Source organism: Folsomia candida, unplaced genomic scaffold, assembly GCF_002217175.1.
Source record: "Folsomia candida strain VU population unplaced genomic scaffold, ASM221717v1 Fcan01_Sc001, whole genome shotgun sequence".
Classification (NCBI taxonomy): Eukaryota; Metazoa; Arthropoda; class Collembola; order Entomobryomorpha; family Isotomidae; genus Folsomia; species Folsomia candida.
In genome coordinates, this window is record NW_019091193.1 from 13,090,103 (window position 1) to 13,156,750 (window position 66,648).

Sequence of the window (66,648 nt, forward strand, 5' to 3'; positions counted from 1 at the left end):
TAATCCGAGGAAAAAGAGGAAAATGAAAGGCTGAAGTCTTTCTCAAGATGTGCTCAAGCTCATCCATAATCGGGATCAGAACGGGTGCAGAATCGAGAGAAAGGAAGGAATTGAATTTCCTTCATCTTGATGAGTTCTCCTTCTTCCGTGCAGCACCAGCCACGCCAGACCAAGAAGAAGAAGAAGAGGAGCCAGGCAGGCAGGCATGGGAGAGGAGAACTTTGCTGAAATAATTTGAATTTCAAAGCTAACTGCGATCTATAGGCGCATACATTCCCTCCCGACTCTTCAATACGTATAGACGTCCAGGGTCCCACTTTCTTTCGTCCTTCCTTTCCTTCAACACTTTTCTATTCCAGGAGTGCACACAAAGGAGACCAAAGTGATTCAGGCCACTGCTTTCACACAACCACACCATCCCAAACAGCGCGGACAAGGACTTGTTGGTTTGACGGAGACAGGATTCTTGAGGAATGCGAACCGAATGGATTACACTTCCATCAATCCTCTATTGTGCCTCCCACTGAATGAATTCCCATTATGAAGCCACCCTGGATTTGAATTTGAGTAACAATTCTTAACGAAGGCAGTAAAATTGCATCCATTTGGACCGTTCGTTGGTTCTCCCAGGTGACCAGACCGACTGAAAATTTTCACTTCAGACTTTCTAATTGAAAATGTATTTTATTGTTCACCGTCGCCTTTATTCTTTCAGACATACTGATTGTAGCTACTGTGCGCATTATATAATCTGTGTCTGGAAGTGTAACAATGGTTGGCATTTTGACAATTGGATGAGAAAGCGGGCTTGAATAGAATCTTATTTTCGTCGTTTTCCGAAAGGGAAGATTATTTCTGTATTTAATTTCTCATATCGATATTGTAATTTCGCATTTGCTATTTCTTTCTCGTACAGAACTATGTACGCATTGTCAGGAATTCAATTTTGAGATGGATTTGAACCATTTAACTCGATTAAGTAGATTGAAAGAAATTCAATGCCTGCTGCTGCTCCGTCTACCACTCGTGCATTTGGAAGAGTTTGATTTGGAAATTTCGGTGGGATGATTATTACGATGGTGGTTGATGGTGTCTAACATTCTGATGGCAGTTGAGCGGTGATGACCATGCAAAGTGTTCCAATTCTCCAAAGTAATTTCGCAAATCCCCTCCATCCAACTCAACTCTGCGTCTTTGATGCATCTTCGCCTTCTTCTTCGTCATGGAGGAGAGGGAGGAACGAGCATTATTATTATACTCTAACTAAGCTTCGTTCCTTTCCGTTGATACAGTTCTCCCATTTTATTGAATGATGGCCATTGTCTCTTTTTGATCGGCAAGACCCCGGAGACAGTCTCTCGTCCTTTCTTTCCCTCTTATGCATGGAGCTCCATCACAACTTGAGATGGGTCGATCAGCTAACGCAATGGCATGACGGGGTGATGCTGGTTTGGTTCGTACATTATTGGGATAGCATTTCCATGAGTAGGAAAAAGCTTCCAATTTCATCAATATTTTTCAGGAAAAAATGTTATCTATTTTATATGGCGGTTGTGAAAGTCGAATCTAACATTAAAAGTTCCTGTTTCTCATATTCCAAAATTTGTACGATGACCCATTTCGAATAAAAATTTACATTGATTTTGGAACTGATACATTTCTCATCAGAATTTTATTGGCCTGTAAAAACGGGACAGCTCATCCCGGACATCATTATTTCCAGGAGGCAGAGTGAGAGAAAGTGGCAACGTATACATCTCTGCATGCGAGAAGGAAGGTTGGTTTGGGAGGTGAAGAAGTGGACAGGAGAAGACGTGTAGGTAAACAAAGTACGTTCGTAGTCGTGAGGATTGACTGAGGAGATGAGATGGCTACAATGCAAGCACACACAGATGCACATGTTACCACCACATTACAACACAAGCCCAAATGGTGCCCCATCGCATGAACGCCTTCTGTACAAAGAAAAGTAAGTGGAAAGCATTGGATTTGATTTCTCCCTTCGATTGAATTGAATACAGGAGTTGATCAATTGAGGAAGAAGAAAAATTGTGAATCTATTCAGTCTCACAACTGGCAGATGCAATTAGAGGCATTGAATGGACGTAATAATGGATTTCCTCTAATCCTAAACAATCTTGGAAAAGTTTCTTCTTTCGACGACCACATTCACATTTCAATCCACATCCACGAATGTCTCACGAAGGAAAGAAAAAGTTCTATCCTACACCCAAACGCCAGGCAAAGAAAGAAAGAGAGAAAGACTGGCATGGCGACGTAGTTGGTTCGTTGTTCCTGAAAGTTGCATGTACAAGCAAGTTGTCTGACTCGAAAAAGTCGGCAAAGTTCTGTATTCTATAGTCTTCGTCCATTGATTATCGTTGAATTGAACAAATACACGAACCCATTCTGGTCATGCAAGTACACACATATCCCGAATCGCCCATAATATGTGTGATAGTAAAGATATCATACCTCACCACTTTCGCCACATAGTTTTCATAATATTTTACCCAATTCTACTTGTCCAAAGTCCTGCGAGTCCATCCAAATAACGATTGGCGGACCTTTCTCCGTGTCCAAGTCCCCATATTTCATTTTTACTCAGTGCTTTAGCCCATATCCACCACTAACTGCTACTGCTGTGATGCTTCCCTCTCCAACGACCACCACCAACCAATATCCATGTCTTATTTCTATCTTCATGTTCATCCCAAATTCGTGCGTTTGAGCAATATACGTAGCTCGCCATCGGATACTTTGGAGGATAAACTTTGTGATTTGTGAATTCATTCACGTCAACTCATTCGGAAAGTGGTGGATAAATATGGTTGGAGGTGGAAATCGTGGAGGTGATAGCCATTGGAGGAGGTTCAAAAATGGTGGAAATTTTTTATATTTTTTACATCTAAAAAAACAGTCTAGTCCGGCTGGCTGAGTTTGGAGATAAAGTTTGCTACCTTCTTTTCCTGAACAACAGTCGCGTATGTAGTTAGTGGCTCTGGGTGGAGAAAGTAATTTCGATCTCAAACCTGCCAAAATGATTTCCTTCTATCTGCAGCAGCCAGAGCTGTGAGATTATGTTTGCCATGGTTGGTTGCTTCCCACAATTCGAAAATCCAAATCTTGTCCCTTCTATCCTATCACCAGGATTTATAAATCTTATTGTTGCGAGGTAGGCAAAGCTGGCTGTGATGCAGTGTGGATGAAAAGACCACGCCAACCAGCCACCCAACGAAGCCAACATTATTCCATTATGAAGGTTCTGACAGCTCCGCACCTGGTGGATGCAACAGTGCGTGGAATGCGAGGATTTCACAAACACATTTCACTCCGAGTTAGTATGGAAAAGTCGAAAAAGCAGAATGATCATCCTCTTAGACACTTTCTTAGAAAGAGGAAAGATTTAAGGAAACCTGTTGTTGTAGGCTTTCCGAATCCTTCCTTCCTCCAGCACCCACCACTCGAGGGCCTACGCAGCAACGAGTGCGCAATAAAATAAATTACAATTTAAACTGTTCCGGTCGGTCAGTTTCTAAACTTGGAAACTCCGCCGAAATTAGTCTTCATTTATGCAATATGATTTAGTGCATGCATTATATATACATAATTGACGCTGCTTAATCCGATTCCGAATTTGTATTGATTTTGACATATTTTCCAATGTTGGGCCAGGAAGGCGCAAGGAAAAAGTAAATATGTGTGCTCACGGATTTAGGGACCAAGCTAGTGAGTGAGTTACGTGGAGGAGGATCAAGTGATGGGTTGTTCAAATAAAGTGCTTCGTATGGAATTACGATCATATTTTATTTTACAAGGCCCACGCGATGAAGAAAGCAAACGTCCCCAGAGTATAGATTGCCAACCGTAGCTGGAAAAAGAGTTTTTGTGATTGAGTTTTCTAGAATTTCACTTTTTATTTGTTCGGTTCATGATTTTGCTTTCATGCATTCTTGGTCTCATCCCCCACGTCTAGGACAATGCGAATTTCAAATTTACAGCAAAACTCCAGCGGTTGCTTTACTTTTCATGTAATTTGAGAAGATATTTCATCCATCCCACAACCAGTTGATGTCTACACAGAGAAGAGGAGGAAAATTTATTGCATTTCAAAAACCCTCTTCTGAAACTTCCGTCGTTTTCCTTGTTTACTCAAAAAAGGTCTTGAGGAGGTATGCACACAAGCATAAGCATGTTCTTCCAGCCTTTATTCGTTCAGGATATTCATGTCAAATTGCCAAAAGGAGACCCGAGGATGTAATATTACACAGGAAATTGAAAAATCTGTTCCAGAAATACAAAAACAAACCCGTCTCGTTCCACTTCGTCAAGCTGTGTTTCACTCTTATTACTTATAAACCGAGACATATGTATGAACTCATTCTTACATACTTTCATTACTGGATTTTCCAATGAAATTCTTTCTCCACACAAAATGAGAGAGTGGGAGTAATATAAGTAGAAACTTTCTTAGCGTATTTTCAGGTACCAGGAGTCTACTTTGGAAGCAGTCTTACGATTAGTAAATAGAAATTTGTACATAGATTCCGAACAGTAATGCGGACATCCAACGACATCCAACGGTTTTGATTGTAGTCTTTTTGATTTCTTTTAATGTTGAAAACTTTATTTTATTTAGCAAGAAAAATTGTACTACATTAACCCCTGCAAAATGTATTTTCTATTATAATTTTTAGAAGCTATTTACTATACGCTGTTGACGTATTTCGTAAGAAAATTTGCAATGCAATATGTATTTGTGATTTCAATTATGTGATTGCTAAAAAACCTCTTGTAGATATAAATTTCTGTGATTTATAAGAAGAGTTAGCTAACATCATTATCAAGCTTTAACTTAGCACTCAATCAATCATGAATAAGCGAAAGAGAAATTATTAATTAATTTTATCCTAAACCCCTTTCACTCAAGTAGCTGCTTTCACTTTCACTTTCGCTGTGATTGTGAGCATCCTCTATGAGAGAAGTTGTAATGTTGGGAAAATCGGAAAGAAAGTTGTTGTGATTTTGGGACGTCGGAAGGCATTGGGCAACTGGAGAGAGAACGAGGGGAAAGAGCTAGTGAAAGTCGGTCGGCCCATTTCTGCAACGCCCTTCCGCTGCACCGGCCTACGATTGGAGGAGGTGGCTGGGACTGGGCCTCCTTCCAAAACCAATCCTAATCTCATTTGCACGTCAATCCTGGCTTTGTTGATGTCTCTGCATTTTCTTGAAATCCACCAAAGAAACACAGGAAACCTATCTGACTAGCATGCGATTTTACTCAAGTTACTTTCCCTTACATCCTTATTTTTTATTTATTTTTGTGGTCTGACAAGTTAGGACAGGTTGGACGAAGGTGGTTTGTTGGGATCTTATTGAACACATGTACGTATGTTGGATATATATTTATTTTGATTACGAATTACCACATAGAAAGGAGATGTCAACTCCATATGTCACTCTACCAGACGTACGAATATGAATACTTATCATCCTTAATTTCAAATCCTACTTTAAATAATCAGCATTTAGCACATCAGATCTGATTGAGGCGAGCAGTTGTGCAAGTTTCTAAGAGAGAAGCACAGGCTGTTGATGAGTATTATCGCTTTTATGTATTGTGCAGTCGTAATCAGAGCACAATGAATTTCCTCAATGAATGGGGACTCGTACGTATGTACGGCCTTTGAATTAAACGAGAGAAGGGAGGATGATTGAAATGAAGAATAATTCCGAGCCATATGGCACGACCCGACTCCTTCAGTCCGCACTGGCTCAACTTTCGGGGTACCCTTGGCCGAGTCTCGCCTTCCTCTTTCCCATTTTAGTAGTGGAGTCCCTAAAGACCTGCTAAATGAAAAGGACACACACACTTGTTTTAAGTTCAGCTGCAGGACGTTTTGGTTTTGGCCAACAATTCCAACCACGCAAACATTTATGTATACGCGTATATGGCAAGTGCCATACGGCATGTTCTGATTTATTAAGTATTATTCAACATTTTTATCCTCATTCACAAATCGAGTTGGGTTTAACTACTGCTACGACATGAGCAAGTGAGTTTTATTTAAGAATCCTCTTTACATATGACACTTTGACCAGAAATATCTACTTGTGTCCATTAAACGCTGAGTCCTCAACCAGATGTCCAAAGTGATGCTGATGGGGGTTGGCCCAAACCATCTTCTCGAAAGTAAAATCAAAAATTGATGCAACTTCGTCCAGTGTGCTTCTGTCCTTCAAGTGCGTGCATTATTGAGTTTCTCTCGGAGAAAGTTGAGATTTTTAAAGAATTGATCTTGTGTCGTTGTAAATTTAGCAAATTTGGGTGTATGTAACACCATCATCGTAAGAGATACTGTTGGGTTTGAGAATAGAGTGAAAGTTCAAGAAGAGAAACGGCGTCGATCGGTGTGTAAAAAGTTCAAGTCTTGTCTTGAATTTTATACGGAGGCAGGAGAGGGAAGTCAAGAAGTTGAACTGGATCTACCTCTAATTGGTTGTCTATCGGCGGAAAAGCCGCCCCTAAGCACCCGGGCATTTGTTGAGTGCGAGAGGAGAGGAACTGCGCTCTTCACCCGAACTGACAACCCCTTCGAGGCTGCAACGACGACCCACAAAGAAATCGCTCATCCCTCTTTCTCTCCCTCTCTCCGCTCTCCTAAATTGTGGAAACACATCCGACGTCTCCTCGCACCACACTCCTCGCCCTCGTTCCAGACTGCAAAGACGACTTTGTTCCATTTCTCATCATCCGCTGTCAAACACTTTCACCACAACTTTCTCCAGCCTCATCTCGTAAGTTGTACCGTCACATTTTATGTAAATTGTGGTATTCTTGCTTACTTGTCTTGTGAGTGAATAATCTGTTTTTGAACTTTCTCTGCATAAATACGGACTTCTCGTATTCTTTTGTGATATTCCTCACTTGGATTCATAAGTTAATAATGAGAACAGACATTAAATACATATGTAATTTTTAATTTATTTCACAGAAAGTAGCTACCAGAAAGTTTGCAAGTGTGAAAATGGAGACTTTCCCTTTGCCCCCATACGCTCATGGAAATTCTCTCATGGCGATTGGTGACTTGATATCTCATCAGCACATGACAGTGTCGTCAGCTAGTGAAACGATAAAGCAGGTCATACAAAATGACCCCCCATTTCGTGAATTTCCCGTTGTTCCCAGTGCATCGGCATTCCGCCAACACCCTGCAATTAAACATCCCGTTCCCACTCCAAACCCAGCAGCCTCGCTCTACGCCAATCTCTCCTCAATCGTCCCCCAGCTCCCACCCAATTATGACGGCGGTCCACCAGCCAGATATCATCCTTACGGGACCGGTGGTGGTGGTGGAGTTTTATCTGCGGGTACTAAAATGCCACCCAGCCACCATGGTCAACCGCAGCAGCTACTGGACGGAGATAGACGAGGAGATAAGTTTAATATTACGGAAGGAATGAGAATGTCTTCCTTGCTGTCCAAAAGTGAACTTCACTCTGATACGGGAACACTATCTGATTGTGAAGACTCGAAATGTGAGTTGGATGTTGGGAGGGAGCGATGTTCTTCGACAAACAGTGGGGACAGTGATAGTGAAAGTTACATTATTCGAAGTGGTGGTGGAGGCGAACACTATTTTGGCATGTCCACCACTGGAAAGAATGAGGCGGATGAGAATAACCGTCCCATGATATCCTCTCACCACGGCCCCCTGCAAAGAGAGGACAAGATGGGGGGCAGTGGTGGGAAGGGGAATTCTGCCAAGGGGGGTCTCTCCAATAAGAAAAACAGACAAGGCAAAGCTGTCCGGTTATCCATCAATGCTAGGGAAAGGAGGAGGATGCACGACCTGAATGATGCGTTAGGTAACATAATAAAATCCATGATGATAACGTAATGATGACCAACGAGATCATGACCCTGCAGTACAAGCATGGCCAGAAATCCAGTAGGAAAGCACATGAAAGAATGAACCACATGAAAGATTACCTAAAATACTAAGTATTTAGATGGGCAATTTTTTAAGATTATCAATTATTTTAAAAGTATCAAAATCTTACCAAACGGGTCACGTTCTCGTAGTTCATCGCTGTGTGGGTCATTCCATTAATACAAAATTGTTCACTAGATGAGCTAAGGAGTGTCATACCCTACGCCCACTCCCCATCTGTAAGAAAATTATCTAAAATCGCTACCCTGCTCCTGGCAAAGAATCACATTTTGATGCAAGCCAACGCTCTGGAAGAGTTAAGAAGACTTTTAGCCATGAACCAAGCGACCGGAATTGCGATTCCGACCTCAGCACTTGCCGCAGCTTATGAGGCTCAGAATGTCTCATCAACTGGTACTTCAGCAGTCAGTAATAGTAATCCTGTCACGGCTTTCCCAAGATTAAGTGATTCCGGGGGACAAACCACATCTCCAGTCGTCTCTCCTGCCTCCAACAACGGGGAGAAAGCACGTTCCCCACTATCCGTCTCCTTTGCATCCTCACAACCCCACACCCAACGAGCAAGTTCTAATCATAACTTCAAGCAGTAACCGTCTCACTTGTGTCACTTGTTGTATCACAGTTTTTTTAACTTTCTTCTCACATTCCCACACTCACGGATAAAAGTAAATACTTAGAATCGTATTAGTCTGAAAGTTTGTATGCGAACCTTTAGCATGTAAAAAGTATGATAATCGTGATGATTCATAAATGAAGAAATAAATAAAATGTGTGCGAGTCAAAGAAATGAGTAAGCCGTGCTGTCATGATGGATTTAAATTATTATTCCAAGGCGAGAAAGATAAAGAGATGGATCCCATTCAATTACTTTATTTCTGCTATCAGAGTAATGGGATCGGCGAGAGGCTGCCACTTTGTTCGCCCTCTAATACACTTATCACCAGCTCCCCATTTTATCCACCAGACCGACTTTCATTCTCCTCCTCAACATTTCCATTCTTCAATTTCTTTGCTTTTCGTGAAAGTAAGTTGTTTCCTCTGTAAAAAATTGACCATTTTGTTTTCTATGTACGAGACGTACTATTTTCAATTGTTTCCTAATATTTCTTTGAAAGTATGTAGAATGTCTCCAAAATCATTGTGGGAACAAATCGAAATTTGTATTCCTATTAGACTGTCATCTGTCGACATAGTACGCTTTCAAGAATAGTCAAAATCAAAAATTAAATTGAGAAAGGAAAGAAAAGCTAAGAAGAATTTCGGCAAGAATTCTAACTGTCGCTATTTTTAATTTAACTGAAAATCATGGTTTATCTATATACGTGAATTACAAGATTGCCTTTAATTCACGAGACTCGGTGGTACGAGCCCTTAAAATATTTATTAGATGAGATCAGATTTTGATTTCATGTGTCCTGGAGCAGCAACTTGTGATCATGTAAATAAGCCAGTTAAATACGCTTCATAAAATACCATTTTTATTTTCCCTCTAGCCACCAAATCTGGGAATTTCGTCAGGTGGATGGGAGAAGTTTAAAAAATTAAATTATTTTCTAGACTAGGTTTTGATTTACACAATCAAAATATGTATATGGATTCATGGATCTGCCGTACATGCAATTTCCCAAGCAAAAATTGTTCTGATTTGATGTATGAGATGCAAGTGATCTATGTGAAACTGTTTTGGGAAAGGGAGCTAATTTGATTCGTGTCGAGCGAACCGTTTGTATATCGGCGTGACATCATTTGTCCAAGGAGCGTGGTTAGTTGACGGGTAGATCTAATCGCTTTCAATGATGATCATGATGGAAGTCAATATCCACGAAAAAAGAGCCAACTTTGTGTATTCCCAGTGGAAACGTCTCTCTTGCGAGACAAATAAATTTGATTTGCTTCCGCAGAGATTTCATTCTTTCCACGATCAAGGATGCCATGTCATCCCTCTTGCTCACCACCCGAATGATTTATCGCACCCCACTTCCAGTCGCCTTGTCGTCGCCCCTTGGAACTTTTTCTCACCAAACTGGATTACACCAAATTGCCACTTTCTCCTCTTCCTCCTCCATTTCTTCACCTCCTGCATCCACTTTCTCATCAAGCACAGCACACACACAGGTGTTTTTGTAGATATTCAATAAATGTACGAGGATAAGTGATCGTTTTCAACATGATCTTTTTCATGTCAATAATTAGTGCTAAGAGTAGCTCCACAAATACAGAATCTGCATGTTCGCATTTGCTGAAAGGTTGAAATGTTTAAAAACTGCATTAAAAGTACGGAACCACAACAACAACGACACAATAATGCCAATGAATATGCTAATGAATGCTTGTGAGATGAGATGGGTGTTCAGAGATATACACCGATTATGGATTTTGTTGGTGGTTGGTGATGATGGTGAGAACAAAAGTTCTACCACCGAAATTGTCCCTCTCACTTGAGTTGCATATCAGAGGCCCATTAGAGGGTAGCGGAGGAAGGATGTGATCTATGTAAATACCTCCGATTATTCACGGTGCGGGGTGTAACTAATAGGCCGTGTGGGTTCGAGAAAGGGAGCAAAAGGGTGAACGACTGGGGAAAGTTCGGAAGACAACTTTGTTCGTTTGAATAACTGATTCCACTTTTGCTAACTCAATTCCGCCCGACGTCTCCTTCTCGGCCTATCTCACCACCAAGGGTTCGCCTTCTCTCCTTCCTTCCTTCGCCGACATTTACTCGTAGCTCTGTATTCTTCCAGCACCACCGCAACCACTACTTTTTGAGACAATCGTTAGCAACACATTCATTCCAAACCTGTTTATTTTTCTCAGAAGTAAACCAAAGAAATAATTATTATAATTGTTAAGATGTCAGTATAACTGAAATGTTTTATAAAAGTAGACCACAAGGGAAGCAATACCATGACCACACTTACACAAAATTTCAGACACTATGAGTATTGGAAATAAGTTATTTGTGTGCATTTATCTACGTATCTATATGTGTAATTTGTGTTTGGTGAAACTTTCCTTGTCCAATCATGAATATAGTAAATCAAGTTCAGAAGAAGAGTCGGGATTCCCCCCTTTAAATCTGATTCGATTTCACTTGGCTGAAATAAAAAGTGTGTCATTCTGCCTTTTTGTATGTATACATATCAGTTCTTTCGAATGGATGAAAGCTCAAGTTACCGGAAATGTTAGTTTCGCTATTGACTCTCGAATGTGTGGATAGATAAGTAAGTGGAACATCAAAGTACAAAGTGGGAAAATTCTGGCTCCGGTTGCCCGATCCTCATAAAAATGATGAATGTCAAACTAGTCTAGCTTGGAGGGTGCATAATAAAACAATTTGACTCTTTACGATGGACATTGGTTACACAAACGTTGAATCTCAGAAAAACATTCTTTCCTCCTCATCATAAAAGTTGCTCTTGTGACTCACCACTAATAATTTAACAATGCTAAGAACTTGTAACAGTTCAAGCTATGAAAACTTTCAATTTTTGTTTAAAAGAAATGCTCCATAGTCTGTGGTGGTGGCGGGATTGTGGTGAAATGGTGTAGTAGGCAAGGAAATGTCGTTTCACTTAATTACAAGAGAGAAATCTAATGGCCAGATCACTTTTGGTTATGAAAATGTTCCGTCGATTAATGTAATCGTGGGGAGAAGGAATGGAACCCTACACTATAAATCATTTCACGATATCTCTTTATTACAACCATCTCAGTAATGAATTTATCCACCAAGTTCACTCACTCCGTTTCGTCGTCTCTTTCTCCAGGAATACGCTTGGCTTCCATAAAACGGGTGCAGCACACGTAGGGCCATGATAACAATTTTCCCAATGATCTTCTTTAGATGCAGTCATCCTAAATAGATCACTTGGTTGAGCTGCTCAAAATTTTGCTATTTACACCCCATCCCCCAATCGTCTGAGTGTAGTGTCAAACTCAATTAATATTACAATCATTATATATTCCGGGTGTAAATTGGAATAGTTTTTGGTGATGTGAAAATATGATGAATTGGTTTTTCCAGACTTTCCACTCTTTAAAACATTTATTTAACTCTGATGTCAGTTTAAAAGTCATATCCAGTGATTTCTTGGTTGGTTTGGGCTAAAAATAAAGATTCGTTTCTAATACAAAGAGCGTGAAGAATGGGGAATTTTAGTTGTTGATCAATCCAATCAGTCTCAACTTTCCCTTCATTCTGTTCTTCTCAGCATCGATCATCATGGCAATCAGCCATGGACAGGTTGTACAACCCCATTTGGGATTTGAATGAGGAAATGACACTGACAACCATGGTACACGAGTTGGTGTTTCATTATTGTTGGTATGTCGGTTCGAAAACTCCATCATCCTTCACATTTAAGACGAGCGAGAAATGAAAATATGTAGATGAAGTAACCCAGCCCAGCGTATAGTAGTTCAACTCATGGCTCGAGTTATATGTACCTACATACATGCATAATCTTCTACTATAAGTCATCTCTTACAGTTATCATTGGTTATGGCTGAGGTGATTTTTATATCTTAGCTGGCACGCCCCCTATAACATTGATTATATTTTCATACTTGGACAGGGGCAAGAAGTCGAACTGCATTGAGACTGGGTTAACTATTTGTTAATCCGTGGATTTTTCTACTTCGATTTATAAAGCAGCGAGGATTAAAAATTGAAAATTCAAATATTCAAGTAGAGTTCAAGGTTTGACTGGACAACAATCACGGCGGATTTCGTGATGGGCATTACATTTTAAGATTATCTTCAAATTCGTCCACCTTACTTTTGACATGCCATGTTTACGAGAGTGTTGGCTGTGCGTAGAAGAAAGAACGAGATGAAGTTGATTGTGAGCTTAGTTAAGAGACGTAGAGCTGACTTATCAAATCAATGATGTTTTTAGTGGATGAATGGATAAGTTCAGAGAAGCGATATATTTGTGAAGGGCCAAGAAGAAGAAGAAAATGTAATAAGAATGCATTGTTAGATGAGGAATAGCTGGCTCGGTTGGGGATCGTCATTTCTTTACCAACTGTCACTTAAGTCACTTGCATCATCCCTCCAGTTCCAGGCCCTATTGTTGGTTGGAAGACGTTAAGCATTTTTTCCTCCTCTTCTTCTACCAGCAAAGCAGTCGTCTCATCACCACCACGACTACAACACCATGCCCAAAATCAAGACAAGCCCAAGACAATTCAGATGGATGAGGAAAGAAGGTCAAAAGTCCAAACCCATCTAAAAGACACACATCTTCTCGGACGGATCAGTCCATGTCTCAAGCTTTCATACCTTTCTTCCACACTTACCCAAATCCATGGATATTTTACCCTTCTCTTCTGCCCAACAACTTTAATGCGCTTTTTTGTCGAGACTCTGAAATACGAGCCATTGACTTACTTGCTTCCTTTTTACTAACGATGCAGTTAAAATATTTCTTGCTCACATTTTACATTTTCTTTATTGCTCTGCCTGGAACCAGTTGAAAAAGTAAATGAAATCCCAGTTTTCTTGGATGATGATGATGTTATGATGTGGAGGAGAGAATGTGGAAAAGTGAGAATTATATTTTACGCAGTATACAAGATTTACTGTTTGCGTGTTTCATACATAAGTACTTAAGTAAAAAAGAAATGCAATTTCCTTTCCAGAATTATTTCAGTTCTACTCTAATCTATACTTATATTGGGATTTTGTTCAGTTGTAAATTCCGAGTGATACATATGTGCTACAACAATAAATAGTTAAATAATGATGAAAATCAAATGTGATATCACGAGAAAAATATTTACTTTAATATTGGCTTTTCCAAATGTGTGAATAATAAATAATCTATACTGCATACTTTAGTTGTGGTCATTTGCAATAAATATTAGACAACCGTTTCTAACAAATCATTTTGTAGCTCATTAAAATCTGTTACCACAAATGGGGCATTGTGATATTCTTTACAATTAAGGTTTGTATTAAAATTTACACTTTGTTCAGACGATTGATTTAAACAATGATGATGACTAATTGAAAAGTTATCGTTTAAATCTGGGTGTTGCTTTTGCATTGGCGGAGACTTCATTTGGTAAACACAAATAGGTTGACTTTTACGATATGGATTTGCTAACGTAGAGTTTGGACGAGGTTTGGAAATGTGCTTCGATTTACTCGAAATTTTGTTACAATTTCCACGACTTAAATTATTGGTCCTATTATTATTATTTCTCTTCCTCAGCATTTCTTTCGCTTCTACGTCATTCATGAGGAGCCAAGCTTTCACATATTCCATTCCCGTAAACTCTTTTCTCGCCTCTGCAGATGGGAACATGTTGGAAGCAGTAGAATTAAATGTGGAATTGAAAAATCCACCCCCACCGGTCGTCGTGTGGTAGGGCAAATTGACATAAGTTACGGATTGAATGTGGGTGGAGATTGATCCCTCATCGTCGTCATCGTATTCCTCGTTGTCGTTCAAATTGCAGGTGAATTCCGTGTCTGTGGGATATTCCGTGGTTTCCGAGTACATTTTTGGCGAGTCAAATGGCAAAGGTACAGGAGAGAGGGACGTTTTTTGAGCCTTGTTATCATTATTTTTCAGTCTGAGGCAGGTTTCGGTTCGATTTCCGAATTGAATTGTGTGATCCACAACAGCAGGACAGTTGGAGAGAAGAGGGTCATGGTTCCCTAAGCATTTTGCACAGAGAACCCTTAGTTTTTTGCTGAATGGGGGTGCTGCTGAGGTTGAGTGAACATTGTTGTTAACTGGCCTTTCACTCTTTTGGCTCCCCTCACAGATTAAAATCCCATATGCGTCTTCAATTAACTTTTCGTAAATACTGCTGTCACTTGTTCGGTAAGGTCCACATTTGTCAATGGTCTTGCAGTGACACCTGTTCCTACCTCCACTCGGCTCCACAGCAGGATTGGAATTATTCCGTTGTAAACTGTTCAGTAAATGTTTTTTCGGTGCGTTTAACTGAATTTTACACGCTTTACGGATGATTAAAGGGCTGCTTTGGTTAATTGAATGCGTCGTTGATTTCTTGGTTGAGTTCTTGTGTTTTGCCTCATCTGGGAAATTTTGCAGAGTTAAATTTGATATGGTATTGGTATTTCGACTACTTGTGGAACTTAGACTCCTTTTAGTGTTGTCATGCGATGGTGGTGATACAATTTCACCACGGTCGACGGGTGTCGTCAAAATTTCGTGGAATCGCTGATGACCCTGTAAAACAAATTGGAATTAACATATCTGCACGGCTAACTATCATACATCAAAATATACTCGAGCATGTCTTGTTAGTTTGTAAAAATACATATAGCTGATTTCTGTATTTGCCTTTTCAAGATTTTAACAAATTGGTAGAAAAATTAATAAATAAATGTATGGGTCAGCATGGTCAGCATAGAACCTTGACTGATTGATTACCAGAGTGACAGGTGATTCATAAAAGTTTTTAAATCTTAGAATTTTGAGTTCATCAAAGAGAAGAAAAGGAAAATAATGGACGAAACGAAAGACGTCTCGAACTCGCGGTCGGCCGACAGGTTCAATTTTTCAAAATGCATAACTGGTTTCCGACAGCGTTTTTGGTAAGTACTCACCATTTTATTCTCATTGTTCATGTCAGGATTTCCACCTTGGTGCATTTTCACGGCCATCATCAGCGTTTCATTAATCCTCACATAATTGCAGGTATTTGTTATGTCACTCGTGCTCAGGTTACTCATTACACCCTCATCAACTCGAAGAATGGGAGGAGATGCTAGTTTATTGTTCACATTTCTCACATTTAGTAAAACGTTTATTCTTTCATTCTCATAATCTCGGAAATTATGATCAAGGCGATACTTTTCATGCTCAATTATCACTGAATTTGGCAAAAATTTATGGAAACTCCCAGCGACCACAGCAGGATTTATTTGTTGGTGTTCAATTGCCGGCAATTCTTTTTGAGAATTGCAAACGATATTCCACTTATTCCGGGTGGTCATCAGGATATAAAGTAAAAGTCCAAAGGCAAGACAAGATCCACTAATAATCACAAAGAAATATACTGCGGTTTGACCCGGTCCCACACAGTGAAATACCAACACAATCACATTTTCAACCAGTACTAGAAAAACCGGAAGTGAAAGACTAACCAACATGCGACTCCCACTAAAACCAACACCATCTTCATCACCACTGTTCACATCCCAAAACAATGCATACGAAGAAACTAACGAGTTTTTCACAACAGATTTACTCTTCTCCCACAATGATGCTGATTGTGATGATGGGATTAAAACACATCGTATTCCACAATTGCTGTTGGGTTGCTTTTCTTCTTTTATTTGTACATTTTGGTTTCTCATCCACTCATTATTGGATTCAGTGTCACCACTTTTAGCTGTGCTTGTACTTGATGGGGTTGTCTGAGCATTAAAGACAAGGGTCGTTAAGCATGTCCACATAAATATAGTCAAGAGATGGGCGGCTATGACCAGCATAGGCCAGTAACTACGACTCGTTGTGAGTGAAAACAGTAGTAGTGAAACCACTAAGACTCGAGAAATCAGGAGAAGGATCCTGATTGTCACATAGATTTCAATTGTTGCACTCGTCAACCGTCGTCGTCGTGGCTTATGTTTATGGTCACTGCTCCTCCTCGCTCCCTCGTCCAACGGCTCGCTTTTTAACTTCAACAATGGGTGCAGAGACAATGAGAGTATTGAACTGCACAATTCCCCCGCAATCATCCACGAACCCACGGAATTATCATAACTCTATTCAAACAACAACGACAACCGTACTTAATAATTACATAACGTTAGATGAACAAGTAATACATTCTCGTCCATTCTGAACAATAGAGGATTCCATTCTATGATTATTACTTACTTGTGCCAGGTCGTCGTTGAGGAGGTATGCAAGATGGACGACGAGGAGTGGAAATGCTTGAATATAGATCTGCAGTTTTCTCAACTTGAAAAATTCTTCAACGTCCGCTTTCTCATAAGCCAACGCAATTTTCAAGTAGCGCCACAGAAAACCTGAAAATTTAGCATTCAGATAGAGCATAAACCTCTCATATAGATACTTATGTAATACGCACTCAAACGATTTTGGCAGTGTGTTGTTGCCTTACCTAATAAAAACAAATGCATGAGGTAGCAAAGCAGTTGACCACACACTCTTCCTGAAAAATCCAAACCATTCCAAGTCCAAACGACACTCACGAGCGTGACCAGCAAAGAGGTGACAATCCAACTGAGAAATAATATCCATAACCAGTTTTGACTCGATGTCGCCGAAATGAAAAAAGGGGACCGGTAACAGTTGACAATCAGGACGATCTATTAGAATTTTGCAAATAAATAATCTTGTTGACTTGTTGCGATTCATTACACGTTATCTCGCATTCGCATCATTAGAGACGTGTGACATTTTCTTCGTCTCTTTGACCCACTTGCATACATAATGATAATTAACTACAACTTTGGCAGAGGTCACTCTTACCTGAACTATGGTTTCAATCAAATAGGCGACAACCAGGACCGTGGCAACAGAAAAGTCTTGAGTGAAAACATGTTTGCAGCGATCAGTCGCTATCGAGATGTCGGATGTTGATCGGGTTTCTTCGTCCTCTTTAAAAACCTTTGTTTCCCTGTTGGTCTTGCCCATGGTGAATTAGTATGCAGTGACTATTATATTGGGTCGCCTGCATGTCTAATTACCTGCGAACAACACAGAAGATAAATTAGCACTAGCGTTTTTGCTAAAAGTTTCTGAGAGGAAATAATGAAACTGTGGAGTAGCAATGGTAGCATTGAAATTAGAGATGGGTTCATATCCTGTAATGTACGTTTAATGAGTGAATATAAATTTAGTCGCTGTCGAGTCTAGACGCTAGACAAGAACTTTATGCATTCCAAACATTTCTACTTTGAAACTTTTTCTTAGATGAGGCCATAGTTACTATATCGAAAAAAATCATCTAAGTAAGCATTCACTACAGGTCTGAAAAGCTTAATTTTTTCAGATCTCCGTCAATTTCCAACCGATTTTAATGAAATTTTGCCCAGAGTTAATTATGGCTACATCGAGTAGAGCCCTGATTTGGCCGCCTGAAGCATCCAACGGTTTATGAGATATTCAATAGAAACCCAACCAATAGTGTGTTTTTTGGAGATTTGAAAAAAATTAAGGCATGTATGAAAAAAGTACACGGATAAAAAGCGAATACATTTTTTCTATAAAAATACAAAATTAAAATTTTTCAAATCGGTTTAAAACTGAGAAAGTTTTGATGGTGGTGAAATGTGACCGCTCCCACCACCGCCCAAAGGTGAGTTGCTAAGGTCGGCCCAGCAACTTTTCAATTCAGAACACGATTGCTTGAAATTTAGTATCTAGGCTACGCTTGGGTCTCTTGAAAAATGATGAATGATGAAGTCTCTGAATTTCATCGTTGTTTGAGAAAAAGTTCTCGGAAATGTACCCAGTCGGATTTTTGGGACATTTTTGGGAGTTCATGGGACCTTTGACCTTACTTTTTAATACAAATAAAAACTAATAAATAAAAGAAACCCAAAAAAAGGAAAGCTTAGATGAGGCTAAGAAGTGCGATAAAAAGTATTTAATAAATTTCTTCTCCAGTTAAGGATATAGACTTTTAATATTTCCAGCATCAGCGCCCCATTTCACTACCATATACAAACAAATATGCATCAAATCTAAAAAATTATGAATGCTTGCAAATATACAGAAAGTTGATAAATATACAGGTCTGACCTAATAGAGTCGACTCTTAGTAATATGTATACATAAACATGTTGCTTATGCAATTTAGTCAGCTTAGATTGAAATGGGGCGCTGATGCCGGAAATATTAAAATTCTATATCCTTAACTGGAGAAGAAATTTATTAAATACTTTTTATCGCACTTCTTAGCCTCATCTAAGCTTTCCTTTTTTTGGGTTTCTTTTATTATTATTATTTTTGATGTAAAATGCAACAAAAGGTTTTGGAGACAGTCAAAATCTCTTCCTCGCCTTCGGAATAATATGCATATAAATAACAGAAAAGTGACATTCGACTCTTGCTACATGTATAGTAAATCTGAGGTTGGGTTCTCCAAATCACATTGTCTCTCTACGCACCAAAAAAGGTTTGAGGACTGGAGGGACAAAATTAAAAGGGTGCATATAATGCAAGCAAGCAAACACACAAGTCCAGGGGGTCGGAGTCTTTCGGATTTTTATGTGTCAGCATCATCGAAATTCCATTACGAAAAAACTATTTTTTTTACTTGTGAATGTCATACCAAAAAAGACACAATGACTTGAACTTCACGGTGTCCACTTGTCTCCGGTAAAGACTTGTTTATCTTCTTTAACAAGCCATTATTCTCTGCTCATTGTTCAGTGTGCATGCATTGTTGATTAGACGCAGCAAAACGGATGATGACCGACGGGCGGTATATACTACACATATTTGTACTTCTTTCGTGGAGTACCTGATATCAAGGTACGCGATAATAATGTTATGTACCTGCGTATACTTTCATACGAAAAAATTCCGGTGCAGGTTCACGAAATATTCTTGCGTTTCCCTAATTAACGACCGAAAGAACGATAAAACAAATCAGAGTCGTCAACACGTCGGGATTTATGGTCTACATGAGTATGAATCTACCAAGACTAGTTTCCTAAAAAAAATGGGAGATTAGCTGCTGCTGGCCAACAAAAAGCCCAATTTGCCGTAAAACTATGAAAAATTTTCTACTTGGCAATAAAATGCTTTGCTTAATAATTGCTTTTTGCTATAATTTGTTTTTTCTTCAGAGTCTGAGATTAGGGATTCTTTGTTTTATTAGATGAAATAAGGTGGTCAAGTTGAGACGAGTGCTGCATTTGTATTGGTATTTTCTGTCGGTCTGAATTACACTAGAAAGCAAGTCGTCATAACAAAGGGATAATAAAACTTTTAACATATCACATTGCAACATCAGTTGTGTGATTATTATTGTAACCACTGCATGAGAGAGAGGAAAGTGTGGACGGTAAAAAGTCCAGTCCAATATTTTTGGAGAAGTTGGTTACAAGAAAGTACGAGTACTAAAATTTTATGGTCGGCAACAACACCAGTTCTACTCTTGCCTAATTTCTTACTACTGCACCCCGTCAGTCCAGGATACTTTGCCTACACCCAATTTGGTGAATCCACTAATGCTTAAGTGTGGTTTACAAGAACTTATGTGGAAAGGGATAAGCTCATCAGCTCGAAAACCATTTCTGAAACATTTTTTTTAACACTTGATATCACTTGGATTGGAGAACATGCTTAAATAAATCCAAAGAATGTGGAGAAAATGAGACTATAATAATAATCCAAGTATAAGTTGTGTGTATTAATAGACAAATTTATATGCTAAATTATGCAATGTGAAAGCATACTAATGAGTGAAATGAAAGAATGAAATAATCCAAGCAACACTAACTTCACAGAGTTATAATCCGTGCACAAGTGACTCATTCGGTCACCACTCCTTAAACTATGCGTTTAGTCATTATGCAACAAATTTGAAATTTGCACATTCGGTGAATATTGGCCAACCGGCATTTTAAACATTAGCATATATATAATATGGTTTGTAAAAATAATTGTTTTTAAAAGTTTGCTTGTGTTGTTTACTACTACATACATAGTAAATGTAATGTGATTAACACACATACTTTCTGTTTCAAAGTGGATCATTGGTTACTGCCAATTTGACAGGTCGTTCAGCGAGTAGTTAAATGAGAAGCCGGTCTGCAATTTGATTCACAGTTTAACCAGTTTTATAGCCAAAGTTTATTCAATCAGTTTAATAGTTTAGAGAGAAGGCAACATTTAATGCATCATCTTCTCCATTATTACACAATTCATACAATGTACACACACACAACAACGTGCATACATGCATACATACGAGGTGGTTGGATAGATGAGTCGGTGGTTATGGTGCTTTTTTTGTCATGGAAAAGCAATTGTCATTCTTAGCTCGCTCATCCCGGTTTTCATGCTGCAGGGTTAATCCGCAATGGAATTCAAGTCAATGCAATCCCTCAACGCTCTTCTGCTCATGTGAACAAGTTGGAAGTAACAATAATTGCTTATGCATTAACCTGTAATATTTATAATACACATGTTGGGCTTCAAAATTTGGCTATCCAGTTCAATTAAACTAAGTTTTAATTTTAATCTAACTGAAGAGATATTTATGTATAAGGAATATGTGTTACAGAAATAACTGAAAGAATTGCACAAATGGATTAACGACGATCAATAATGGCGAGTATTTGATTATGAATCGGAAAATTTAAAATAATCCAAAAATCTAGAAGCAACTCACCTGGGTTCATTAAAGAGTAATAAGGTAGCGATCGGAGATGGAACCACTCCAACCAACCCCTAATTATCTCAGAGTAACAATTCACTCAACTCCACTTTGAAATCACTTTAATATGCAGATACAGTTCAAACAAGTTCTTTTATGACTTTGCGTTTACGACGACACGCCATATGAGATTGGCAATAATAAGCGATTCAATTCAACAATATGTTAAATTATTGATTGCGCAGAAATACAAATTGCCGGTGTATAAGTGTAATTGTAATTGGGAAGTGAGCATGGATTATTATGTACATCCACCAATCGATTGATCAACATTTTTCACAACAAATTCCACACCACTCACTAACACTTTAACTTGTTGAACAATCACTGGGCTTCGTTATGTTAAAATAAAGGACACTGTTTTTTTCACCGGTGAAGTTTATAATTCAATTTAATAATCTTTCATTTAAGCAACCACAACTTTATTTCCAATAATTTACAGATTAGATTGGAGAGTAATTGAGGGTTTAAGGGGGAAAATCTGTGTATGACACCTGCCCCACAATCACCACTACTATTTGTCGTCATGAAGCAGAGAGAGATGAGAAATTTGTACTAAGAGAGGGATTCAGAGACTCACAGTCTCACGCCAAGAAGAAAAAAGTCCCTCTAAAATAATTTGGGATTGGGTGTAATCCTCATGGCTGGTACATAACATGACCAAGGGATATGAAACAGTTGGAAATTTTCGGGATTTTCCACATAGTGGGGTCGACTGTTTGCTCGCAGTGGTTGCGAGAGATTATGGTCTGACCACAAGATTAAGTGCTTGTACTTAAGGAGGGTGATGGGTCTCTTGAGATGATGATGATGATGGTCGTCCTCCTCTTCGTCGTAGGAAGGAGAAGAACTTGCTGATGCTTTCGTTGTGAGACAATCTTCTTAAGACTTCTCTCTCTCTCATCCTTCCTTCACATAAAAGTCTTGAGGGGATCGTCGTCTCTCTTCCGCAGTTGTACATCTATGCCTCCTAAAGATATCTGTGAACAACAATGTATATAAATGTTTGGAGCTTAATAATGCTGCTCTCACTTTATACCATGTACTTATACGCATGCATTGTGTTTGTATGTACGATGGCATTCTCCTTTTATTCATTTCATTTCTCAGTCCCACCTGCCCCACATCGACATTTTGAATAGGAGGCTGGAGGAATTCCTTGCCATCATGTATCATCGTCCACTGCGACCAGTCACACAACCCAGTAATAATAATGTAATTGTTCTCTCTGGGCCAGTGAGTGAGTGATGCTGTTGGTCCTTCCACCAGAGGTATTTTTTTTGCTTTCCATCACGAGTATTGATAACTCTTGGAGGTGGAAGGCAGGAATGTAAACGAGCCCTTGGTGCAGACTTTGTGGAGGAGGAAGTGAAGGGACGACCCTGTGCGTGGCATGTGCCCCTCTGATGAATCCTCTCTCACTGGAGAGAGATCGATCTCTTCGCCCGTGGGCACCGCGGAAATACCTTCGGCCGGCTCCCTCCTTAACTTTAGTAACTTTAGTTCTGGCAGGATTCGAATTGATTCCTCTGCTTAGCTACATATTGGTTTGGTTAGAGGTTCGAGAAGGTATTCCAGCTCATATCGAAACCATTTCTCCAATTAACCAGCTAAAAGATCTTTCTTAAAAAGTGATTTCATTCGTATGACCAGATTCAAATTAGATTCGTTCCTCGTATATGATAACGCATTAGCAGCCTACAAATAAGGACGTTATACTTTCCTCCATTTATAAGTAATCGACGTATTCCAGCTTCACCTCATTTCTTTAAAGGCCGTGCTTTGAAAAATAAAATAAAATCTTGCTTTAGATCAGGATGTCGAATCTCAATTTGTACAACGATGTACTAGATTTGTAAAGTCGTACGTATTGTGTAATGAGGGTTGGAATGAGTTTTATCGAAATGATGATCAGTAAGTAGGAAAAATGTGGCATGTCAAATTGTCAACTTTTACAAATTGACGACATGTTGAGACAAGAGCATGTTGAGAATTGTAAATGTGAGATTTTTCTGACAGCAGTTGCTGAGACTGGATTCTCTCTCTCGCCTGCCATCTGTATTGGGAGGAACGACGTGCCATCTCTTAACCCTCCAAATTTAACGTGGCCAGAGTTTGAGCCGGACGGCGTGTCACTTGCATATTGTGTGTTTCTCTCATTTTCGAAAGTTTTTGAAAATTGGTGTTAAAAAGTGTGGAAACTATCATCATGGCGCAGTACGACCTCACGAGTAAAATATCCCAGAATCTGGATCGTCACTTGGTTGCTCCTCTGTTGGAATTTATTGCAGGACAAAATGTAAGTGGAAAATATTAATGATAAATGAATAATTCTTTTCACTAAATAAAATTAGGTGTATTACTATTTTGATGTTTACACTTGACATTTCATTTTTTATAGATCTACAACCAACAAGAGGTTTTGCAGTCCAAGTTGGATCTACTTGTTGAGACGAAGATGGTCGACTATGCAATTGATGTTTTTAAAAAGTTGCACCCCGAAAAAGAAATTCCTCCTGTTAGTTTTTAGTTAATTGGCGCAAATGCGTCAACTACTGCGAATAATTTTAGAGGTAATTACTAAACGATCATGTTTTACTATTTTATAGAAATTCATGGAGAAACGAACCAAAGTCGTTGAGGAGTACAAATCCGTGCAGGAGAGCTCGAAACCGATCACTGCAATTTTGGAGAGTGCCGAACTTGCTGAACAAATTTCAAACTCGAGAGACTATCGACAACTCGTGGAATATTTAGCTAAGGCTCATAATGTAATTTCAGTTTATTAGAGTTTACTAAAGTCATTGGATTTATTATCTCTTGCATATTGGTTGTGCATCTTGTATATATTGTTTATAGTTCAAACCGGAAATGATTGACTCCATCTATGACTATGCAAAACTATACTACGAGTGTGGCGACTATTCCACTGCTTCACAGTATTTGAATCTTCACAATGAATTGGTCCCCAGTTCTGACAAGGTATCAACTTGTAAATATGCCATTGGAAAGAAAATATCTATTTGTTTACAATTTTTATACTTTCTTCTTTATTTATTTTTAGAATTATTTGAGTGGTCTTTGGGGCAAGCTGGCCTGCAACATTTTACTTCACCAATGGGAGTACGGGTTGGAGGATTTCGAAAAGCTAAAGACTTTTATTGACGAAGATCCCTTTCGAAATGCTTTGCAGGTATAAAATATATAATATAACTAATCAATTAGTTAAGAAAACTTAATTCGTTATGCAATATTCCAACAACGGCATTTTTTTAATTTGCAGACTCTGCAACAACGTACGTGGCTCCTCCACTGGGGGCTATACTTGTACTTTAATCACACCAAGGGCTGGGACTTTTTACTTGACTTGCTATCCAACAATGCAAAATATTTGAATGGTGAATAATCTAAATATATTTCATCCAATTGAATAGCAACTCATTTATGCAAAAAATATTTCAAGAATATCTTGCATTTAACCTATGCAAATTAATATTATTTTTAATTTATTGCAGTAATTCAAACAACATGTCCTCACATTCTACGATATTGGGCTACGGCTGTCATCATCAGCAAGCACAGTAGACATTCAAGTGCCATGAAGGAATTGGTAGCTGTGATTCAACAGGTTAGCAGAGACATGATGCAAATGATGCAATGGAAATGCTAAACTAATCTACTTTAACTACTTGAATCTTTTAGGAAACGTACACGTACAAGGATCCCATCACAGAGTTTATCAAATGCTTGCATGTTAACTTTGACTTTGATGGAGCTCAACAAAAGTTAAAGGAATGTGAACGTGTTTTGTCAAATGACTTCTTCCTCATCAGCTGCTACAATGATTTTATTGATCACGCTCGCCTTATGATTTTTGAAACCTTTTGCCGAATTCATCAATGTATCAGTATTGGGTAATTTTTTAAAAATGTTACTAACAAATATTTGATGTTATTGCCTAGTCAAATGAACGGCGTGATTCAAGATTAATTGTGATCTATACACAGAATGTTGGCTGAGAAATTGGACATGACCACCGACGAGGCAGAGCGATGGATTGTCAATTTGATTAGGAATGCCCGTTTGGACGCAAAATTGGACTCGAAGCTTGGTCACGTCGTGATGGGCACGAGCAAAATATCACCGTACCAGCAAATTATTGGGAAGACCGAGTTTTTGAATATGAGAAGTCAAGTTTTGGCAAACTCAGTGGCAAGAAAGCTTGGAGATAAGTCGTCTTACCAAATATTCTAACTTAGTACTGTTTATAAATCTGAATATTTAGATTAACATTACATATGCTAAATGGTTATCATATTTTCCTTGTGTTTAAGTTGGTTGTAAACTTGTCATAGATTAGAGGACTCTAATTTTTGGTTATTTGCAATTTCAAGAACTTGAATTACAAGGCTAAATAAACAAAGTACTTTTTTGTATTTGTCGAAACACAGTGTGAATAGGACAAATTTATTTGCACTGTATTCTTATCTGTAAGCTAAAGTTATGTCATATTTGCATTATACAAATTGCATATTTTCATTGAACAATGAGGTGAGACAAGAAAGTGCTGATTGGTGGCTACATAAACTTCACGGCGGGCTATTGCTGCAATGCTGTTGGATTGATGCCAGTCTTCCTCAGTTGACGGTTACTGCTGTGCACACACGGACGCATTTCATTTGTTCTTCTCGCACTTATCATTTCCGAGGAAGAGAAACTTTATTCACACACGATCGCTTGACTTTTAGGATCCAGGTAACACTTCTCCCTTATACAGTGATAACGTATCAAATAATCTTGCAATCTTAGATTGTCTAGCAACATTGGGTTTCCTGTAATAATCTCGAGTCGAGATTCTCGACTCAATCCACAAAATTAGACATAGTAGTATGCATACTAACTAATCAAACTTAACTTTTGGCTTTATTATGTTTTTCCAGTGACAATGGCTTCCAGCAAATCAAACTCCGGCACTTCTTTAGACTTGCTTGACGAATCTTTCAAGTCGGCAATAAGTAGTGAAGGGGAGAGTAATGAGGAAGATCAACGTACACAGTCTCCAGCATTAAATCTCGGAGCCTCAAGAGATGGATTCATACCAGATGCCGAAATTTCAACATCACATAATTCAACTACTGACGAAGAGGAGCACTCTAATAATGCCGAAGATGATGAATTATTTGAGAATTCGCAATCTACTAGCCATTCCATTATCGAAGAAGATGATGACGATGACACTAACATAGAGGACGACGCAAGCGAAGGACATTCAATTATGGTTCCAGAAACCCCCCCAAGGCTAGATGACCATTCCGAGGCGGTGAGTTTTAATGACAGGAGAGTCACGCAAAACTATTTTTTAACAATTAATATTTTTTTTTGTCTGGACCTTTAGGTTTCAAAATCTTTGACCGGTGGCGTGATTATGCCTACACCATCCTCTACCAGCATCGAAAAAGGGCTTGCAACACTATCCATTGGCGCAAAGAAAAATGTGGGCTCGCCTTTGTCAGTTAAGTCTCAACGGGATTCAGGAAATGGGTCTGTTCCACAAGTTATTGACCTCTCAAGTCCTAGCAGTTTGCCTGTGAGGTTGCCTACTGTGGTTAGGAATTCAATTCCCAGTCACTCTCCTGTTTCGGGCTTGCAAGACACGGTAAAGGTAGGGTATAAATTTTAGTTATCTTCTAATTTAATTAAAATGCAAATCTAGATATGCATAAACTGCATATGCAGTCACATTATTCTAACGAAGTTTCTTTGGTTAACAGGACTTACCGAGCAGACAACTATTCACTCAAAAATATACTTTTAAAGAAAAAAGACGGACTTCTGGAGTTGAAGCTGAGAAAATAAAATCCATGGCATCGTCGTCATCTCCTCAGTTTTCGTCACTAGCCCCGACTTCTTCAAACCCACCTTTGACTAGGAAAATGTCGACCTCAACGCCTTTGTTGTCCAACAGAAAACAGGTATACATATGCATAAGCGTGTATTTAGTTTTTTGACATTTGTGCTTTTCATTCATTCATTTAATGTGATTTTTTTTGCAATTATTAAAAATACACTTTATTTCAGATGAAACATGTTTTTGAAGAACTTGACGTCACTAGTATAGGGGCGGCGGAGGATGGAAATCGGCTGAACTTGACTGGCAATTACAAGGAGACCATAGACTTGTGTGACTCAAACTGCAATGCAGCTACGGAAGTAACGGAAGTCATAACTTTGAGTCCAAGCATTAGTGGTACACCCTCTGGTCCGAGAAATCCACGTCGCGGTTCGACCAATGATGGTAGTGATGACGTTGTAGAGTTCAGTGAAGATGACGAAGACACTGATAATGGACCACACCAAATGAACATTCCCCAAAATAAAGACATTGACGAGATTACTGCACGTATTAAGAAACAGCATATTGAGAAAAAACCACTGGTGCAGTTTCTGGAAGAACCACTTCCTATACTGCATAATCCATTTGCAAGCTCAAAACCACGACCAAATAACAATACCTGGATGTCAGTTGCCAAAATTAATGAGTGTAAAACTGACGTTTTTAAATTAGCCAAACTCCTGATGGAAATTACTCAAAGTATGCCACACGTTGATGACGACCATGCTGATTTTATTGTACCTGAGCAATTACGAATCGAACTTTATCCACATCAAATCTATGGATCAAAGTATAACTTCATTCATTTCATTGTTATCAACTGAATGATAGTATTTAAATGTTGTTTGTTTTTTATTTAGATGGTTGTGCTGGCGTGAGAGACAGTATCCTGGTGGAGGCATCTTAGCTGGTAAATTACACTTGTACCTGTGACAATGTATAATTATTTTCAAGCCATTTTTTATTTATCAACAGACGAAATGGGATTAGGAAAAACAATTATGGCAATCACGTTGATCCTACATGGGAAAACTGCAGCAAGAGAGGACACAGAAAACTGGTTTACGCCACAGAATAAAAAGTTGGTGCCGTCACGAGCCACATTAGTAGTTTGCCCAGTTGGCTGTATTGAACAATGGGACAAAGAATTGAAGACGAAGGCGAAAGGTCTCCAGGTGCTCATGTTTCATGGATCAAATAGAATAAAGTCTGCGGCCTTGCTATCCCAAAACGACGTGGTAATTACAACATATCCAACCTTATGTAAGTTTGATTTACAAATCCGTTCAACAGACTTCAACATTTCCTCATAATATTAAGCCAGGTTAATTTGATTTTGTTTCATTTTAGCAAGTGAAATTTCGAAGCCAGATGATGATCCAAATAATAATTGCCGTAGCCCACTTTTTCGAATTCATTGGGAAAGAATTATTTTAGATGAGGGACACATCATTCGGAACCCCAAGACTCATGCTGCTCTTTCTGCTTGCAGAATTAGCGCCCATCATCGTTGGATTGTTACAGGTAATAACAAAAATAATACAAATGATAGTATAATAAGAAATTTGAGAATGTACCACGTGTACTTACTTACATGATGATTTTTTAGGTACCCCTGTACATAATAAACCAGAAGATTTTTATTCTTTGGTCAAGTTCCTGCAGGTACTTACTGTTTGATTAACTTTTTATAATCAGCAAATTCTTACTATTAGAGAAATAATAGTTTATGATTACTTAATCTTTAGTTGAGTCCATTCGATGACGTGAAGGTGTGGAAGCACTGGATTGGAACAAAAGCAGTGCTAAAGGGTTCTGAAGAACGCCTCCATACAATTGGAAAAGCTCTTATTTTGCGTCGTACAAAAGAAGAAGTCAGTTCCATGTCTCCTGATGCAGGCATAATTCTTCCAAAATATATAGAGGAGATCGAGGTGACCCTATCAGAATCAGAAAATCAGGTGTACACGTACCTATTTGATTATGCAAAGTCGGTCATGAGACAATTCTTGAAAGCCCAGAAGGATCGGCAGGATGAGCTGCAAAATGCTGCTAATAATTACGTTGCAGGCGCCATGCGACGTGGAAATAAAAAGAACGAAACGGCCAAGGATGCACGGTTCTCTCAAATTCTTTGTTTGTGTGTTAGACTTCGTCAGCTTGCTGTTTTGCCTTTCTTGATCAAGACAATGCTCGATGACGATGATGTGGACGAGTCAGACTGCGACACGAGTTACAATCCGTTAGATGATCCAATAAATGCAAAAAATCCAGTGTTTGAGCCTGGGTTCAAGTCGGCAAAAATAAGAAAGGTAAGTAATTGCGCACCATTTCTTTAATTGTTCTAAATTTTTTCTCTATGTACAGAATACCAATTGTCTTAACATTTACAGGTCTTAGAAGAATTGCACAAGTTAAAATTGGTTGCAGAAGAAAAAGGACAGCTCATGGATAAAGTCATTATTGTGTCACAATGGACTTCGTTTCTTGATATCTTGGCTCAGCACCTGCGCAAGAAGGGTTTCAGCTATGACAGTTTGGACGGACGTCTGAAGGTGCAAGAGCGGACGGAAGTAATGAATAAATTTAACGGAAACCCAAAACGCCCTCAAGTGCTGTTACTCTCCATTACGGCTGGTGGAGTTGGCCTTAACCTCACAGGGGCCAATCACGTATACTTTATTGAGCCTCAGTGGAACCCCCAAATTGAACGCCAAGCTCAGGACAGAGTTCATCGCTTTGGCCAAACTAAATCGGTGTACATTAAAAGGTAAGACCAGCAATGTCCAATGTTCAATTATTCAGCTAGGACATACATGAATTAATGATGAATATATATATATAATTATGTATGTACTAATTTGCTTGCAGATTTATCTGCCAATCTTCGTTTGAGCAAAGAGTTATGGAAATTCAACAAGTCAAGATGGACTTGGCTGACAACTTGGTAAATAACTCTAAAAAGACCAGATCGGCCGGCCTTAACGTCAATGATCTCAAGAGATTGTTTGATCTCGCCTAAGTTATGTTTCTTATTAACTCCAATAATAACTTCATATATTCCGAGGATTATTTTAAAGCTATTTGACTAATTTAAACCTGTATTTTAAATTGGAATGATTAGTTACGTTAAGACTCTGTATTTGAATGCGGATTCATATATTCGAATATTGTCAAAAGAGAAAGCAATGTGATTGTATTTATTATAAAATTGATTGAATAAAACGCAATAAATACCAAATTTACACATATGCAATGTTGGCTAGAGTGACTTTCTTCAGCATGAGAAAAGCGTAGAAAGTAAGTGGTAATTACGGTGGTGGCACTTGCACTTCCTATCTTCTCGTTCACAAACACATGCAGCTCACTCCACACAGTCTGCATTTGTTTATATTTTATTTTAATTAATTGTTAGTAAAGCATTTGAAAATATAGTTGTGAGTCAGATTCCTTCGTGTTCGTGATATCGGCCGCCTACAGTGTGCAAGACCCACAGTGTGGATTCCGAACTGCTAGCAGAATATTTTGGCTCTAAAATAATAACTTTAATAATAACTTCTTGTATCGTATATATAACGAGCCTTTTGATTGTACTAAGATGGAGATTGGGGATAAGAAGATAGGAAATGTTGGCATTGCTGACACGGCTGCGAGTGAGGTTCTTGGAGGCGATAAGAAGGAATCCCAATTTGCCACACTAACTACGGATCCGTCGACGACTGTCCCAAATGAAGTACGATAAGTCTCGTTTATAATGATTATTCTTTAATTATTTTAACAATAATTTTCTTACTTATTCAGATTTGGGTGAAGATATTTTCACATGTAACACAAAAGGAGTTAGTACGGCATCGTCTCGTCTGCTCTTCTTGGCGTAACGTAGTGGACGAACATTTTAATTTCTCTGTAATTGTTCACGACGATACAACGGATTTGAAGCGGCTAGGAGAACTCAAGATCAAGGATTGCTTGATAACAAAGTTAAACGCAGACGTGGATATCCTCCGATATCCTGAAATAGTTAAGCGTGTCCGTTTTTGGGGGTCAATTCATCCTAAATCAATGCACCGCATTTTGCAAAATGCAATAAATTTAGAAGAATTGTCCATGACAAGATATCCACTGACTCAGAAGAACATATTGCCACAAAATCATGTACTCGACTTGAAGAAACTTATAAAATTAGAAGTTCTTGGATATTGTTGCAAGGTAAGTTAAATATTATTAATTCAATTACGTAATCTTTTTAAAAATATAAATTAAAACTATATACAGGATGCAAGTGAAGAAGTGAGTACGAATGTGATCCGTTTGATATCACAAATTATGCCATCTCTATCAAGGATATTCCTCAATGTGACGTGCTACTGGAAACATATGGATTCAATTATCACAACTTTTTTCGAATTCCTCGCGAAACATAGAAAACAAATCTCGCATATAAATGTAACCCTTGTACCTGCAGCAAATGGACACGAACTGATCTCTCTCCTCCCCACAAACATTCCACAAGGGACGAAAGATTCCCTTCACGATGAACAACTGCAACTTGAATCATTAAGATTGAACCTTGCCACCAAATACATTTCCTGCTGGACAACCATTATTCAAAACCAAACCAAACTGATGGATTTTAGAATAAATTGGATTTCTTCATATGAACAACCACCGTCTCACATCACTGGAATCTCTAGCACAATCTTGTTGCCAGCAATTATTCAGAGTGCGTCGACACTGGTTTATGTGGAGCTAAGGGAACTGAATTTGTCGATGGATGATACTCGAAATGCCATCCCATTTGATGCGAGTGTTTTCAAATGTGCTCATAATTTACGTCGACTTATCCTGATGCGAAACAAAGAAGACTGCCAAAGAAATTTGGTAATACATATAACAATTAAATAATGAAGCATTTATATATATATGTATCGTTTCAAGGTATTTTGCCGGCCTATATCTAAATATTTGTGATAACTAATTGTACGCGTCTTTATTCATTTGAAAGGAACTCTATGGATCTCCCACTATTGTCAACATTGATAATATTCTTCCGGCACTCACTGATTTAGAAATAATTCGTTTTAAATGTTTAACTAATGAGTTACAAACATTGGTGGAAAGTTCACAAAATCTCAAGTCTGTTAAACTTCAGTACAATGGATCTGCTATTGGACAAGGTAAAAAATTGAATGATTACATTACTAAAGCATGGTCAATTAATTGTGTACATATCAGGGTCCTTTGACTGTTTCCTTGGAGGATTTCTAGACAGGGTCATGTCAGTTCAAAAATTCTCCAAAATTGTTTTTGCAGATTTTAAAGTTTGAGAATATGGGTTATTTTTGCTGGGAGAATCTGGTTGTCAAGAAAAATAAAATATTCTATAAAACGTCATAAATGAGTGCGAACAATTTTTAGGTGCCGTTTTTGATACCGATCCTAGTTCAATTATTTTATAACTATTTTAATTTGCAATTAAATTAAATCGTTGTCATTTTACGACGGTTTATAGAATATTTAATTTTTCTTGACAACCAAACTCTGCCAGTAGAAATTGCGCATATTCCCAAACATTAAAATCTGTAAAAAAAAAATTTGGAGAATTTTTGAACTGACATGACCCTGTCTAGAAATCCTCCAAGGAAACAGTCAAAGGACCCTGGTACATATCTTAGGAGTTCCTGGCGGTTTAATTGAATTGTTAACGATTAAACCAATTATCAAAGTAATCAACATTTTCCCATTGAATTATCATGATGCGGAACAAAATGCAAAGTTGGACATGCTGAAATCTCGCTATCCTGGGATCTGTCAAGGTGGGGATCATGTTTACTTTGATTTTGATCGCTATCGACAAGGGATCGCTCAACCTCAATCGCGATATCATCAGTCAACTACAAGTGTCACCAGCCATGAATTTTCTTTGGATCAAATGGGATATCGTGGTGGAAGCAGATATGTTGAAGGAAGTTCCTTGAAAAGAAGAGGATACGGTGTTGTATGTCTCCGAGATATTACTGGAGCTGGTGGTGGTCCATCATCTAGTCGTTCAAGAGAAATGTCACGGGTTAATTGTGAGCACTGGTCCCTTAATCGATCTAGTAAACGCATTCGTAGATCAATGTCTGCAGATAGACTTGATGAATTCTCATTGGCAATTAATAATCGAGAATTGAAAGATTCCAAAAATTCTAACTCGTCATCATCTAATTCCAAAAATAGGCATCGTAGTTGGAGTGTGAATGATATGTGAGAATATTGTTTTTCATAATGGTACATTATGCTGTAAAACTTTCAGAGGATACTAATCGAATTCACGTTAATTTGATATTTGCTTGCTAATTATTAAATTTCTGCAGAAAATTGTCCCATGTGCTTTTATTGAATATTTAGAATTTGGTAAATAATTTGTGTATTGTAGATTTACTACACATTAGTATTTGGCTTAATTTATAAACTTTTGAGCTTTTTTTATTTTTACAAGTAAAGCAGCAATATAAATAAAAGCAATATTTTAAACATGCTCACACTTTTGTTAAAATTATTACCATCGTCGTCCTACAAAATGTAGTCATTTGTAACACAGATCATTGAGATTTTATAAATTTTCTAGTCCTGTTTTTTGTCTCTTGCCTAGCATTTGCATATTCGAACCACATAACGTTTGGGATTAACGTGGTATCCTTGATGAGTAGATATTCACAAACAGTCCTAAATAATTTAGTATCAATAGAATTATTATTCAAACACTGCATTAAGGAAATTTAAATTAAATACCATGAAGATATTTCTTGAAACTTTGGCGTGAATACAGTTTCTGTCATAACGAACCAAAAAGTTGCAAAGACACAACCAACAAAAGCACCCCAACTAACCTGGGCCCAAGTGTGGTACATTAAATAAATCCTACAAAAATTGTCCAAATTCAAAAGAAATTAAGTTACTGTTGTAAATTTGAAGTAAGAGTATTGCTCAGTTATTAGTTATGTATATGTATGTAAATATGTAGAATTTCGTACCTGCTATACGTCACAAATAACGCTGTAGCTACAACGGCCAATATTATTCCGACTTTATGCAGGTGGCTGCTGATTCCTTTACCTGGATATCTGTGCAGTCTGTAAAGTCAATTTCAAATTAAAATGGTTTCAAACTTACTTGGTACTGATAAAATGTAAGGTCAACCTGAAGAGTGCAAAGTAGACCGAATATGCAGCAAAATACCACATTAATTGTGAGTGGGACGAAGGCTGCGAAAAACGGGGAATACAAAAGTCATATAATCTCAATGATCTCTGATTAAATTGCATACATACCATTCCGAATTCGGTGTAATTGATTTCACGTTGCAGAGGGCGAGCCTCACGAATCGTATATTTGAGAATCATGTTGAATCCTTTAATTTTAATTATTTATTTATTTTAATTAAAGAAATTAATTAATAATTATTCAAATCCATCTCTCGATCGATAAGCTCAGGTTTGTCTACGGTGATTTCTCCCGTTTGGGGATCTAGATGAAAGGCGTTCTGTGAATTGTTTTTATGAAGAACGTTGAAAATATTCCATATTGCATACATGTAAGCTAAAAATACAACCACCACCACGCTTTCTTATCTTTCTCATAAATTCCACATGGCTTCTGTTTGGCTTGGCTTGGGACGCTTCAAAAATACGGCATAAATAAGGAGAACTTGTCATTCTCATTAACCATTCGCAGTCTGAAAACTTGCACGACTTGTCCCATATTTTTTGCGATTATTATTTCCCAACAATCCGTAAAAATTTGACTGGTAATGGTAAGTATTAAAAGAAATCAAATAATAAATTACTTCTATATTCAACAGTTAAAACTTATAACTGTTTGACATGTGACCGGGTATTCCACTACGAAAACAGCCTTAACCTGCACTTACGACACGGCCATGTCCCACGCCACAGAAAACTTTACACTTCCCCGAAAACCCGGAAAATTGTCTTCAGACGACAAAGACAGAGTGACGTAAAAGGTAATATTTTAAGTGTATGCATACTTATCTCATGGATGAATGAAAAGTATGTACTAACATTGTAACAATTTTAGTTAAACAGGACGGTTCAGGAGGAACATTTCAGTTATATGTCAACGTTTGGAGGAGGATGACGGAGGATAAAAAGAGACGGATTTCGGATCCAAAGGTTGGCGTATCGGTGTGTTTCACGTCAGGTCGAAATATCTCTACTGCTGGTGATGAGATAAATTTTCTCCCCACATCGCATCGCGACGATGTGTTAGCCATTGCAGTTGTAGGAGTAAGTTACAAGAAGGTTGGTATTTTGACCCAGAAGAGTCATTTAGTTTGAGGATATTCGCTCATTCGGAAATAGTAGCTTGTCAATTGAAATGGTGCATTAGATTATACTAATTATAATTTTCTTGACCTAATGCATATGTTTCCCGTTTTCAATTTATCATCACCAACCTGTTCTATATACACTTTGCATAAACATGACATAAGAATAAACTCACCTTCGTTAATCAAAAGTCCAATGAAAAATGTTATCTACAAAAATAAAACGATTTTTATTACTGCATTATTTCATTCCCTATAATTATGTACTGAGACCTTGTGGCTCTGGTTAGTTAGTATGTATCGCATTTCATGCATACCGTATGCAAGTCTCTCCGAAATAGAATCAGAGTTATAAATCCACAAATTAGAGCCATTGGCATTAGACTTGAAATGGCTAGAACTTTCCCGAAAAAATCGCCTAAAGTAAAAAAAAAATATATAAATATATTAATTTGAGTGATTTATTAGTTACCGATGTACATACGTATGTATGTATAATGCATAAATACCTTTGGGAAATTCAACATGTGTCAATGAGAAAGGGGTCCATTCTATTTCATAGTCACTTTTACCCGTGTAATTCAGATGGTGGTCCATCTTTTAGAACTGGTCAATGTTGCTATAAATTAGGAAACTATATAGATTATAGATTATTGTTTTCAAGTACAAGATTAGAGAATTGAAATTGAACTTCACAATCTTGAGTGTATTTGTGATGTGAAGCAACGTCTATGTAAAATATGCAGTTTATCTCACACCGTATGACATTGGACACAAAAGTTCGCCCCCAAAATGTGCATTACTAGCATCATTCTTTTACTAGGGGATGAAATAAGATATTATTTCGCAAAGATATATGTACAAATTTTGCGAGACCATTTGATGAGACGCTCACTAGGTAAGCAAGCACTCATTACCAATAAAGTACCACAAATATAAGCCAAAGCAAGATACATATATGTATTTTGTGCAATAATGCAGTTTGCAATTACGAAATATGAATTATAAACATACTACATATTGCACTCTCCGCTATACCATTCACTTTTTTTATGAATTTTGGGTGACCAGTTTTCTGCATGAATATGTTGCTTTCGTTGCTTTGTAGTCATTTTGTGCAAATCTTCTTGTCCACCACCCTCACTGCTCCATTGCCCAATAAGAGTGATTATGACATATTAAATACGTATTTGCATGAAGGTAAAACAATTTCCACCGGATATGAAATTTTGTCGTTACACTACACTTGACATTAGAATTTGCTACTTTCGCTCCATGAAAACAAATTATTATACGTGCATTAAATAATTCTGTTCCAGTTATTGCATGAACTTTTATTATATGTCCGCTGAAGACATTCAATTTGCAATTTTTTTTAACATTAAAAAGTTTAACAAATGTGTTCACACTTTTGAGTCTCTGCACATGACATTTTCACTAATCATACATACTTACGAGTTAGACGGTGGTACTAATTTTAACAGGAAATAGCACTATTATTTATGTGTATATAGGTCGGTATTTATTTCAAGCGAATATTGTAAAATAAATAAACGACGTATCGAATGTAAAACAAGAGTGGTGGCAATAAATAAGTAAATATGAACTTTATAATGATTGTTACAAATTCATTCGAGTTTTCAATATATTAAGTAAATAATCCTAGTTTGAATGAGTTAATCAACCATGAATCCGTGACAATGGTGATCTATACTTCTTAATAAGTATTACTGATTGTGAAACCAGTACATATTTTTATAAATATCTCCTATCCTCCTATCTCTTGATTATAATTAAAAGTGTGCATATTTTAAAGCTGCACTTAAAGAATTAAAGGTTACAAATATTAGACCTTAAGTTCAGAACTTTGGTAGAACGCTAAACACATCAAATTCTTACGTTGTACGTAGTAATTACGATTCGTAGTACTTAAACACCCATGGTTGTTCCAATGGTACTGAGTTTTTGTGATTTACATTATAATTAATTACCTATAACTTTGATGTATTTCGCTCTTTTAAAATTGAAGATTTCTGAGGATTACATAAGTGAAAAATAAAATAAATTTAGCGTCCTGACGTATGTAGTTAATAATGGAAAACAAGCAGAATATTTAGTCTAGCACTGCTACCATTTTTATAGTATGTATGTATAGCAAACCAATTAAAATTTACTTGGGACATGCGCGAAATGCTTTGAATATTTTGTTGGAGTCTTATGCAATTTTATAATTAGTTGGAAAAACTTTTTGGATGGCAAACAAAGTATGTTATCTCTCTACGCGGATACAGTTTCGACCATTGTTTTCTTAATAATTTCCCCAAAATTGTCAGTAGTAAGTAGTTCCTCCTTGTTTTCGTCGACAACGTTATTCTCACCCGCCGTCGTGCTTTCATATTGCTCCTCCAGTTGAAGGGGCTGAAACCCATTCTTCTGACACTGAGAAGATGCACTTTGGGACTGTTCGTTACAAAGTCCATCTTTGGAGTATGTTTCTTCGCATTGATTGATTTCCGTGTATGACGATGGTTGCATAAATGATAGCTGGGAATTATTCTCAACAGTCGAATTTTCAGAATAAACACCGTGCGTCATGTGTGACACAGTGAAAGCGGTGGGAGGATTGTAATGGACGTTTGGCATATTATAATGGGCAATTGATGGGTGGCGTTGCTGATCACCGGAGGACATAATTTGCAATAAATCTGAGCCGCTCATAATATTATATAACCTGTGTTGTTGGGCATGCTCCTGCTGCTGCTGATGATGATGATGAGATGTCATCATGACGGGAGAAGGAGCACCATGGTCGGGAAGCATATTTCCGTGATGGTGGTATGAGACCGTATCGGATATTGAATGAACAGGAGGAGCTTCATGGTTCAATGGTCTAAAAAAACTGTCGCCATTGTACCGGTGCTGTTGCTGATCCATATTTTGTAACCCATCTACAGAGTGATTATTATTCATTGAATTGTTATGTCCATTGTTGAATCCATTATTGGTCGAGCAAGGGACGATTGGGAATGTCCCTTGCTGTTGCTCGCCACTTTCATTAGAAAATTCGTCGCTGTTTTCTGAATAGGAATCTTCCCGAAATGTGGAAAACAAATCAAACGAGTCTTCTGTTCTAGGAGGCCGGTCATTTGGAGAAAACTGCAAAGGAGAATGGTGACTTTGGAGATGATGTTGGGGATGGTGTTGAGTAGCAAAATTGGTAACCGTATCTGTACTGGCTTGTTGTTGCAAATGTTGGGGGCGAGTATTGTAGTGAAAGTTGGTGTAGCTACCCAAGCTGACACAGGATTCAAGTTCCATGCCTGTAGAAAATGACACATCTCGCACCAAATTGGTGGTACCGGAATAGTTCAGACTCCCGTTATTGGTATTGGTAGAGAGGCTGGTGTCTTCTCGTTTGAAATAAGACATTGACGTAGTCCCCCCGTTGTTGTCCCAGTGCTGTTGTACCCCTCCGTAACTCAAGTCATGACCTGATGTAGACGAGCCCATATTATTTGACATGTCGCTATGATGACGAGCTATTGATTGGAGGGATGATGGTGTTGAAAATAGGGATCCATCCAAGCCGCAATTAGCCTGTAGGCATTTAAGCAAAACAATTTTTAGAGACATCAAAGCGTACAGAAGCAGCAAAAAATATATTCAAAACTTTGTGGAATACTTGACATCAAGAAACAAACTTGATTATTGTATGGCTGTGATGTGATATGACCTTTTCTGCTGCTTAAACAATATTGTAACAAGTATGCATGCGTAGAAGTGAGTAGACTTACTAGCTTATATATAATGATATTCATATTTATAGGAAGTTGTGCTCCGTAGTCGTACAGTACAGTATATTAATACATATGCAAGAATATGCAAAACCTGTATGAATGATAAACTTGTATGGGCTATGACAATAATGAATGACTATTTAATTGATTCTTTAGTTGTTGTTTAATTAATTGATTAATTGAATATAAAAATATTTAAAAGCATAAAGTTTTTGTATAACGTTTTCAATCGGTAATAATGATGACGTTATGAGTAACACGCGAGATAATATGTACATCGTACATCATCGTATTCTTTCGATTGGATATTTTGTATATTAACTACTTTATTGTCTCTCAACATACGTTTTAAACAAATTTGACATCCGTATTGTATTCATTCCTCTTAGACATTATACTTGTGGTAGTTTATTTATATATAGAGACAACGGCTCATAATAGATAAAAATGTACCGGGTTCGTAATAATACAATCAGTAACAGTCTCGTAATATGTGAGATTGACTTAACAAATAAAAATAGATCATACAAGTGAACGCATATAAATCTCGATTTGGTGATGACTTAAATCTATCTTGCCGTGGTATCAAAAAACAAAATAGAAAAACAGGCTGATCAAGTGAAATTAAGGCAATACCTGGTTGCTTGCGTGCTTCTTTTCCAATTGCAAACGCATCAGGGTATGAATGAAGTGAGTTCGAACTCGCACTGGATTAAATAATAGGAAAAATTATTAATTGACATCATTATTGTATTTATAGTTATAATAGAATGCACTCCATTATAACCATAATATTAGAAGTGAGTTTGAACTCGCACTGGATTAAAATTATGTAATCATTAATCATTTACATATACCTGGATTAAATTCAACTCGTCCATTCGCATTTCCGCAACCATCTCGAGTACAACCTTGAAAGATGAATTTTGCACAGATTAATTTTGTTTTAATTAAGTAATTAGTTTGATCAATCTTGACATATAATATATTTATACCTTGACATGGAAAGTTTGCGCGATCAACCTGAAAATAACACATTTCAATAGATAATGTAAAAACTTGTATCTCATTGGCATTTTGATAATAATGATAACTATGTATTAGCTCTCTGCAATGAAAGTGCATACCTGGCAGGCAATATCGGCTTGAGCACAGGAACAAGTGTCTGGATCACAATACAACTTGCATGAGCAGCCACAAAATTCTGCAAATTAATTATTTTTTTAAATTATTTTCGGGCAATGCATAATTGAGTCTTGAATTTATGTTCCACTTTGAATGAAATGTCGAAATAAAGACAAACTTTTGATATTCAAATAAAAATAATTCATAATTAAAATACGTCGAAATTATTCAAATACAAAAAAATTGTGCGTCTCTTAAACATTTTCTGACCTCGTGATGACCGAATATCTCGGCATTCGTCTTTTTCTGCAGAGTCAATTTTCTTTACTCCAGCCTCTCGAAGCATCAGACGTCTTTGCCGGGTAGGTACGGGCTGAAGAATTAATTTTTAAATTAATTTAGAATTAATGAATTATTAATTTTCACGACAACGGAAAACGAAACACTGAGGGTTTCTCGACATTTTAATTTCGTTTTAATTTGAATTAAAAATATTCAAAATGATTACCTGAAGAAAGTAATATCCATCCAACTCAGCTTCCAATTCTGAATCTGTTTCAACATCTGGGTCATCGCTGTCCTCCTCATCGTCATCACTTGATTGTGATCCACCATTTGAACTGCCATTGGCGACTTCCTCCTCTCGTTCAACAGGCGAAGGATGAGGACTTTGTTGTTCTTGCTGCTGCTTTTTCATTCGTATCAACATTTGTTTGTGCACACGACGCTGTTCTTCTGCGTACTCTTGAAGCGAAAACTTTTTGGCAAATACATGTTGAGACGCCATTCCCAACGTTGAGCCACCCTGTAAAAATGGATATAAAAATGTAAATAATATCCAATGTTAGAAATACTATGCTTTTGATCTAATTCTAATAAATGTTGTTGTGAGTATGAAGTATCTGTAATTGAGTAATAATACCTGAGATGGAACACAACTAAACCCTTGCGTTCTTGGAAAATAGAATACTGTCACTCCGTCGAATGTGATGGACCTTCGCTTCTTGGGAGGGCTGCTAGTATTAAAATGATCCCCATAACTATCTGCTCGTCTCTTAAGCAAACTTCGACATGGTTTAGCATCCTTGGTAGGAAAACGTGGTGGACACAAGTCTGGTTGTTCGTCAATGCTGGTGGATGATGACGCTGCTGACGTTTCTTGCATCTCGACCACACACGTGTTACTACAAACATTGTTATTATTATTCTCATGGGCGAACAATGACTGAGGCTCCTTATCCTCATCGTTTTGTGGTTGTTTCAATAAAGAATCTTCTTCAAAGTGTGGTTCTTTGACAGACTTTTGGCATGGAGGAATTCGAAAGAGTACAGAAACGTCTCGAGTATCTTCGTCGTCGGTGGCACCTAAAATAAAAATTGGTTTCCCAATAGCTGCATTATTACTCCCGTTGCTGCTGCTGTTGATGATTAGCTCTTTGTCATCCCCAAGAATAATTTCGGCTGGACACGGTGGTGATGGATTACTGATGACACTGCTGCTGTTAGGAGAATATGGTGAACCAGGGCTCGGGCTGTCTGGACGTTTAAGTATGTTAAGGTTAATTCCAATATGCGAGATTGAGATTCTTGGAGAAACTGGTCGTGGTGAAGCTGGCGTAGTGGTATCTGCTGAAGGAGCCGCACCGTTTTGTGCTTTGGAACAAGAAAATGACACGTTCTTATTACAAATTTTCCCTCTCCTTGGGTGGAGTACTAAAAATGTTGTGAGGGGTGCCGCGGTTTCAATACTAATAATATTAGTTTTGAGGTTATCTTACCATTATTGGAAACGCGTTTCGACTTTTGTCCTCCATCTGACATGTCAATCTCACAAGAGTCGCTGAATACATTGGATAAGTTCACGGGTGGCAGTGTACTGATAAGATTAAGTGCAGGGTTGCTGTTTTGTACTTGTCCCCCTCTTCCCAAGTCATGGCGGCCGTCACTAGCACCAAATAATTTGGGGACGATAAAAGAGTTTGCGTGCTGCTGATGAATGTCGCCTCCAGCAACCTCACCATTCACGACATCACCCAAAGCACTTGCTGACCTTAAACCACAACTCCGCACTGCGGCAGTTGTCGCGGATTGGTCACCCACGTTATTATTATTATTACTGCTATTACTATTGTTATTATTTTTATTGGCACTTGTTGTTGTTGATGATGACAGGTTCTCCTCCACCTTCGAAACGATAGAGTTCACGACGCTAGAAATATCTGTCGTCTCCGTCTCCATTTCTCTGTCGCCGACTTTAGGCATCCTTGTTGCTCCAGAGTCAGGATTTAACAGATTGGCGAAGATGGTCGGTAGGAAGTTTTAGTTTTATCCTCATTTTTTGTCTTTCTGTAGTTGAACTATGTGCGACCCATGGCAACGCTGCAAAATTATTCCCAACATTACGATTTCAATCTCTTTTTTAGCCAGACAGACGCCTTTAGTTTGACAAAGGGCAGACGACTCTTGGTTACATAAATAGTGGTAAAAAATCAGTAATAAAAATACAACTTACAACAATTGCTGGAAAGAGGTGTCGTCATGACAACTCATTTTCTCTCCAAATTTTGTCCTTTGAGTTTTGACCACTCGTGTTCCTGAACGGACTGAACCACCAGCCAATGATGACCTCACTTTGTAACGTAATTTTTCACCGATGAGAATATTGTCAACAATCCACCAACGACCAAAGTCTTTTGTTGATATGTCCGCTCCTCGTCGCTCGTGATGGCAAATAGCGTGCAACTAAGTCTTTAGTCGATCTGATATTTGAGAGCAGTTTAGTATCGAGTAGTTGCTGGTCGACTGAAGGTTATTCATATGCAAGGAACTAGGATGGCCCAAAACAAAATCAGTCAGTCCGGATGACTCCTTTTCCTTCCTCCTTCTTCTTCTCCCAGTATGCAAATCACTCCTGTGTGTTGTTGATGATGATGATGATGGACGTTGATGACGATTCCTTCTTGTTGTCGACGACGACGACGACACCAGGCAGGCAGACGGAGGGAGAGAGATTAGAATAGTCTTCTTCTCACAGAGAAAGGAGCGTGCGACAAGGGTTGCAGAGCTCAACTGATGTCATGATCACTAGTAAAAGAAGTATACGGTGGTGGTAGTAGTGGTGGTGGTGCTTCGTGGTGTGGAGTGGATGGATGGATGATAAAAAATTGCATGGAGAGAGAGAGAGGGGAAGTCGAGGGTAGTGGGTGGCATATTTAACACTTGGGCCCCCAGTCTACGCAGAGGGACGCTTCAGCAACCACGAGATGTGGTCACACAAAAAAAGATCCCTCGAGTACCTCTGGGTGACCAAGTACGCCATACGTCCCTTGCCAACTTGGGCGAGGGGCTCTGATCCGTGCGTGGAGAAAGTCAGAGTCGTCGTATGCAAGTCGGAGGATTGATTTCATTCAGTCCGTGGGCGACACCTTTTTCTGCTTTCTCGCATCTCCACTTGACGAACGGCGATTATGCATGAGAACTCGTTGAGCTTCGTTCCTGAATGAGAAATTGGAACTTGCACACAGATTCCTAACAATTAGGCGAGTTAAAATAGGACGCTATACGAGGTTGTGGATCTTTTGGACATGTCAGTTAATTTAATGATTCAGTATAAAAGTTATGCAAACGCCGTGGTTCGTGATCCATGTGCATTCCCCTTCAGTGAAAGGAATGCATCGATTCGATATCTTATATCTTTGCTTATGTTTTTTGGCTTTGTGTGTGCGAGAGAGAGAGGTTGAGTTCGTTCAAGGTATAGCGACGAACCCATACATACGCCACATTCAACAAGCATCGTCTACTTTCAACATGCGTCAGTCTGCTGAAAAAAAATATTTGTTAGCAAATTATTGAAAGATCATCTTTCAAATGTGTCCCTGCAATGCAAATGTAGAATTGCGAACATATAATTTCGTGATTTCCATGTAATGCAGAGACCTTTCATTGAAGGGATCGATAAAATGGAGGTGAGTTGAGACTTGAGTAATATGAGACATTTTGTATAATTTGTACTTTGCCCACACGTCGTCCGGGTTACCTGGATTCCTTTTGAATCACCGTCACATAATGCGTCGACAAATAGAGACGACCAAAGTCCTTCAGGAAATCATGGCAATATGGATCTTTATTTCCTCAAAAATAGATTTTTCTTCACCAACAGCAGCAGAAGCTCAGTCTCATCATGGTTTCATTTCATCCCATTTCTATCGTTCATATTACTGTGTTGAGATAAAATCTCATGGACACCACGTTAAGCCGTAAAACTTAGAAATGTGCTCTGACTTTGGAATATGTAATTCCACCGATTTCCACATTTGTACTTGCTGGAACATTCTGATTTCATGTTCGTTTAGATTTCCATCTTGTAAAAAGGGTCTGTCTGGCTGGTTTTGGGGGGGAGGGGTTGGTGGTATTATGAAAGAAGAAGCAACTCATTGAGGGAATCGATTCCCTTTGTTGCTTCCATCCATCCATCCACTTTCTCGACCACCAGCAGCAGCAGCAGCACTTTGTTCAAAGGGTTCTCCAGCACCAAAGGCGGAGAAAGTGTAGCGGAGGGCTCTCTCTCTCTTCTGATGAGAGCGAGTATCGATCTGAGCCACCAAAGTGAAAGCGAACCAACCAGTCTCTCCATCCATGTCTCGTTGTGTGCGGATGAGAAAATTTTCTCTCAAACACCGATCCTCTCTCCGCGTGGGCTCCCAACTTTCACCAACCACACCGGAGCTGGAGCAGAAGAAGAAGGACAAACCAACTCTCCTGTCATGAACGTATGTAGGTTTGCTCAGCCAGCACTTTCCATAATATGCACACACACACATATTCTGTATATGTGGACAGGTAACCTCCAGCTTATAGCTCATGCAAGTTATCCCTAGTTACGTGATGAACTGACGATATGTGCGACTGCATGGTTGGAAGAAAATTTATGCAATTATTCATATACTAAATTTAGTATAATATAGACTATAACGCAGAGTGTGATATTGATTATTTTGTACAAAATAGTCAATTTTTGAAGTCTCAATGTCATAATGGCATGAAATCTCTAACCAACAAGGAGTAGCGACTTCATTTGGTATACACAAATATCCTTGTTGATGTTGTTGGTGTGCAATTTTTAATATCATCACAGAGGAAAAATGTGCCCAAACAAATAATACAGCGTGCAATTCACCACCTCATTCTAACATGATTTGCCCCGTAGGCTCACCATTATTGCGATTGCCAACTCTGTGTGACTTTCGTCTGGGTGGGGTGAATGCACTTACTTGGCCACAACAGGAGTCATCACACAAATTGCGAAAACGGTATTCGCAATTACCTCATCGTAGGAAGAAATTACGGCATTGTTCATTCAGCAAAATCAGCAGGACTCGTTGCGACTCCCATCTGCCCAACTTCCGTCTCACCACGCAATCCCATCGCGCCAACCAAACGCGACCCTCTTCCATGTGCTCATCAACCACATCAATAATACAATCGGAAACATGCCCTTCTCATAAAGTTGATCCTAAAATATAACAATTGTAAAAGTGGAGTAATTTATCCTTAATTTTTAATTGTTGAGAAAAAATGTCAAACTCTGTGAAATTCCACTTTGCGAAAGTGTTGGATGTGGAACCGAGTCCGATTAGTTGCATGAGCTTGAACCACACAAGTAAAAAGTTGGCCCTTTTCAGGTGAGTGTAGATTAAATCTACTAGATTTATATTCGCAATTTGGTTGCCTTGATGAATTAATCCATAATGTTTTTGTTTTTTTTTGTAGGGGTGGACGCATTGGAGCGATTGAAATTTGGGATGTAAACCATCAGCCGCTTTTGGAGAGGGTTATTTTCGAATTGGAAACAATTGATGGAAAACCGTCTGTGGAAAGTGTGGTGTGGGCAGATAACAATCGGCTCTTTAGCTGTGGCCTTCACGGATTTGTGGTGGAGCATGATGTCAGGACGGGAAAATTACTGGTAGTTGCGATTTTAAATTCTCTTTAAGGTACCATCGTAAGTAAATTGTTTATTTTTATCTATTTAAATAGCATAAATCTGCAGCGACATCAGGTTCTGTCTGGTGCCTTGGTGTTAATCCTACACAAACCGTCATTGCTGTGAGTTACTTGTCATAATTATGCTTTTTTTAAGTTGAACTGAAATTTGAACAATGACTTTTCCTAGGCTGGCACTGAAGATGGGTTTATTAATTTATTTAATATTGAAGAAAAAATGCTAACATATCTGAGAGTTTTGGATCGTCAGGATGGTAAACGTGTACTATTCTCTATACTGACCTTGTTATAGAATGTTATATATCGTTTCTTTAATTTAGGAAGGGTTTTATGTCTGCAATGGTCACCGTGTGGTCGTTACATCGGGACGGGCTCAGTAGACTCGGTTCGTTTGTGGGATGTTAATAAAGGACACGCTGTTCAAAAGTTAATGACCGGCAGGACGAAAAATAAGGAAACCATCGTTTGGGCCATCTTAGTTTTAGATGATCACACCATTGTCACCGGAGATTCAAGGTTCGGGATGATCTGTGCTCATCATCATGTTTAATTTGATTTTATTTCGATATTGAAATTATTTCAGAGGGATTGTTAGTTTCTGGGATGGAAGGATCGGAGTTTTAAAATACAAAATGCAAACACATAAAGCCGACGTACTTACACTACGCCTCTCTTCCGACAAATCAAGCATATACGCTGCTGGCGTGGATCCTATTGTTCTGAATATTGCTAAAATTAGTGGCAGCGACAAGTGGATTAAATCTCACCCACGTAACATACATGTTAATGATGTTATGACTTTGGAAACATACGACAATAGACTGTTTTCTGGTGGTATGGACTTTTTACATAAATTTTATTTTATTATAAGGTAAAACTTAACAACGCAGACCTTAATTAACCCAGTTTTGTTTGACATTTAAATAGGTATTGATACAGATCTTGCAATGAGTTCTTTCCCTCCTAAAATTATTGTTAAATATCCAAATATTCCTAAATACACGCAATTCAGTGGATCGGATAATGCAGCCATGCTTTTAATCAAATATGCTAAAAATCTAACGATTTGGAAACTACCTATGGGAAATTCACAGTAAAACAAAAAATGCATTATGATTATTAACAGTGACAGTGTAAAATTGTGACTCGATTGATTGTGATAATTTGTTCCTTTACATTATAGGTTAACAAAAGTCCTGGAAGTGGAATCTAAAGGAGCTGAAAATATGTTTTCTGCAGCAATGAGTCAAAATGGATCATTTTTTGCGTACTCTGTATCTGGTGCAGTGAAAGTTTTTCAAATATCCTTCACTTTAGACAATGATGAAGTTTTGAAACCTAGTTTGGAAAAGTTGCAATTCGAAAATTTAATTGAATTTAGTTCTGAGAATCAATTGGTTCATTTAAAATTTATCAAAGATGATACTTTAATGCTTCTCAGTTCCAGTGGTAGATTTATTACGATAGCTAAAATTAATCAAACAACAAATTCGGTGTGCTTCGGAGACGTACAAGAACTGCAAGATACAGAATCATCGTATTTGGGTGTTGGTTTAGTTGCTACCACTGCTTCCAATCTGTGTATCACTTTGGATAATCGTATCATTGTGTACTCTTTCAACCAAGATTTCACCATTTCTAAATGTTGTTCTTTACCAACACATTCCGCTCTCCCTTCCTCCATTACACTTCATCCTCTAAAACCATTGGTTCTTGTCACTTATGTTGATAATAGTGTACTAATATGTAATTATAATGATGGGAAAATTGTATGTCAAGAAGTTGTCAAGAAAAAAGTTGATGATTTACAACCATTTCAAGGTGCTTGTTGGTCATCTGATGGACAAACTGCTGTAATTTTTCAAAATGATAGCTTATTTTTATTAGAAATTACTGGTGATATTATTGAACCCAAACGGCGAAAAAAACTCGTGAGTGATGAGCATAATCTCCGATTTCAAATTAAAACGTGTCCATCGAAATACAAGTATCTTGCTTATGTTGGTGGGTTTGGGACTGATTTTGTCGTGGTTGAAGTAGATCCTCACAGTATATTGGAACATCTTCCACCAGCCTTTGCAAAAAAGAGGTTTGGGGCATGAAACTGTTATTTTTATTTTACTAATAATGGTAGTTTTTTATTCTGTAAAATAAATCAATGTTACATTTTTATAGACTAATTGGTAAAATTATTCATGAAATGCATAATGTACACAAATTAGCAAAGTAAAGGATTAACGGTATGTCTATTTTTGTATGAAGGGAGGTAATCTTGGACTTTAGATTTGTCATTTTCCACAGCTTTGGTTTTCGAATGTTTCAATTGGCGGTAGTGACCGTATTGTTCGGAAACAAATCGTACTTTTGAAACAACTGGGCGTGTCACAAAAGTTTTCTGCTTTTCGAGTACTTGAGGATGAAACGTTCCGATCACACCTGCAAGGGTTTATTTTTTATGTAAAAATTACACTAGCATAACTTTTGAACAACTTTTAGTAAATTAATTCATTTACTAGAGGATTTAAAATACAGGGTATTTGCACATTTTTCTGCATTTTGTTTTGTATTTTCCGAGTCATGAACCTTTTTGATTGAAAGGAAGTGAATATTAATTAAATTGAGAAAATTCCGTCACATATTTATACACTTATGCAAATTACATTGGGTGACGCATAGTAGGAAGCCCACGTCTGATTCCAACACGAGTCCAGCAACTTTTCATGAATTATAACATTTTTCCTGTAGCGAAAAATTACAAATACATACCCATGCCATATTTTATGTACATAGAAAATCCCAGTCACAATTTGTCTTACCAAATTGCATCCTCAGGTGTCAAATAAGGGTCTGAAATCGGAGGATTATTACCAGGAGTGACTGGTTTCCATTTCCCCTTGTTGCTTGCAATTGTTGACTGTTTAGTTGACTTCTCTTGTATTTTAAGAGTTGAATTCATCGTTTGTCAATCTCAATGAATATATTTAGTAAGGATTTAGTATTTATTAGATGCAGTACAAGTTGTTTGATCAATGTTGCATTGCAGAAAATATGGGGATGATGACGCCACGGTCGTAAGCATACATACATATGGGCGATTGTTGATTATGGAAATAACGCTTTAGCGATAATCACATGTAATTAAGAGTAATAAGTGTTTTGAAATTTTATTTCAGCATCTTTCGCACTGCAGCTATGAACACATCTCGGTTCGGCAGCATATCACATACATCAAATATGGGGGAACCCTTCGATTAAAAAACGCCTCTTTTAGACTTTTAGCTTGTGTTGTTCTTCTATCACTTTTCCTTCTGAATTAAAGCCACCAATCATTTACAAAAACCGTCGATACATGTTCCGTAAAATACATAATAATAATAATAAATGTTAATAACGTTATATATAATTGGCTTATATCTCTCTCCTCTTCTACGCATAATTAGAATAGTGTTGTGTATCTTGTTGCTCGCTAAATTTGAATAATATGATTTTATTATTATTATTATTTATTATTATTATATGCACCAAAAAGAGTTCCGCTCCCATCTTTCGCGTCATAATGTGAGTGAATAGATGGGTCTAAATAGAAATATTGATAGTCTAAAAAGTTGATCTTGGGTTTCCTTCCTCCGCCGCTTAACAAATAAATACAAATCTACAATTAGTTGTTCTTTTTAACATTATTGTATTATAGTCTCTTTTTTTGGTGATTTTATCTCACTCAACAAATAATACAGATAATACATCCTGACCCATGATTAAAACAAACCTCCACTCAACGCGCACACAAATAAAAGAGAAAACATTTTAAAAACTCGTCGTCACTCGGTCCTATTAATTAGTAAATAGATTTTAATTATGATGTCGTCACATAAAAACATTTATTGATTGTGGTCTAACGAAATATATATTGAAATTACAGGCCTGGAATATTGACGTTCATATCCTCTCTCTTTAAAATCTTTTCCTTGTCTTCTTTTTCAAATAACATAATCTAGAAAAAATCCCCCCACCCCCAAACCCCCCCAAAAAAACAACAAAATAAATATCAATCAACCAAATTCCTCAACGCAATTCACTACCCCGGAAAAATTCAACCGCTTTAGTCAGTAAAAAGAAATAGACCGAAATGAAATTTAAAATGATCTCCATTATCTCTCTAGTAGCACCAATCTTTTCCATAATAATTAGTCAGTAGTGAGTGAATATAAATGACGTGCATACTTCCTCACTTGTCGCTTGTTGTAAAATGGAACAAACGTTAATCTCAACCTTATTAGTGATAGTAACAATTTAGGAAGTAATACAGAATTCAGCAGATAATACAAAATTAAACTATTATATATTATAATTTTGATTTGGCAGCTACATAGGATTTAGGCAACCCTCTCTCTCTCTCTGTCTTTCAAGATGATGATGAGGGGGGCTGGGAGAAAGCAAAAGGAATACATCAGTCTGATTGTGGGGCAGTGAAACGAGACACAAGTCACATTAAATATCTACATTTCACTCCACTTTCACTCTCTCTGTCGTATCGTAAACAAGAGAAACCATATATCAGCAGCTAGAATCACTAAATGGATTTCCGTCAATCCAATCAAAAAGTATTCTCATCATCACTAATCATATATGTACGAAGTAGGCAATCTATCACAATCCATGTATCAGGTCTAATAACTAGTCCAGGAAACACTGTTTTTCTCATTAACTTAAAGCAATCAGGTGACACCCCCTCTTTCTCCTTTTCTTCTATTCCTGGCATCTTCTTGTCCATTGTCTTCCGTTGTCGGATCATTAATTTCTTCTTCCGAGGACATCACTCTTGCTACGGTGCAATACTTATTAGCTACTTGATGATCAGAAGAAGAAGGCTCTGTGGAAAGTTCACCAATCTCTTCTTGTATACTTTCACTCAATGCAGAGGGTTGGACTCCCATCGAACGACACACTAGATGTGGATCAGTCATTATAATTGAGGAGGAGGATTTGGATGCAGCAGCGGGGGCTACGGCGGAGACGTTGTCGAAATCCAATAATTCTCCCCAACAATTGTAATTGGATGTATGAGGCTTTGGTTCCTCATTCTTCTGATAATCAGCATCTGTAATGGAAGGTTGTTGCGTTTCAGTGGCTCTGTTTCCATTCCTGTCTTTCTTTCTGTCATACTTTTGCCTTCTGTCGGAATTCCCTAATATTGCATTATTCATATCAGTTGGGGATGCAAAGGATTCGAAAAAGGGGTTATTGGGGGAGGAAGATCCTGAATCTCGACTACTTGTAAACTCGGAGTGATGCTGTTGTTGATGATGGGTTTTAGGAGGCTGGGAGCATCCATCGTCATAATTAAAAGTCTGTTGATGTGAATGATGACCAATTAACACAGAGTCGCCATGTTTATGAGTTCTACTGCACATGGACGTCGAAGAGGAGGAATTATTTACATTAGGAGTTGGACTAGTTCTATCATTAACAGGCTTTCTCTCACTTAGAAAACGTAACTTTGGATCAGACGACGACGACGACGACACTCCGGTAATACTTTTAAAGTTATCTTGGAAACCACCGCCACCTGAAGCAGACGTCATAACACCGGCTAAAAAAGTGCCAATAACACCTGCTGACGATACGTTCTTTTGGGGTTTTAACACCGACGACGACGACGACGATGGGTTGCAGGTGGATGGATGATGACGATGATGATGCGGCGGATGTTGATGGCGATGTGATGGCGGGCTATTACCACTCCGGCCCCAATTTAACCCCCATCCGCTATTATTGCCAGTGAAACTATTTTTATGGCTAATAGTTGGTCCACACGAACATGAAGGTGAGCCTCTGTTGGTTCCGTCCCCTGGATCAGTAGGTATACAACAAACGGTCTTGTTGGGAGGTGGTTTGATATACGGTCTTTGAATCTCCGATCTCTGTAGGAGAATTAGTGAATTAATTAGTTTTCAGAAACAATTAATCTATTGCGAAATTTAAAAAAAACTATTACGCTATCATATCCTGATGGAAATTGGAGTATTGGACTCGTCCTTCTTCTAGTGCGTTCTTCCTCCTCCAGCCCAATAGGTATACTAACAGGTAGACCAAGACGTATATCGTTCGCCACTGAATTGTTCCGTACAATTTTATCCCGAGCTGCTCCCAACACTCGTTCGTCAATTGATCTAGCCTGAGGGGAACCATGAGGCCACTTATTTTCCCTTGCCATGCAACCAATGTCTTCTGCTCTCTCAGCTTGGTCTGCCTGCAGATTTAAAAAAACACAAATAATTATTCTTCCCTTTAGTTTGCGTCAGATATGTGTGTATTTTTTTCCATGCAAGTTGAATGACTTACGATTTGAACTGAAAGAGCGTAGTCGGCAGTAAAGTTAGTCGCAGTGGACGCATCAGAATAGGTGGATGAGGAAATCAGAGTGGAATCACCCTTTTGGAGTCGACACGCCTGTTGTACCTCTGATGACCCTTTAGGATCACACTGCCCTGGTGATGACGCCAGTTTCACGTCCTGTTGACGGCAATTTTTCGTCGATGTCTTCCTTCCAGAAACATCCTTTTCACCAGCGACGACGGGCTAACTGATGACCATCACAAGCTATTACCTAGAGTCAATAGAAAATACGATGAAATTAATTGTCATAACGATCATTCAAATTCGAGTAGTAAGACTTTACACGAGTTTAATCCATTTTTATTGCTAATTATGTTTTTGCTATACTCTTTTCCAGCTAATAAAGGATGAAAATGAAATGAATGAGAATGCAACAGCTACACCACCACGACGGGATTCATTCATATGATCCACAGCATTGTACATATTTTATGGGAGTGAGAAAATTCTTGCATTTTTTGCATTTTGAAACAAGAAGCCGTTCATATTAATAGACTTGACAGATGATACATTGCAATCATTATATATTCCGTCATCTGTTCTGATTTGTTGGATCTGCGGGTATGCATCCCTCCTCCCTGTTACTTCATCGCCTGTTAGTCGTCGTAATGTTTTTAAAATGTGTTCTGCATGCATTAAACGTAGAGTGGAATGAGGAAAAACAGCTTTTGGCTTGAGATTTAACTGGGAAAGTGGAGTGTTCGCCAAGCTCACATCAAATAAGATTATTATTACCACTTTTACTGGCGACTTCAATACTTGTGGTTGCAAGCTGCACATGCAAAAACTTATCACTTTCGGCATTTACACGTTCCCGACGACGGAGGAGTGACTACTGTGAACCAACCAAGTCAAGTTATTATACTGGGCACGATCCAATTCGATTCATAGCACAACAACCAGACCAACAGCAGCAGCACCATCCATCTATCCTCTCTTTTATACTCATTTGAATATTCCAAACTAAATCATAGCCATTCGGCCTATTACCCACTTGGCCACTTTTATTCCCACATTTCATAAAAACACAGGAATGTGCACATATTATACGTGAGATGAGATGAGACTTGTTTCCAAAAATCACCAGAATTCTTATCCTTTTTTATTAGTGATTAAATCAATGGTATTCCTACATTTCTTGATTTCAAAATTTAGCCTAACACGGAAGAATTCTACAAATTCATACTATTTTCTAGTAATACTTGCAACAATAACCTGTGTATTTCATACCCCTCTCAACAACGTTTTGAATTTCCAACAAAGGACGCTCCACCTTCACAACTGCCATATAGTCGGCATGTCACACGTACATTGAGCATAATGTTTCTGAAAGACGTCGATGCACTTTAACACTTGGTGAAAGTTACATAATTTTCAAGTCTTTTTACACAAACTTGTATACATTAAATTAGTATAAAATATAAAATTCGAAAGATAAGGAGGCAATCGAATGAAACCGTAGTTATTTAGTGCAGCAGTAGGAGCGGAATAAATCACACTGGGGGAGGGTAGACTTTTGTGGCGAGTGAGGGGTGCGCAAGATGAAAGACCAGATATGAAAAATTGTTTGGTTGACTTTCCATTTCTTGGAACTCTTTTTTATCCAGTGAGTTGGGAACAAAGCTGTCTGGTGGCTCGTCTCGTCTGTTTTTGCTAACTGTACAACAAACAACGAGCGAGGAAGATATGGTTTTCGCACGCGCAACAACTTCAACTATCGGCTGCATGTGCACCGACTTTTCGGTTCAAACTCCATCCGCTCGGCAGAGTTTTTTTTATGCCCGATGATGCTGCTGCTGACTTCGGTTCGGTTTCCTCCACTGTCTGCTACTGGCAAGAAAATGCATGCAGTTTCTTGGCTGGCAAAATATAAAAGTCAGAGAGTCCGTCAAACCAGCAAGCTACATACATGCTCCTAAAGAATAAGACGACTAACACCGGCGGCGCACCCCCATGTGACGTGATTACTTGCACGGAGAATGACAGAGAAATTCCTTACTTTTACCCATGATTTTTGTAGCAAGCACTTTCAATGAGATCACAAATGAAGAACATTTTCATGAACCTTGTTTCAAAATATTAGGTATTTCAAATGTATTTATATTGTTGTTTAGGTTTGAGAAAGGATGTACCCATGAAGAAAAAAAAACCGCCATGTCATGAAATTATTGACCCTTGAGTTGACATCGAATAGATTTAGTAGAGTCAGCAGATGAACCACTCGGAGGACCAAATAAACACCACCAAAAAATGCGGTATAGCTGCCCACGGTGTAAACGAGGTTATCATACTTTGAAATGGTCAAAATAAAAAATGCATTTTTTAATCCAACCAAGATAAGGAGGGTTCATGGCTGGTTATTATCAGTTATTTTCAATCCTCGTTTCAGGTTCGACGACGCAGACAAGCGTCGTGCTTCCACTCCTTCCGTCGCTTTATATTTCGCCAAGAGTTTTTAATCATAAACTAACTGTAGGTTTTTCGGTAAGGCCACATATTTAATATATGATTTGAAAAGTTTTATAGCATGTGACCAAACCAACTCCTAGTTAACTGCCCAAATTAACAATTCTTAACCTGAGCCAGGGCTTATGGAACCATCATGTCCGTCTGTCTGTGCCGCGATTACTCTCGTATATCGGCTAGAAATTTGTTACCCATGTCGTAGGATGGAGTAGCAAATGAGGAGGTAAGTCGGTGAGGTAATAGTTGGTGCAGAATATTATCGTAGATTACCGATATTCGGAAAATTGAACATATGTAGGTACTAAACTGAAAATAGAAGAACGAAATTATTTTTTTAGAGGGGATAGGGTGACCCTCACTATTTTAGAAAATGACCTTAGGTCGAAATTTTGCATGAAGTTACGGGGGATACACCAGATTATTTTTATACCGGGGGATAGAACTGGGCGTGGGTCCGATTTCTGTCTTTGTCCTGGGAAACGGGGAAACGAAAACTCAGGAAAATTTAGGCCCAAAAGGGTCCCCACCCAACGCTAACGGTCCCTCACGGAGGGGTTTTTTAAGTTAACCTCTTTTCCCGGTTTTCGCCCCCCGATTTCCCGGAGGTTGCACCACAAATCGACCAACGCTACTTTTTGTAATTTGATTGAATACAATTAGTAGTTAGTTGGATCATCTCTAACAAAAGTTTAGTAGCAACTAACCCTGACTCGGGCTAAATCAACGCTGCACTCTACTTAGGTTAAATTTTAAGAGTTTAATCACGCTGGTCTAGTCAGAAAATATATAAATCGTAGATTTTAAGAGTACCAACCGTGGTATTGTTCAGCATGGATTCATTATATAATTTTCCCAACTACCATTTAACCTGACTAGTTACTTGGTTGGCAATATGGTCAATCAAATTATAAAGAATGTGTCTCATTCATTTCGTATGTTGTGTCTACGCGTCATTCTCCCCATATCATCACCAATGTTTAGTTAGAGGACGAATATTATTGGATGATAGAATTTATTATAATAATATTTGAGATTAGAGACAGACAAACAAGAACTCCAGCCAGCACCAATTGATAAGCAAATCAACATTTGACTGACCAAATTTGTGCCGTGGTTTAATTATGAAACAAATTGTGAACAGAATATTTACCTCAGAAATTATGTAAAATTGAAGAATTCCAACAAAACTTGCATTTTCTTTGGCGTACACTTTTTTTCACCACTTCACCATTCACCGTATGATTGGTCCATCAAAAGTTCTTGCATATAAAATCTCAATTAACAGCGTCAGTCGGGTCATAATAATTTGTCCAACTCATTGTAAAATTTCCTCCTCCTCCTCCTCCGTGTTAGCAGGAGGATTTGACAATAATGGTAATGCTAACAATGTGTGACGACTACTACGCCAACATAATAGCTGCTGCACCACATTGCACTGCCCTTATTTCTTTTTAAAAAGTTCAACCTCTGGGCCCTCTTCTCGGTCCGTTCTCGCTCTCCCTCCTCCACACAAATTGACGACCACACCACAAGGACGACGAGGCGAGTCGTAGTGATGATAACGGGAACACTAGGAAATTACGTGGTGATTAATTAGTGTCGGAGGTATTGTGGCGGCGGCGGCGGCAGCGGTCGAGACGAGAGAGCGGCCATGTTCTGGTTCTGTGCAGCGGTTCTCACTTTTGTACCAGCCACCAACTTCTTCTCACTCTGCTCTCTTCGTCTTCTTCTTACTTCACCAAAGAAGTCTGTGTAGTAACTCGCAAATCCTCGCAATTTGCTCACACTCCTTCATTCAGCAGCAGCAGCACACTCACTCTCTTGCCAGCAAAACCATAATAAAAACAATCTACACAAAATTATCACTGCTGTCCCTTCCACCAGCGGAGAAAGGTCACCTAATTTCTCGTACTTGGTCACTCTTCTGATTTGAGACGTTGACGGGGCCGAGGAAGAAGGAGCTATTTGTTGGAAATTGTATGTAGTGGTGGACGGCGGTGGCGATTGCAATGTGGTCGTCGTCGAAAAATGATGAAGGTTTTGTGTGAGATCTCTCTCCTCAACTTATGGTTTTTAGCAGCTATGTCTGGCCCTGGTTGGGAGAACGTGTGTGTGGTGGTTCTCTCTCCGCTCTTATTACGACTACGTTGCATCAATTGCACTGCACTTTAATGCACAGCGAGAGAATGTGATGGCTAATGTGCAAAAAGGCCTCGAAATGACGACGCTCTCTCATACAGCCTCCTCCTCCTCCTAGCTGCTAGTCATTCGCTAATATCCACTCTCTGGGTTGAGCAGCAGCAGCAGCCAGCAGTCGTCTCAAGTGTGCTTGGCCGGTCGTCGGAATAATGTGGTGATGGCTGATTTTTAAAATAATAATATGCACCACTCCACCTCCTCCTCCTATACGCAGCGATTCGAGGATGATGATTTTCCAATTAGGATTTCTTGGATAATGACAATGATAATAATGCTGGCACGTAGTTTCTTTCTGCTCTCTCTCCGAGCAGTCAATGGTGAAGTCTTTGCTGCCGAGGAGGACGATAACGTGACGATAACTGAGCTTCATTCACGGCCAGCCAGTCAGTAGTGCTAGCAGAGGAGTTGTCGTGGCAAGAGCGAATGCTTCTTCGTGTGGTCGTCGTCGTAATAATGCAATGCAATCCTGCTGTCTGACTTTCCTTGAGAAGAACAAGAAGAAGAAGAAGAAGGTGGTGGTGCTCGTGGTGGTGGAGTTGCCAGAGTGAAACACATTATTATTACTTCTTCTTCACAGAACGATATGCGAATGCTAGTGGAGCTATAGAGCTGCTAGTAAATTATGTGTGTGGCTCACAGTCTTCTATTTGGTCTATTTTTCTTTCTCCTATGCTTTTTATTGCTTGTCGTGATGATAGAATTTCGTGTAAACTGTAAAAAAATAACAAGTAGGAACCGAGAGTTGCAGTAATTTAAATGGGAATTAGTTGCATGTCATGTGGCGGACTGCATCTCTTTAATAAGAAGAACGAGTATATAGCATCTCCGTCGAGGAGAGTGCAGTGCAGAAGAACCACCTTTATTATTGCAGAGAGAAGAGAACACACATATTCTCGACAGAGCCCAACCTATAATTCATTTTCATAGGTATTTTAGACCTCTTTTCCTCTGTCATGTGTCATGTCTGGCTTCATAGCTTAGTGACTCAAACCCTTTACACAATAATAATAATGCAGCTACGAGAGAGAGCCTCACCTACCACACAGTATCGATTGCATGTAAGTGATGTAAAATGCTCTTGTTGGTCCGTGTGCCGTACCATGAAGTGCATTTAGCTCTCTGTGTAAAACGACCGACGAGAGCTAATTACGTAAAGAAGAAGAAGAAGGAATCATACATACAAAACAATTAGCAGAGAGACTAGTTGGCTGTGATGTTGGCTGCTGCACATGCACACACAGAGTCGCTTTTTTACCATTCGACGGTGCGTGAATTGGCCTAATAAGTATGTCCATCTCTTCAAAGGAAGGGGGAGGAGGAGAAACAACAATCATTTCAAAATTGCACAGTAGTAGCTACATAATTAGTTTCGTGAATGTCTGAAGAGTAGAATTGGGCTGCATTTTATCATCAATTTTTACATGCAGCATTGTCAAGGTCGGTCGAGCATCATCCTACATATGCACGTCCTATACTCCTACCTCATCATAGGCGTGTGCATACAATGGAGTGTCGGGTTTCTCTGAAAGTGGTGGTGGTCGTGGGGTTAGTTGGGTTGTCAAACACAGAAAAGTAGTCTGGGTCTGGCCGTCTTGTTTTGTTACTGAGAAAAGTACGTAGTCTGCTGGAGGAGGAGGAGAAAGCGAGACTGCCTAAACAGACGTCGCCCTGCTTTCTCCACGACAATGTCACCTCTCTCTCTCTCCTCCGATAACGGAATGCATGGACGAGGAGAGATATATATTCCTACTTGTGTGTATACATAAGCAGAGAGAGGTAAGCACGACGACGACGACGGTGGTGGTGGGAGGTCGGTCGGAGTTTTGGTCTAGTCAGTCTGCTCGGCTGTCTGCTCTTTCAGGCTGTCTGTCTGGCTAAAAAACTCTCTACACTCTACTCCAATCAAATGCAACAGCTTTTTATGATGTAATGAAACTTTGGCGAGACATACAAATCCTGCTGCTACACGGACGTACGTACTCACGAACGACCTGTGGTGGACTAGAGAACTTTAAATTGTAATTAACTTAATATTCGGGAAAAATGGGAAAAAATTCCAGACTGGACTGGATCCAATTTATTCAATCAGAAGAAGAATTTGGGCAAAAATGCTGGAGATAATATCCCCCATTTTTTAATTGCAGACTGTTTTTTCTGGACTGATCGGCTTCCTGTGTGTGTGCATAACAACCATGCACATACATATTTCGAATGGAATGAGGGAAATTATGCCAACTTTTGTAACTTCAGGGTCATTCGGAATGAAACAAAACACAGAGTTTCTGAGAGGGCGTGCTGTTGTTTGCGTTATATTAATACGACGACGACGTGGACGACAGGGGAGGCAGGATTGCTTATATATTCTCGTCTCTCTCTTAAAACAAACCCAAAATTCTCGGTCTCCTTTGCATTTGTCTGTATATATAGATTGGCATGACTTCTCATTCATCGTTTATTAGCAACTCTACTCAGCCAGACATACATCAACAAACTCACTCACTCACTCTGCTCTTCTTCGTATAAATACGCGTTTCGCGTAGTGGAGAAAGTTGGTCGCTCGCTCTCACACCGAGAAAGAGTAAGTCATATTATTATCTCTAGTCAGCAGCAGAGGTGGCTGAATAATAATAAATGCCGGACGGAGAGGAAGTGCTTAGTCTAGCCTCCGTCGTCTTCAGTCGTCGTTTTTTTTACAATGTCCATACACACATGCTCACGTCGCAATATTATTTGGAAATACACCACCACCATCATCACCACCAGAAACTGCGACACAACAACTCTCTCGACTTTATTAAGTGAGTCTGGTAGGGTTTAAAAAACATGAGATATTCGTCTACTCACGACGACTCCAGATTCGTGGTTTATTCTGTGAGTGACTGAGTGAGTGATGATGATATGCAGTCACATTCTTTCTTTATCTCGTGTGTGTGCTACACATGCATTTTTTACGGGAAAAAGTTTTTTTTTTTCTCTACACCTTGTTCATACAGTTTCGATAGTTCCATTATTCCCTCATTCTTGATGATGATGGTAAAAGAGAGGAATGTGGAACAAAGCAAACATGATTAATTTGATGTATAAAAATTCTTCACATACTGAAACTGGATGCATAATAGTCAGCGATTTGCATTATTCTGTCGGATTTTTAAAGCGCAGAGAGAGATTGAGCCAGAACGGAAATTTTAGAGTCACGGAATTAGGAGAAAGTTCAACGCATGCAAAGCTTTCATTCAGTTTCAGTTTTCCCTGAGACAAATTGACAATGGGGTGAGGGGCACCGTGAGACGAATCGGGATTGCATCAGCCACATTTGAGTTGTAGGGGAACTTTGAAACCCGGGATAACTTGGCCATATTGACCATTTCTTTCTCCTCCAGTCCTCCACCCATTGCACACTCACTTTCCGTCGTCAACATTTTTCGGAACTTCCCCTCGCCAGCTTCTTTCGCTTATCAACACGAGAAAACACGAAAGTACTTGTTGCGTGTGGAACAGTAATCCAACCCAGAAAGTAAGTTCCATTAATATTTTGTATTTTAACATTATTCTAAAGTTTCTAATAATTCATTCCTATAATTGTTTGGTGTAGACATGCCGCTATTTTGTCGCTTTTACAAGGAGAAATATCCCGAGGTGGATGAGGTGGTGATGGTTAACGTGAAACGTATCGCAGAAATGGGAGCGTACGTTCACCTACTCGAGCACAATAATATTGAGGGCATGATATTACTTTCGGAGCTTTCAAGAAGACGTATTCGCAGTGTGAACAAACTGATTCGTATTGGAAAAACCGAACCGGTCGTCGTTATCCGAGTTGACAAAGAAAAAGGTGAATTACCTTTGATGGTTATTACAATAAATAATATGATACAATGAGTGAATGAATGAATGAATTATTGTTTTAGGTTACATTGATTTGTCCAAGCGTCGAGTGGCCGCGGAAGATGTTGAAAAGTGTAATGAACAATTTTCAAAGGCAAAAGCTGTCAATTCAATCCTTCGCCATGTAGCTGATCTTTTAGGATATGAAACTGATGCACAGTTGGAGGAGCTCTACAGTAAAACAGCGTGGCATTTTGAAGAAAAATATAAAAAGAAGGCTTCAGCTTATGATGTATTCAAACAGGCAGTTCAGTAAGGAAGTCATAATTAATTAGTTTTAAAAAATCATATTGATAAGTGATTTATGATTTTAGAGAACCTTCGATTCTGGATGAATGTGGCCTTGACGATCGAGCAAAGGAAATGCTTTTGGATAACATTAAGCAAAAGTTAATGTCTCAGGCAGTCAAGATCCGATCGGATGTCGAAGTGTCCTGTTATGCTTACGAAGGAATCGAAGCTGTCAAAAAAGCACTGAGGGCTGGACTGGAATGCTCATCAAATGACATGTCTGTTAAAATTAATTTGATTGCTCCTCCACTATATGGTTAGTCTTCATATTACACCTAGATTATCGAGGCTATCATTTACTAGGGTACAAACAAATAAATATATTTAATTTGATGTTGCAGTTGTCACTACATCGACTCCGGAACGACAAGAAGGTATCCAATTACTGCAAAAAGCAATTACTCGGATTGAAGAGACAATCAAAAGTCTCGGTGGGAGCTTCAATGTTCAGATGGCTGTAAGTTAATTGGCTGTGAAAAATTTAGTCGATGGTCCTTACGATAAAGTTGTATACATTTTGTTAAAATTTTACAGCCAAAAGTTGTTACTGCGATTGATGACGCCCAACTGGCAAGCATGATGGAACGATTAGACTTGGAGAATCAAGACGTGTCTGGCGATAGTGATGATAGTGAAGGAGATGAAAATGGTGACGATGAAGAAAAAGTGACCACAAAGGAGAATGGCGATGAAAACTAGATTTAGGTTTGTTATTGCTATCATAATAATTTTTATATAAGTTCGTTAAATAAACTTCCAAATTTATAACTTTCAATTATTATTACACGTCCTATTTTTTAATTGTCGTATTTAGAATTTTATTTGAACGTTGATTTAAATACTAAAACACTTTTCCCCACTGTGGCATGAGCTATGGCTGACTCTGACGTTCGTGCCACATGTCGAAACGCTTGATCATATTGACTAGAATTAAATTAGTCTTATAGTCGAGGAATGTTAATTTAATGAACCAGAACGAATGAATAGTGCTTACATACCTAGGTAAAAATGACTTTGCAACAACCGGAACAATCAGTCTGGATTCCACTAAGCGTTTACACTCGTTTAGTTTGGCATTTGGTGGGTCGACCGATTTCTCCGTCTATTTACATAAAATACATATTTATATATTTGCATACTACGAGTCGTCTGTTCTGAATTATGTTTACCTGTTCAAGAATTCGATTCAATGGGAACAGGAGAGACAACAACAGGGCTCCAATCCCTGGTGCGTAGTTGTTAATTTCAGTCGGGAAAGTTTCTATTACTTTGTCGTTGGGACTTTTACAAAAATATGATAGCGGGGGAGTTATTTTGGACGAATCTGTGTTAATCACAATGTCAAATAGCCTAAAAAATAGTAGGAATTAGTTTGATCAAAGAATCAGTTAAAACTTTTTAAAATCTATTATATACTTATACTGCTTACCTCTGAGCAAGATTTGACAGTTGATGGTGATCCACAGGAATTATTAAATGACTTTCTGCACCAAACGTTTTAAGTGAATGGAGAAATGTCATTTGTGCAACTTCTGAACTGGAGTCATCCTCTGTCATTTCTTCTGTCGAAATTGTCACCCTTGCACCCCAAGATTTTAGTAATTGAGTTGCCAAAAGTCCTACTCCATCATTTTTACTCGATAACCCCAAGTGTATTAGGATTCTGTGAAACGGAAACAAAATTAGTATCTTCTGGTCAAAATGAATGAATGCAACATCTTTAACGTTAATGACCTTCTATTTTTGATGTCATTAGGATTAATTTGATATTTTTCAATGCACTCTTGCCAAAAGGTGATGAATGCATAGGGCATAGTGGCTGCACCTTCAAAACTAATATTATTTGGTTTCAAAGCTACAAATTTCTCTGGCACTGCTACATATTCAGACATGACCCCTTTTCCACTCCACAATGGAAGATATGCCCAAACTCGGTCATTTATTTCCAACGTTTGGACCTGACTTCCCACATCAACAACCACCCCTGAACATTCACGTCCAAGTATAAATGGTTCGCCAATCTAGAAGATTATATATGCAAATCAAATATATTTAAAGTATTATTTATGCAGGTAAGGTACACTAGTTCATACTTTTCGCAATCCATGCGCCCTTCTAATGGAATGAAGGAGACCTTTTGCAATTTCTGTGTCAATCATATCAATTCCAACAGCGCGTACTTGTATTATGACGTCATCAGGGTTTAGAACTTGAGGCGTTTTTAAAACCATCAGCGTTATTCCCTTTAATTTAGGATAATTTTATTAAGGTACCACAAGAGGTTGAATATTTCAATTTTTTCTGGACTTAGCAACATAATTTTTTAGAGAAAATGAGTCAAGACATGAAGTACGGCTCCGTATAGCAACAAGGGCATTGGGGTATTTTTAAGAGCTCCCCGAGATGGAGGGGGTGGACTTTGAGGTCATAATGGTTGTTATTTGGAGTCACTATATATTTCTGCAGGGTGCATAATCGGTTGGTGGGCTCATTTGAGTCAGGTAATGAGATGTGAACCATTTTTGTCCTCAGAAATATAAAATAATAGGGAGGGGCAAGTATAGAAATGCTATTTGGAAAAGTATGGAAGACAATATGGAAATGAGACCCATTATGCTCCCCATGTAAAACTATTTCGCACAATGTGGGAGTCGTCCCACATTTGTGCTCCGTATGGTTTTGACGCTAGGAAGTTTTAAAAAAAATTCATCATGTTCGACTATTTTGGCTATAAATACGGAAGTATAAGTAACAGCAAAAGATGACATTTGCCAAAATTTAGAGCAGTATATTTTTTACAAAATTTGCATTTGAACCAAATTTGTACCTACTATAATTTCTGAGAAAATTACAATCAAAGTGGGTGGCATAATTCCTTGCCAACTCTCTTGTGGTACCTTAAGCAATTTAGTTTAACAATTAAATTATTTTAAGTAAATTGCGACAACTCACATCAATTCCCCTTTTACAATTTGATGCCACGATGCCACGCATCAGATAATTATTTGCAGATCCATTATGAAAACTATTAGATCCTGCAGGGGAGGTTCTGTACCCGTATCCAACTGCCACGCCAACGATAACTCCAGTTAAAAGCCCACCACAACCAAAGTAAATTGCTTGTTTCGAAACTAAACAGAATATAAATAAATTAGAAACCATCAATAGAATACAATTTTCAACAAATTCTAAATGTAGCCTTGTGACCAATGTACCTTCTTTGTACATGAAATATTTAAGATTGTCGACACGGTCTAAAATTTTTGCATATACCTCGTGAGATCGTAATGCGTCTAAAATATCTTGACTTTTTGAGATTAACACATTTTTCAAGGCATACACTTTATCATTTTGTTCTAACGATTTAAGCCAGTCGATCGATGCAACATAAAACAGTCGAAGATTGTGTCTCAACGCATCCACAAACGATGATGAATATATCTGTAAACACAGTTATTTAGATTATTTATTACACATTTAGACAAATTTAGTTAAAAGAGTAAAATACCTCCACACTGTCCAAAGATTCTCTTATCTTTCCAATATTAGAATCCATACTAGATATTCCTCCAACACGATCCATATTTACAAATAATCGCAACTCAATCGGTTGGTCGTCTCAATTTAATTATTTTCAAATTATACAAATAACCATCACACAAAAAAACTCAAAATCGTGGATCGAAAGATTTTTTTGATATGTATAAGATTCTTGATTTCGGAACAGCTGATCAAGACTTCCGGTTGAAGCACTTCAATTCTCCAATCATAAATTTTTAGGATTTTTCGTGACAATCCTCCCCTCTCGAGCCTGGAACATTGAGAGGTTATCATTTGCCACGTGTTTGTTACGTGAGTGGAAGACTGTGCTGACCTGGATGGAATCCGCCCAGAGAAAGTAGTGGAGAGAAAGTGGGGCGAAAGTTGTCTCCCGGCTCAGTTTTCGTGCTACATGTGCGGAGGACGGGATTCACACTGCTCAACCAGCGCTCACTTTAACCCAGCTTTCTCCTCTCCATTCACTCGCTCGCTCGCTCCACTCTCTGTTTACTTTCACTCTTCATTCCAAACCACAGCACGACAGTCACTCAATAAACAATTTTTGCGATGAGGGATAAAACCTGCTCCAAAACTTAATTATAAATTGGTAACCCTTACTTCTTGTTTTTTTGGTACAATTTGTTAACATAATTCGTATTTTCTCACAATGCAGTGCAATTATTTATTTATGTCAATAGTTGTTGTGGAATGAAGAAGGGACTGGTGGTGTGTGTGAGCTTCCTGGGGACGGAAATCGAAGAAGATAAGAAGAGCAAAATTATTGTACAAGGATGAGACGACCCAACTTGTTGTTGGGGAAGAAGGGGGGAAGATGGGTGGGGATGTTGCTATTGACGTTACTACACCTCTCGTACTGTGACGATCAAACGGTTAACAATAACTCGTCGATAGCGGTCAACTCGTCTGGGCAAAATTTGGTAAACAATTCAATTCCTCAACATTTAATTGGTCAAGGTGACACATCGTTGGACTCTAGTATTGGGTAAATTTTGCCTACTTTTTTCGTTTGTTCCATTTATTATAGTGTGGTTAAAAATGCATATGTACTTCAGGGTATCACAAGCGTCACCATCATCATTGGCTCCGTTGGCTACATCCCCACAACCTCCAGCTACAGTCAATGTAGATTCACTGGCGGAGCAGGAACATAGCAGTTCTATGGCCATTTTCTTTGTACTCTGTGTCTTAGGTTAGTTTACGAGAATTAATTTTTAATTGGTCATTTTATTATCATTCACGTACTATTTATTGGTCTTGCAGGCGTATGCATCCTTTCGATTCATGTAATGATTCAAACAAATTTGCAATACCTTCCAGAAAGTATTGTTGTGATATTTC

At 38.4% G+C, this 66,648-nt stretch overlaps 12 protein-coding genes across 17 annotated transcripts in view; 7 read left to right on the top strand and 5 right to left on the bottom strand.

Moving 5' to 3' along the window:
* The first annotated feature begins 6,336 nt into the window (after positions 1 to 6,336).
* On the top strand, positions 6,337 to 8,736 carry LOC110842533 (class E basic helix-loop-helix protein 22). Its single transcript, XM_022088301.2, has 3 exons — positions 6,337 to 6,798; positions 6,996 to 7,869; positions 8,133 to 8,736. Exons 2-3 carry the CDS (start codon positions 7,029 to 7,031, stop codon positions 8,543 to 8,545), a joined length of 1,254 nt encoding a protein of 417 aa, XP_021943993.1. The 5' UTR covers positions 6,337 to 6,798; positions 6,996 to 7,028; the 3' UTR covers positions 8,546 to 8,736.
* A 4,984-nt stretch (positions 8,737 to 13,720) lies between these two features.
* On the bottom strand, positions 13,721 to 22,194 carry LOC110863612. Its single transcript, XM_022112961.2, has 6 exons — positions 21,318 to 22,194; positions 17,441 to 17,658; positions 17,070 to 17,277; positions 16,823 to 16,974; positions 15,544 to 16,707; positions 13,721 to 15,163 (listed from the first exon to the last, which is right to left on the bottom strand). Exons 2-6 carry the CDS (start codon positions 17,603 to 17,605, stop codon positions 13,820 to 13,822), a joined length of 3,033 nt encoding a protein of 1,010 aa, XP_021968653.2. The 5' UTR covers positions 17,606 to 17,658; positions 21,318 to 22,194; the 3' UTR covers positions 13,721 to 13,819.
* Positions 22,195 to 23,451: 1,257 nt separating this feature from the next.
* Positions 23,452 to 25,808, top strand: LOC110847909 (eukaryotic translation initiation factor 3 subunit E-B). The gene is made up of 9 exons (XM_022094952.2): positions 23,452 to 23,661; positions 23,764 to 23,880; positions 23,972 to 24,133; positions 24,222 to 24,344; positions 24,427 to 24,555; positions 24,646 to 24,760; positions 24,878 to 24,990; positions 25,065 to 25,276; positions 25,370 to 25,808. The coding sequence occupies exons 1-9, from the start codon at positions 23,572 to 23,574 to the stop codon at positions 25,614 to 25,616; spliced, it is 1,308 nt and encodes a 435-aa protein (XP_021950644.1). The 5' UTR covers positions 23,452 to 23,571; the 3' UTR covers positions 25,617 to 25,808.
* Positions 25,809 to 25,958: 150 nt separating this feature from the next.
* Positions 25,959 to 30,506, top strand: LOC110853494 (transcription termination factor 2). Its single transcript, XM_022101762.2, has 12 exons — positions 25,959 to 26,117; positions 26,303 to 26,682; positions 26,758 to 27,024; positions 27,134 to 27,334; positions 27,441 to 28,045; positions 28,116 to 28,165; positions 28,231 to 28,518; positions 28,606 to 28,779; positions 28,865 to 28,920; positions 29,004 to 29,567; positions 29,649 to 30,025; positions 30,127 to 30,506. The coding sequence occupies exons 2-12, from the start codon at positions 26,308 to 26,310 to the stop codon at positions 30,275 to 30,277; spliced, it is 3,108 nt and encodes a 1,035-aa protein (XP_021957454.1). The 5' UTR covers positions 25,959 to 26,117; positions 26,303 to 26,307; the 3' UTR covers positions 30,278 to 30,506.
* Positions 30,507 to 30,571: 65 nt separating this feature from the next.
* Positions 30,572 to 33,778, top strand: LOC110863482. 3 transcript variants are annotated; one of them, XM_035846096.1, is made up of 5 exons: positions 30,572 to 30,988; positions 31,057 to 31,464; positions 31,531 to 32,136; positions 32,261 to 32,432; positions 32,491 to 32,830. In XM_035846096.1, exons 1-5 carry the CDS (start codon positions 30,854 to 30,856, stop codon positions 32,580 to 32,582), a joined length of 1,413 nt encoding a protein of 470 aa, XP_035701989.1. In that variant the 5' UTR covers positions 30,572 to 30,853; the 3' UTR covers positions 32,583 to 32,830. The 3 variants fall into 3 exon arrangements, with proteins under 3 accessions (XP_035701989.1, XP_035701988.1, XP_021968496.1); XM_035846095.1 differs by lacking the exon at positions 32,491 to 32,830 and adding an exon at positions 32,886 to 33,778 and having other exon boundaries at positions 30,578 to 30,988; XM_022112804.2 differs by lacking the exon at positions 32,491 to 32,830 and adding an exon at positions 32,931 to 33,778 and having other exon boundaries at positions 30,579 to 30,988.
* LOC110863484 (dolichyldiphosphatase 1) lies at positions 33,722 to 36,485 on the bottom strand. The gene is made up of 8 exons (XM_022112805.2): positions 36,097 to 36,485; positions 35,905 to 36,005; positions 35,764 to 35,797; positions 34,572 to 34,651; positions 34,441 to 34,505; positions 34,275 to 34,373; positions 34,033 to 34,161; positions 33,722 to 33,966 (listed from the first exon to the last, which is right to left on the bottom strand). The coding sequence occupies exons 1-8, from the start codon at positions 36,182 to 36,184 to the stop codon at positions 33,843 to 33,845; spliced, it is 720 nt and encodes a 239-aa protein (XP_021968497.1). The 5' UTR covers positions 36,185 to 36,485; the 3' UTR covers positions 33,722 to 33,842.
* Positions 36,486 to 36,895: 410 nt separating this feature from the next.
* LOC110851869 lies at positions 36,896 to 43,596 on the bottom strand. Its single transcript, XM_022099798.2, has 10 exons — positions 43,022 to 43,596; positions 42,288 to 42,888; positions 41,432 to 42,162; positions 41,018 to 41,314; positions 40,780 to 40,882; positions 40,512 to 40,588; positions 40,380 to 40,407; positions 40,242 to 40,295; positions 40,021 to 40,091; positions 36,896 to 39,184 (listed from the first exon to the last, which is right to left on the bottom strand). The coding sequence occupies exons 2-10, from the start codon at positions 42,769 to 42,771 to the stop codon at positions 37,865 to 37,867; spliced, it is 3,165 nt and encodes a 1,054-aa protein (XP_021955490.1). The 5' UTR covers positions 42,772 to 42,888; positions 43,022 to 43,596; the 3' UTR covers positions 36,896 to 37,864.
* Positions 43,597 to 45,772: 2,176 nt separating this feature from the next.
* Positions 45,773 to 48,688, top strand: LOC110854425 (U3 small nucleolar RNA-associated protein 4 homolog). The gene is made up of 8 exons (XM_035846294.1): positions 45,773 to 46,190; positions 46,279 to 46,474; positions 46,546 to 46,614; positions 46,682 to 46,766; positions 46,833 to 47,028; positions 47,096 to 47,346; positions 47,440 to 47,605; positions 47,696 to 48,688. Exons 1-8 carry the CDS (start codon positions 46,084 to 46,086, stop codon positions 48,612 to 48,614), a joined length of 1,989 nt encoding a protein of 662 aa, XP_035702187.1. The 5' UTR covers positions 45,773 to 46,083; the 3' UTR covers positions 48,615 to 48,688.
* Positions 48,689 to 49,653: 965 nt separating this feature from the next.
* On the bottom strand, positions 49,654 to 58,060 carry LOC110856527 (uncharacterized protein DDB_G0271670). 2 transcript variants are annotated; one of them, XM_022105015.2, is made up of 4 exons: positions 56,525 to 58,060; positions 52,855 to 53,119; positions 52,508 to 52,762; positions 49,654 to 52,433 (listed from the first exon to the last, which is right to left on the bottom strand). In XM_022105015.2, the coding sequence occupies exons 3-4, from the start codon at positions 52,724 to 52,726 to the stop codon at positions 51,228 to 51,230; spliced, it is 1,425 nt and encodes a 474-aa protein (XP_021960707.1). In that variant the 5' UTR covers positions 52,727 to 52,762; positions 52,855 to 53,119; positions 56,525 to 58,060; the 3' UTR covers positions 49,654 to 51,227. The 2 variants fall into 2 exon arrangements, with proteins under 2 accessions (XP_021960707.1, XP_021960714.1); XM_022105022.2 differs by lacking the exon at positions 56,525 to 58,060 and adding an exon at positions 54,139 to 54,548.
* A 2,829-nt stretch (positions 58,061 to 60,889) lies between these two features.
* On the top strand, positions 60,890 to 62,524 carry LOC110842565 (eukaryotic translation initiation factor 2 subunit 1). The gene is made up of 6 exons (XM_022088337.2): positions 60,890 to 61,087; positions 61,166 to 61,405; positions 61,482 to 61,710; positions 61,773 to 62,005; positions 62,091 to 62,206; positions 62,284 to 62,524. Exons 2-6 carry the CDS (start codon positions 61,168 to 61,170, stop codon positions 62,446 to 62,448), a joined length of 981 nt encoding a protein of 326 aa, XP_021944029.1. The 5' UTR covers positions 60,890 to 61,087; positions 61,166 to 61,167; the 3' UTR covers positions 62,449 to 62,524.
* LOC110842564 (reticulon-4-interacting protein 1 homolog, mitochondrial) lies at positions 62,433 to 65,759 on the bottom strand. 2 transcript variants are annotated; one of them, XM_022088335.2, is made up of 10 exons: positions 65,624 to 65,759; positions 65,258 to 65,560; positions 64,965 to 65,190; positions 64,702 to 64,880; positions 63,843 to 63,992; positions 63,484 to 63,770; positions 63,179 to 63,412; positions 62,919 to 63,099; positions 62,748 to 62,851; positions 62,433 to 62,673 (listed from the first exon to the last, which is right to left on the bottom strand). In XM_022088335.2, exons 2-10 carry the CDS (start codon positions 65,330 to 65,332, stop codon positions 62,568 to 62,570), a joined length of 1,542 nt encoding a protein of 513 aa, XP_021944027.1. In that variant the 5' UTR covers positions 65,333 to 65,560; positions 65,624 to 65,759; the 3' UTR covers positions 62,433 to 62,567. The 2 variants fall into 2 exon arrangements, with proteins under 2 accessions (XP_021944027.1, XP_035702189.1); XM_035846296.1 differs by lacking the exons at positions 65,258 to 65,560; positions 65,624 to 65,759 and having other exon boundaries at positions 64,965 to 65,003; positions 65,090 to 65,190.
* The window catches only part of LOC110842563 (sodium/hydrogen exchanger 8), a 3,484-nt gene continuing 2,590 nt past the window's right edge, over positions 65,755 to 66,648 (top strand). Inside the window, exons 1-4 of one of the 2 annotated variants that reach the window (XM_022088334.2) lie at positions 65,755 to 65,896; positions 65,988 to 66,292; positions 66,363 to 66,499; positions 66,571 to 66,648. The exon at positions 66,571 to 66,648 is cut by the window's right edge and continues 3 nt beyond it. In XM_022088334.2, the coding sequence (XP_021944026.1) occupies positions 66,081 to 66,292; positions 66,363 to 66,499; positions 66,571 to 66,648 (427 nt within the window). In that variant the 5' untranslated portion in view covers positions 65,755 to 65,896; positions 65,988 to 66,080. Of the gene's footprint in view, positions 65,922 to 65,987; positions 66,293 to 66,362; positions 66,500 to 66,570 lie in introns of both variants that reach the window. The other variant, XM_035846295.1, reaches the window with a different exon arrangement.

Coding starts and splice junctions, on each gene's coding strand:
- LOC110842533 (XM_022088301.2), top strand. CDS start 7,029: ATGGAGACTTTCCCTTTGCCCCCATACGCTCATGGAAATTCTCTCATG. Junction 7,870..8,132: donor CGACCTGAATGATGCGTTAG/GTAACATAATAA, acceptor ATTGTTCACTAG/ATGAGCTAAGGAGTGTCATA.
- LOC110863612 (XM_022112961.2), bottom strand. CDS start 17,605: ATGGGCAAGACCAACAGGGAAACAAAGGTTTTTAAAGAGGACGAAGAA. Junction 16,975..17,069: donor CATGCATTTGTTTTTATTAG/GTAAGGCAACAA, acceptor CTAAATTTTCAG/GTTTTCTGTGGCGCTACTTG. Junction 16,708..16,822: donor TCAACGACGACCTGGCACAA/GTAAGTAATAAT, acceptor TTGTTTGAATAG/AGTTATGATAATTCCGTGGG.
- LOC110847909 (XM_022094952.2), top strand. CDS start 23,572: ATGGCGCAGTACGACCTCACGAGTAAAATATCCCAGAATCTGGATCGT. Junction 23,881..23,971: donor CCGAAAAAGAAATTCCTCCT/GTTAGTTTTTAG, acceptor ACTATTTTATAG/AAATTCATGGAGAAACGAAC. Junction 24,761..24,877: donor CAATGCAAAATATTTGAATG/GTGAATAATCTA, acceptor AATTTATTGCAG/TAATTCAAACAACATGTCCT.
- LOC110853494 (XM_022101762.2), top strand. CDS start 26,308: ATGGCTTCCAGCAAATCAAACTCCGGCACTTCTTTAGACTTGCTTGAC. Junction 28,780..28,864: donor TCATCGTTGGATTGTTACAG/GTAATAACAAAA, acceptor ATGATTTTTTAG/GTACCCCTGTACATAATAAA. Junction 28,921..29,003: donor CTTTGGTCAAGTTCCTGCAG/GTACTTACTGTT, acceptor CTTAATCTTTAG/TTGAGTCCATTCGATGACGT.
- LOC110863482 (XM_035846095.1), top strand. CDS start 30,854: ATGGAGATTGGGGATAAGAAGATAGGAAATGTTGGCATTGCTGACACG. Junction 31,465..31,530: donor TTCTTGGATATTGTTGCAAG/GTAAGTTAAATA, acceptor AACTATATACAG/GATGCAAGTGAAGAAGTGAG. Junction 32,137..32,260: donor AAGACTGCCAAAGAAATTTG/GTAATACATATA, acceptor TTCATTTGAAAG/GAACTCTATGGATCTCCCAC.
- LOC110863484 (XM_022112805.2), bottom strand. CDS start 36,184: ATGGACCACCATCTGAATTACACGGGTAAAAGTGACTATGAAATAGAA. Junction 34,374..34,440: donor GTCTACTTTGCACTCTTCAG/GTTGACCTTACA, acceptor TTGACTTTACAG/ACTGCACAGATATCCAGGTA. Junction 34,162..34,274: donor TTATTTGTGACGTATAGCAG/GTACGAAATTCT, acceptor CAATTTTTGTAG/GATTTATTTAATGTACCACA.
- LOC110851869 (XM_022099798.2), bottom strand. CDS start 42,771: ATGCCTAAAGTCGGCGACAGAGAAATGGAGACGGAGACGACAGATATT. Junction 40,883..41,017: donor ATGGATATTACTTTCTTCAG/GTAATCATTTTG, acceptor TTAATTCTTCAG/CCCGTACCTACCCGGCAAAG. Junction 40,092..40,241: donor ACGAGTTGAATTTAATCCAG/GTATATGTAAAT, acceptor TATTTAATCCAG/TGCGAGTTCGAACTCACTTC.
- LOC110854425 (XM_035846294.1), top strand. CDS start 46,084: ATGTCAAACTCTGTGAAATTCCACTTTGCGAAAGTGTTGGATGTGGAA. Junction 46,191..46,278: donor AAAAAGTTGGCCCTTTTCAG/GTGAGTGTAGAT, acceptor TTTTTTTTGTAG/GGGTGGACGCATTGGAGCGA. Junction 47,606..47,695: donor CTACCTATGGGAAATTCACA/GTAAAACAAAAA, acceptor TTTACATTATAG/GTTAACAAAAGTCCTGGAAG.
- LOC110856527 (XM_022105015.2), bottom strand. CDS start 52,726: ATGGCAAGGGAAAATAAGTGGCCTCATGGTTCCCCTCAGGCTAGATCA. Junction 52,434..52,507: donor TTCCATCAGGATATGATAGC/GTAATAGTTTTT, acceptor ATTCTCCTACAG/AGATCGGAGATTCAAAGACC.
- LOC110842565 (XM_022088337.2), top strand. CDS start 61,168: ATGCCGCTATTTTGTCGCTTTTACAAGGAGAAATATCCCGAGGTGGAT. Junction 61,711..61,772: donor GTATTCAAACAGGCAGTTCA/GTAAGGAAGTCA, acceptor TTATGATTTTAG/AGAACCTTCGATTCTGGATG. Junction 62,006..62,090: donor GATTGCTCCTCCACTATATG/GTTAGTCTTCAT, acceptor TTGATGTTGCAG/TTGTCACTACATCGACTCCG.
- LOC110842564 (XM_022088335.2), bottom strand. CDS start 65,332: ATGGATCGTGTTGGAGGAATATCTAGTATGGATTCTAATATTGGAAAG. Junction 63,771..63,842: donor GGGCGCATGGATTGCGAAAA/GTATGAACTAGT, acceptor ATAATCTTCTAG/ATTGGCGAACCATTTATACT. Junction 62,852..62,918: donor TGAATCGAATTCTTGAACAG/GTAAACATAATT, acceptor TTATGTAAATAG/ACGGAGAAATCGGTCGACCC.